The following is a 72089-nucleotide window of genomic DNA, read 5'->3' on the forward strand; positions in this document are numbered from 1 at the left end:
TGGGATGCAGCATCCACCTGAATGTGAGAGAACTAGATCCTGGGAAAGAGTCTGTCAGCAATTCTAGACTCACCTCTGTAGGACTGCAACACACACTGATTTACACAGAAAGTGGGAGCAGTAAAGGGCCCTGCCAGGTTGGGCCACAGAACACCTGACAGGAACCCACGTGACTCTCACAGGAGCTGGGGCTGGAGAAGGATGAGTGGGGTCAGGCTTCCCCACAAGCACATGCAAAGGCTAGGACTGAGGGCAAACCTTGCCAAGCAAGACCACTGCCCCCACTGGCATGGATGAGATCTGGATTTGGGAGTAGTAACTTCATTACTAGTCCACAGATCCCTCTGGGTAGTACAGGAGCCAGAGCTGGGGGCAGGCCAGACCGGACAAGGCTGCAGAACTAGTAAGAATTTGTGTGGGCCTAGTCTGGTAACAGTTCAGGCTGGGCCAAGTCCTGGAAACCTCTGGCAAGCATGAGAGTCAGGACAGATCTGGGCCACACATACTGGGCTGGGCTGCAATATCCACCAGCAAGAGCTGAGTCTCTGTGTGGGCCATGTTAGGCTGGACTAAAGCACCTGCTAGCATGTGCAAGATCCAGGGCTGGAAATGGGCCTGGTAGGAAACCTTGGGAACTCCCCTGCTGTGGGTGGACCAAGCTCAGCAAGCCTGAAGCACTTGTCAGCATGCATGTGGACTGGGCTCCAGCACCCACCTCTGCTCCCAAGAGCCAGAATGAGTGTGGGACAGGCCAAGCTAGGCTACAGCACTCTCTGGATCTCTCTGGGTCATATGAGAGCTGCATCTGGGATGGGCCAGACTGATCTAGGCTATAGCACCCATTGGTGAGATTCAGAATGAGTGTGAACCAGTTAGGCTAGGCCATAGCATCCACTGGTCAGTGCCAGGACTGCAGGCTGGCTATGTCAGCACCTGACAGCACACATGGCGGCAGCAGCTGACAGCACACATGGGATCTCAGTCTGGGAACAAGCCTGATAGAGGAACTTGGGGAACTCCACTGCTAAACACAGTTCCTGCTGATGAACCCAAGAGCGAGGATGGAAGCAGTCTAGACAGCACCGGGCTGTAGCACATGCTGGCATATATGTGAGCAGGGTCTGGGGGCAGGTCAACACACACTATTATGAGTGAGACTCAGGACCAGGTGAAACCCAGGTTGGGTTGGACCACATAAGGACTGGCACGCATGAAAGCCAGAATGGGTACAGGCCAGCCAAGCTAGGCTGTAGCACACTCTGGTAAGTGTCAGGACTGGGTACATATCATGCTAGGCTGGACTGCAGTATCCTTTGGCAGGTGCCAAGATCTGGGGCTGGAAATATGCCTGACAGGGAAACTGTGGGCCCTCCCTCTGCTAAGCTGTACCTCTTGCTAGTGAGCACAAGAGCCAGAGCTGGGGGCAGTACAAGCTGGACAAGGCAGCAGCACCTGGCCACAGGCATGAGGGTCAAGTCTGAGGGCAGGTAAACCACAGCACCTGTGAGCATGCACAAGTGATGGATGGGATGTTGGCTAGACCACAGCAGAGGCTGGCATGTGCCAAAACTGGGGTTGGGGGTGGGCCTGGTAGGAGCTATTGAGGTCATCAAAGGTGAGGTTTCTTGGGAAGGGGGCTCCCTACTGGACCACTGAACTCAGACCCTGGCCACAGAATAATCATAGGCTGCACAGTCCAACCTTGGAGTGCATGTGTCAGGTCTGGGCCTCATCAGTTGCTGATGTCTGTGCAGTGGACACCATGTCCAGATGCACATGGGGACGCGACAACCAGCTCATCTAGGCCAGCATGGGATATCAACTGCTTCATCAGAGAATGGAAAACAGAATAGGTTGGACAAGTCTCCTCAGCAAACTTTGCAGCATGTTCCCGGGTCTGTGGAAACACTAAGGTAGAGTTTGTTAACCCATAGACCTTGGAGAAATGTTCTCAAACCCTGGAGCAATTAACCAACAATGTCTCAGGGCTATTGACTCCACTCAAGCAACATTCTCAGAATATTCTTCCCCACGTCAGATTCTCAATCATGTCATCAAAGAACTGTCCCCTATCCCCGGATGTTGATGTAGTTTGATAACAAGCAATGCCCCCCACCTCCACACCCCCCAGACCCAGGAGAAAAACAAAGGACTGAAATGTGTGTCTCACCTTTTCCATTCCTGACCCTTCTCACCCTAATTGGAGGCCCACATGGGTATGCATGCCTTCATCTATGAAAGTCACATTCAAAATAAAATTTAAAAATGGCAATACTCCACTTAATAAGTAAATAAAATTTTCACCAGACTTAAATGAAAACAAGAAGATGGGACTAGATAGATACGTGAGTACCTTTGCTATGTACAGGTGCAATAAAGATTTGTGCATGTGTGTGTGGCTTGTATGTGTGTCTGATAATGTAAAAGACAAAGAATCATCAACATATGGTAGGAATAAAGACCATTGTAGATGACTTTCAGGTTTCCAGTGGGATTAGAGGCATTTATACAAATAACTGATAAATTTCTGTATGTAAATGAATTAACAGCTCAGCATTGACACACTGTACACGTGACAAAAGCAGAAACCGGAATGTGATCACCAGACGTTGACTGTCTCATTCTCTGCTCCTTTAAATGGTTAGCCTCATGGAACCACCTCTCTCTGACCAACATGAATGTGATTCCAGGCTGACTTGCAACTCTCTGCGTTCAGACACAACTGGGGTCTTTTATCCAGACCAGGTGCTAGGCACCTGTCTCCACCTAGCCAAATAATGTCAAAGTCTGTTTCTCCTGCAGGTACTTTTGAAAAAGAAAATCTCTTGTTGTAGATTTCAAGTTCACACTTGAAGCACTGACTGGACAAATGACATTCCTGAGAACAAAGTCAGCAGGAAATCAAGCTGATCATTCAAAGAGACAAGGACTAAATCCAGGAAAAAAAAATGATATTTTCCCAAGGTCTAGCCATGTCTGAATACATACATAGTGTCAGACTTCTCTGCATTATGAGACAATAAACTATCTTTTACCTTCAATTTACATAGCAATAAATTCCATTCCACTGAACTGGATTTTTGTGTTTTGACATCTCTCAAGGGTAGAGTGCAGGTTGTTGAGCCAAGAGAAAAAGAAGTCATTTCCAGCCCACATGACTAGGAAAAGCCTCTCAGAAAAGCAAGGTCATGGCTCACCTTAGAGAAACAAAGGACAGGGTGACTTACAGCCAGAGGTAAGCTGGGTTTTACACATGTGTGAATGTAAAGTGTTTGGTGAGATACTTTTACTGAAGTAGAGAGTTACAGATGGGAAGCAGGAAGGAATAAGGATGAGACTGCAATCCTGAATGCCAGGTTACCAAGCTCGGGAATTAGCCTATATGCAAATAAAAAAATCAATGAAAGGTTTTAGTAAGGGTGTGATCTGCTGAAAATTACCCTTTCAGGAAACTCATTTCATGAGAGAGTCATCTCTAACAGATGCGTGACATGACTGTTCCCCTTCACAGCCTCCTAATCCTGGTGTTCTTCCCCAGTCTCCTCACTTTCTGATATCCTGCCACTCTGCCTTTTGTACTGATTTATCCTCTCCCTTTTTTCATAGATGTATCTTTTGAAATATGTCTATTTACGACATTTTTAAAAGTCGATATACTTCCTAATGGACACGCTGCAGGATGGATGAATCTCAAAATAATTACTGAATAAAAAAGATAAAGCAGAGCCATAAGGTATAGTTTCACTTATAGAAAATTATAGAAAGCTCAAAGGAATGCTCATCAGTGACTGATGATGGGAGGAAGCATGAGCAGGTGATTGCAGACAGGCAGTATGCTGAAGATGAGGGACTAGCAGGTGATTGCAGGCACAGGGCTGGCGGAGGAGGAGAACAGAGAAGGTGATTGCAAGGGGAAAGGAAGGCTAAAGAGCTGGGAGAAGCGGGCAGGTGCTAAAAAAGAGGAAACAGACAACTTTGGAGGCACAATAGAATTTCCACTAACTTGAATAATGTCTTCGCAGGTGGAAGCATTCGCAAAGCTCAATGTACTTAAAATTCATTCATTTTATTGTATGTTGCACTTCATACCGTTATACCTCAATGTAAATGATACCTCAGTAAAGCGGTTAAACACACACACACACACACACACACACACACACACACACACACACACATACACACCGGAAGCAGATGTCCAGCCAGCCAGGGTTTGTGCACCAGCACTGAAGTGTATGGGTTTGTGTCCTGGCTTTGGCTTCTTGCTCCAGCTCTCTGCCACTGCGTGCCCCTGGAGGGAGCAGTAATGGCTCCACAGTGGGTTTCCTGCCACCCACCTGGGAGGTGGGTTCTGGCGCTGACTCAGCCCTGGCTGTAGAGAGCAATTCTGGAGTGAACCAGTAAATAAATTCTCTCTTTTCTCTCTCCTCTCTCTTTTCCTCTCTCTCTTTGTCCCTCTCTTGCTCCCTCCCTCCCTTGCTGCTTCTATCCCTTTGTCTCCCCGCCCCCCAATTACAATTTAAAAACTGCAAAACTCAGAAGTAACCATATGGTCCAGTTTGAAAGCAATAAACATAAGTACTATACAACTACAAACTAATTTTCAAAATAGTTCAAGCTACATTCTATGATTTTGTTTTCAGCTGCTCCCATTCATCTTTATTCTTTCAAAAAATATTTATTCATTTTTATCGGAACATCAGATATACAGAGAGGCAGAGAGACAAAGATCTTCCATCCACTGATTCATTGCCCAAATGGCCACAATGGCCGGGGCTGAGCTGATCCAAAGCCAGGAGCTAGAGCTTCTTCTGGGTCTCTCACCTGAGTACAGGGTCCCAAGGCCTTGGGCCACCCTCGACCGCTTTCCCAGGCCACAAGCAGGGAGCTGGATGGCAGTCTAGCATCATGGACAGGACATAAACTGGCACCATATGAGATCTCAACATGTTCAAAACGAAGATTTATCCAACAGGCTATCGCACCAGGCCCACTCACCTTTATTCTAAATTCCTGAGGTTTTCATATTTTGTCACCATCCTAAGTAAATTTTTTCATTTTCTTAAGTCATATCAAATATAGTTCCAGACTGCTAACACTAGAGGGAAAAAGATGAGAAAGAAAAAATAATGAAAATCCTAAGTCAGGCCGTTACGGTGCTAGCACAGCTAAAGAACTTAAATCTTGTACAGTTGAAGAGCATCAGGATTCAGGATGCCAGGGAAACTGAAATGTTGGAAGATGACTCAGCTTCATTCTGTGACAGTCACCCTTATTAAAGTTCATTTTTCTGCTATACAAAGCTATCATTGACCAGTTAACAGTCGTTGGTTTTCCTGTGTGTCAGTCCAGAAGCAGAATGCATTTTCTTATTCTTCATGATAACCCCATAAGAAAAGTTCTCAATCTTCCCATTTCCCTCTCATTTGCTGTCACCTACCTTCTCTGATCATGAATCTTCTCCTATAGAGCAAAAATAGTAAAACTAGATGGTACTTCTTTCATTGATATGAATTTCTGTTTCTTTACTATATTGCAATACTAAACAGAGCATATAAAAGAACCACAGAAGATTCCGTTCTATAAAATAAACCCAGTCTGGGGTACTGGCTCCGTATGGCCATTTGTGAGTATGACTTGACTTTATCATTTGTTCAGCACACTCAGAACAGACGGAGACGACAAGGAGATCCCTGCGTTCATAGACACAGCAGTGTCTGTGCATCAGGTCTATGGGACATAGCAAGGGCAGGGTAATAGGAGTCACCTACTCTGGCAGAAACGCTATAGGTTGCTTTTGTTGTTTTTATTTTTTGCTTTTTATCACAGGTATTAATGAAACTACTTTTAAGTAACAATCTACCACCATGATCTGGGCCATATTCAGCCTTGGCTACTGGCTCAGGAATAAGCAATTTTCCCCAAAGCATGCAAAGCCAACAATGTCATATAGCAGGCCTCCCCACGCCCCCAGGCTGCCTGTTACATAGTCAGTTTATACTCAATATCAGTGTGAAGAGATTACACTTCAAACCAAGCCTAGAACCTCCAACATAGGAACCTGAAAATCTTGCAGTGCCTCCAAGGGCATAAGCCTCCTACAGAAGGCTACTTATAAAACTTCACGTGTTCAGCTCTTAACCCAGCAATTTTGCATTTAGAAATTTACTCTGAAAAAAAAAAAGAAATTTATTCTGAAGTTAGATCTCTAAATCAGTCAGGCAATGAAGATTATAAATAATAAATATCTATTTTTAAGAATATTTCCTAATTTAGGAGTAAGGCATCACAACTGAGAGCAATGAATCAGAGGAGAAAAGTGGTTAGATGAATATAGACAGAGGATGAATAATAGATGAACGGAGAAAGAATAATATCTGGACAGAAGTAGATAATGGTAGATAAAATCATAGAGAATGAAGAAGCAGGAGCACCTCAAAAAGTTTGTAGAGAATGAAATTAAAGGAAAATGTGCATTTTCACATTAACCTTCTGAATACTTCTAGGAGCATGGTAGAGGGACAGAGAGATGGTACAAAAAGAAACCAGTAAAAAAAATTAATAAGATGTTGAAGCTTTTTGACCCTGAGTGGTAGATATATGAGCATAAGGCATAAGGAAATGATTCTTGTGACTTTTATATAGATGTGAAATTTTTAAAAACAAAAAAATGGAGGAAAATTGAACCAAAGTCCTTGGCTATGCAATGATTTTAAGTTTGTGGGTTCAAAAACTTTCTGGCTCCATGTGTAAGACGTCCCTTGGGATGCCCCATCCCATATCAGGATCCTGATTCCAGTTCCAGTCATTCCAATCCAGCTTTCTATTGACGCACATTCTGGGTAGCAGACAGAGGTGGGACAATTATGTGGACCCCATCCACCCATATGGGAGACCCAAGTTGACATCTGGGCTCTGGCTTCAGACTTTTCCATCCTTTGCTCTTGTGGGCACTTGTGGGATAAACCAGGACATGAGCGAGCTCACTCCTCTTCACCCTCCAGTAAAGTGATAATAATTTTTTTCTAATTCTCTTTTTTAAAATCCATCTTAAGAACTAAGAGAGAAAACAATTATCTTTGATTTGCGAAGATCTTATCTTTAAAATCTGCCAGGCTTTTAAAAGTTTAATTAGCTCTGTTACAGAGACAGATCTTGCATTCCATTTAATCAGAGTGCTAATTTTGCCATCTATAATTCCTATAACATATAAGTTGTTTCAGCAGATTGCAAGACACAGTATGTCTTAACCCTGCTGATGGTAAGGTTTAAAAGGGCTAACATTCAACATATTAATAATCATTTCAAAAAGCGTCTACCACTTCCCCTACTGTCTTGTGTATGAATCACCATAGTGCAAGCATGTCACAAAGAGCGTGCAATTCTTTGCCTTGAACATTAGGAAATCTTTTGAAAGAGTATTTTAAGGAATTGCCTCCATCGGAACCACTCCCCAGCTCTGTAATCCGTGGTATGGTATTTCCTTTCTCTGAGTCTTTTTTTATTCTCCAGAAGAAGTGGTGCCAATCAGATTCGTGACCTACCGCTGTTGTGAGGACTAAGTCAAGGGATGTCAGGAAATGGGAGGGGTGCGTGATGAGCCCTTGACAAGTATCCCTCCTCTTTGCTTGCTCACACTTGTGGCACGCCCGGCAGACCAGCTGTTGGTCACTGCTCCACCTGAAACTAGACCCCATAACCTCTGTCCTTCACATATTATTCACTTACATAACAGAACTTTTTCTATGACAGACTCTAGAAAGACAGGAAGGAATAAAACAGCTTCAAATCCCTGCGGTCTTGGATGTTGGAACTTCATGTGCTCTTCCTCCTGTCTTCTTTCTTCCTCTGGGTACCCAAGAGTCAATGACGCGTGGAGGCTGTGAGAAAAACCAAGCTGTGCTGCCCCACTTGAATCCTGCTCATGGCAGGACCAGGGCCAGCCAATCGCAAGCCGCCGGGCAACCAGCTGAAGCAGTTCTTCCTGAATTTCTGCCTCAAGACAAAGAGGCTCTTCTACGCCAAGGCACCAACCGCAGGTTAATTGGGGGTGTTTTTCAAACAAACCTTGTTGAAATGATAAAGTGCTTCAGAACAATTGCCCTGGGAAAAACTGGATGTGCAGTCTACAGAGTCACACACATACACGGAGCCCAGGGAGTGCCTCCAGTGAAGGAAGGCCACTGCAGAGCAGATGGACCAGTTATAATGATAACTATATATTCACACACTTTTATCAAAAGGCTCAAAGCATTTCATAAACAGATAAGTAAGGAGATCATGAATCCATGGATGAGTCGAATCCGCTCCGACACAGTCCAGTGTTCTCCAGGGCTCTGTGGCTAAAAAGAAGCAGCTCCTTTTTCTCTGTAACACACGAGAGCAAGGTGAAACCGCTCCTATGGGGAACTTGGGAAAACTTACACAATGTCTAATAAAAACATGATTCTTTTACAAAATCATACTTCCATCTTCAATATTTCTTTTGAGTCTTACAATGACCTTTTAAAGATAAGGAACAACTGGTGTCACACTCAGTGCAGAAGGAAAGGGGTTCAGAGAAAATAAATGGCATACAAAGTTGCATAGCTTTTAAGTAGGAAATAGCATAAAAAGAGGCATGACCCATTCTGCAGGTGCTTAATTCAGAGCTTCTGTGTGCTTTGGGCTCAGGCTTCAAAGCTCTTTTTTCTCCATTATGTATAAAGCATAAATTCTCAAGACCCTGCTACAGAGTATCTTTTCCAGTGATTTCTGTTTTTACCTAAAAAATAATGCTCTGGTTTTGAGAGCATTACTGTCGGATTGTGTGTAAGCTTTTATCATGTTGGTCACCTTATGGCCTTGAGAAGCCAGAGAGTGCTCACTTACTGACTTCAACAGAAGGTCACCAGGAGCCCAGAGAAGAGAAATCCAAAGTGATACAGCCAAGGCTCATCACGGGAAGCAAAGATGAACCTACTTCTTTAGTCTCTGACTTGCACTTGACACACATTTCTCATTTATTTACTGATCTAGCACATGTCTCCCATTTTTCTTGTCCATTTGAAAAGTTGTCTTCACACTTCCTCTGGGAAGATGATAGATAAAGACTCGGTAGCTGGCAATAAAATGTGCACATAAAATAATTGGTGGCACTCAATATTATGCTGATTCAGAGATCACAAATGCTGGCAAGGACTGGGAGAAAGGGGAACCCCCCCCCCCACGTGTTACTGAAGGGAAAAATACAAACCAGTATTAAAAAAACTAGAAATAGATCTGCTATGTGATGTAGCAGTCCCATTACTGGGTATATATCCACAAAAAAAAAATGAGAATCAGTCTGTCGACAAGACAACTTCACTTCCACATTGATTGTATGGCTATACACAATAGCCAAAACAAGCAATCAACTAAAGTGTCCATTGGCGGATGGGCAAACAAAGAAAATGAGGTGAGTCGCAATCTGCCATAAAAAGAATGAAATCCTGTCCTTTACAGCAACACATATAGAACTAGAGGACATTGTGTTAAATGAAATAAGTCAGGCAAAGAGAGACGAATTGCATGTTCTCACATACAGAGGTTAAAGGTGATCTCTGGGAAATGAGAACAGAATCGTGATCATCAGAGCCCAGGCAGGATGTAGGAGAGGAAGGGGTGGACATGAGGGTAGTTTACAAGTAGGAGGCACCTTGTCATAGCAGAAATGACGTATAATGTTCTGCAGCATTGTAGGTGACAACAATTATATATTTCATAACAGCTAGGAGAAAATGTTCCAACACAAGGAAATGATAAATGGTTGAGATGATAAATATGTCAGTCACTTTGATGTGATCAGTGCACACTGTACGCCTATACTGGAACTCCACCTCTGTGCCTAATGCGATGTACAATTATTACATCAATCTAACATTTTAAATAGGAAATTTAAAAAGAAGAATGCCAATGAACAACACTTACTGGGTCACTTCAAGGTTATCTTTAATGTTTTACACGAACTTTTATGCATTCGATTTTCACAACAGGAGTGCTATCAGACATTAATGCTAATAACTTCACCCCTCCTTTGGAGACCAGAAACATGGAGTACAGAGAGGCTAAGGTGCTTCCACCAGACATGGCAGTCCTCAGTGTTGAGCCCTGGCACTAGATCCCTCCACGCAATGCTAAATACTTAGGTATTCGGGGCAGGGAAAGGGTTGAAAATTTTCAGCAAGTCCTTCAAATGGCAAAAAGAAAGCTTGATTCATCTCTCAATTCCAGGATATCAAGCATGTAATGAAATTCAAAGTAATGAATTCCCAAGAAATTAATAATGCAAAAGAAGAAAAGTCCTTGATGACTGGGGAAAACAAACAAACAAAAACCATAATGCCACTTGCTAATTCAGGCTGAGAAACCTGGGACACTGGCCACTTTGATGTGGTCTGGCCCAGGAAAATATCATCCAGTTACACTAACTTCTACTCTGATATCCTGTGGGATGATGTTGCCGAAAGACCATTGTATTAAAATATAAAAAGTCCTAAAGTCACAATGCCAGCCCATGGACATCGCTCCATATAGGCTCAATGGATAGATTCGTCAACAAGTGGCAGAATGTCTCACCCTCCATGGGTTTAGAAGAAAGGCTTTTCATAAAATTCTTTGTGAGACTCTTCAGAATCTTATCCTTAAAGGAAATTTGGTGTTCAACATATCTTTGAATTCATAATGCTTTTGAACAGTACATTTGAGGTGAAGCACTTACTTAATTGTTCCCTGAGAAGAGTTGAAACACTCCATTCTCTAACACACTGGGACAGCCCCTTCAAGTCTTGAGAAGGTTTGAGCATAACCCCCTGAAAAACCACACTGTTACCACTTACATCCATTCTGAAAAGGAATATTGGCTGGGGGCCAAGTCTACCAAGGACTTTTGCTTAAAAAAAACAGACAGCTTGCACATGAAGGGGTACACAAAGCTATCCTAGCCATGCTCGGTTTTCATGGTTGCATAGATCTGTAATTACCTTTAACCTTTACACAAATACACACACACACACACACACACACACACACACACACACACACCTCATCAGCACATCTGTGTGGTATGAAAGGGTGAAAGGGCAACATCCCAAGATTGCATGCAATGCCAAGTGACATCCCTGGAGAAATCCCCTGACTTGCCTCCACCAAACTTCCAAGCCAGTCTTTGCTCCGCTGCCTACTTATTCTGAAGCTCTGGAACTACCCTCCCTGTATGCATATGATCTTACAAAGATTGAAATGTATTATGCTACATTCTCAGAAACTACAGCACTTATGTAATCCTACTTACAGACAGGAATCTGAAGCCCAAAGAAGCAAAATCACGAGGCTGATGTTCAATAGCTGATAAACGATAGAGCTGAAATATAATCCCAGATACATCTCGCTTCAAAAATCATGTGTTATCTTTCTTTGGCTCCCTATTTTAGAAACAAATAAACAAAAAACTTCATTTCTTGGTAAGAATTTTGGAACTGCTACCAAAAAAAGAAAAAAAAAACTAAAAAGGGAACTGATCTAGAATAACAGTATAATATGTAGATCCAACATTTAAGAAATATTTGCTTCCAATTGCATACCATTTGGTTAATACAATTTGTTGACTAATTCTTGCTACACTATACTATGTATTCATACCATAAGAAAATCTATAAAAACTTGTTAATCTTCACATATTATTCAACATATGCAAAATTATTACCACCTTTTCCCTTAGTAATAAATATTTAGATGACTTCTGAGTTTTAATAGTTATAAAAATGCTAGAATAAAGCCTTTTGTACAAAAATCTTGGCCTGAACTATTGATGTTTAATTAGCATGATTCCTAAATTATGAGGATCTGCTTTTTCCTATTGCCTCATGTAGCCTCTTCTCTAAGTTAGGAATATTCTCCGCCAGCACTACCACCCCACAATCTTCCTCTGCTTTGTTTCTGCATCAGGACATTACATAGTTACACGGAGGTTAAGAGACCACTTGGGATGTCTGCATGCATACTCTGGTGTCTGGAATAGAGCTCCAGCTCCTCTGCTTTGAATTCCAGCTTTCTGCTCACCGCACCCAGTGAGGCAGCAGGTGGTGGCTCAAGTCCCTGGTTCCCTGCCACTCATGTAAGAAACCCAGATGGAGTTCCAAACTCCTGTCTTCCACCTGGCTCAGCCTTGACTGTTACCGAAAACTGGGAAATGAATCAAGAGAGAAAATTCTCTCCTTCCCCATTTCTATCTGTCTATTGCTCCCTCTTCTCTCGCCTTCTTTTTCAAAGAAAATCAAAAGGAATACTCTTTTTATCAAACGACAAAGGAGGAGGTGGAGGAAAAGGATGCAAAGAGGAAACACCAAGGACCATCAGCAAGGGAAATAGGATGAGGAGTGCTTGACAGCCGGGCTCATGCACGGCTTCCTTCTGTTCCTTGTTCTCACCTGGAATACGGAGCACCACCAACGCCTCCCTCAAAGGACTGAGACAAGGATGAAACCAGATGAAACATGTGACAAGGACTAGGTAAGTCCTCGTGAGTTCTAGCCCCTGTCAGCTGCTGCTACCTTCAGACATGCTGACAGATTTAGATGGCATTCAAAGGGAAAGACAAAAAAACTGGTTTCCAATTTGGCTTAGTTCTGTTTTCGTAAAATGAAACAAGTATTTTTTTTTCAAATGTTTGAGGTAATTAAAAACCTTCAGTTGAAATGACAGTTGTCAAAAGAACACTTCTCTGGTCCAGCAAGATTTCATGTCCTCTTGAAGACTTTGAGAGTTTGCTCACAAGCTGAATTAACACATTCTGAAGTCCCCATTCACAGGCAATCCAACCTGCCTGGGTGCTGAGCAGGAGAGGTGCCAGAGCTTGGCCCCTCCCCGCTGGAGGCAAGTCGCAACTTTAGGCCACTCTGTCATTGGCCCTGGCTGTTTCCCAAGGAGCATTTAATGATGAAGGAGGAGGATGCTGAGAGCACCCAGCAGGGAGAGCAGTGAAGAAAGTGGTGCAGCCTCTATCAGGGCAGAATTGAGGACACTGAAGAGCTGGGAAGGTGCTCACAGTGAGGTTTATTAAGAGGCAAGGAGGCTGCAAGGTGTTCTCTGGCCATCATACAGTAATGAAATGAAAAGGAAGAAAACTGGTCATTTAGGGATACACTCGGAGAATTAGAGACTTCAGGAAAGAACCAGAGATTCTAGGAGGGAACCAGAGATCCCAGGGGTTCAACAACAATGAAGTTTGAAGAAAGAATTGAAAGCAATGGGAGCCTTACAAGAAGGAGCCAGCCATATCTAGGTGAGACTCATCAGGCAAACGGGAAACCAAAAGCCAATGGGAAAGCTGAGGCCTATGTAAAGCAGGAGGCCAACAAGTACTGCAAAGAGCCCAGGAATGGTCTTAGCATATACACCTGGCAGGAAATAAAGAAACACAACCAGAACTCAGACCAGTGGCTGGTAATCAACCGTAAAGTTTACAACGTTACAGACTGGGCCAACAGACATCCAGGTGGGCGCCGGGTCCTCAACCACTATGCCGGGGAAGATGCCACGGTAAGGAAATCCAATCTCTCTCTCTTTCTCTCAGTCTCTCTCTTCCTCCCTCCTACTCTCAGTCTCCATCTTTCTCCCTCCCCACCCCTCTGCTTCTGAGTGCCTGAAATCGTGACTCTTCCCAAAAGGATTCAACTCCACCATGTGCAGGCTCTACGGTCACTCACTTCCTCCTTAACTGATTTGTCAGGATTTCTATCTAACAAGAACTGGGAAGCAAATTTGGCTTCAAAGTCCAACTATTATTACCCTGAGTTTGGGAGGATCTCCAGCGGTGACTGTGAGCATTCTGTTTGTCAGCTTTGGGTTGTTAGTTTTGACCAGTTTTCTGTGCTTCGTATTCTGTTTTGCTTTGTTTTGATGTGGGGGTGACTGTCTACCAAGCAAAGCAACACCTGGATGGGTATAGTCTAGAGCAAAGAGTTTCTGCACCCAGATAGAAATCTCTTAACAATTAAAGAGTCTAAACAAACTCAGCAATTCATGCAGTGATTATCAAAGTGCTGTTGCTAGTAACATAAAACAACCATTACCTGCTTTTCTAAGAGTGTGAAAGAGCTCCTCCGTATGCTACAGTCCATTCAGTGAAATACAACTGACACAGCCACTTTATGAGCACATTCAAATTCTCTGCTTCACTTAAACCTGTTCCTGAAGAAGGTGAATATTATCCATGCGTCACAGATGAAACAGCTGATATTCAAATGGCAAATTATGTGTCATACCACCAGTAAGTGACAGTGCCAAATTCTAAAATCAGATTGGTTTGATACATAGGCATAAAGACACATGCACATATATATGTATATGTACATATATATTCTTAAAATACAACATTTACATAATATTTGATCAGGACATCTCCCAGACTCCGAAGTACATTTAAAAATCCCTGTGGATCTGAATATTCCATAGTAACATCTGTTTCTCTTAACTAGAAGTTTTACTTCCATGTTGTACACATGAGAAACAGAAGTGTTGTACTAAATCAACATTAGAAAAATTAGTGCATAACATCACAGAAATTCTGCATGCCCTCTCTGCCCAACTTCTGTTCTCCCATCTTCTCATTTTGAATCTGTATTCAGATGAATGTCTTTGTGAGCTTAGCCCACTACATCCCCACCTATCTGTGAGAAAATGAGCAATGGTATGTGGCAGGAGGTGATCTCATGTATTCTAAAGAATAATTTAATGAGAATCAGAAAAAGATTAGCAAATATCAATGCAAAAAATCTATAGATTCTTTTCTATACCTCCACCGAATTTTCACAACTCAGGGAATATATATGGAGCAGGCTTTTCACAAATCAGAAAAGATATCAATTGCAGAATTAAATCAAATGGCATATTGGCAAGGATATAGATTTTTTAAGATTTATTTATTTATATTGGAAAGGTAGCTCAGATGTTGCAGAGAGAGGAAAAGCAGATAAAGATCTTCCACCCACTGATTCACTCCCCAAATGACCACAACGATCAGAGCTGAGCCAATCCGAAGCCAGCAGCCAGCAACTTCTTCCAAGTTTCCCATGTGAATACAGAGAACCAAGACTTTGGGCAATTCTACATTGTTTTTCAATGCAATGCCACAAGCAGGGAGCTGGGTGGGAAATGGACCCATAATGGATCTTGGAGCTTGCAAGATAAGTATTTAGCCTTTGAGCCATCGTGCTGGGCCCTAGGACATATACTTTTAACTACCACGTAATGAACTGATAATATAGAAACCTTAAGGATTTTAAGGACCAGCATCCATACCATCACAGGATTTATTTTTGTCTTAGACTGCAGGAAATTAATCTGAATAATTCCAGAGAGAAGATTTTCCAAGGGGAGATGATTCAATAAGTATAAGGAGTTGAGAGCGCCAGGAAATCTGACAATCAAAGAACTCCAAGCCAATCAGAGCACGGAGCTTCAAGACTGGCTAGTGAATGTGGGAAAGTTTTCAGAATTCTCTGAGCTTCAGCTTTGTCATCAACAACACAAGGAAGATATTACATATCTGACTGGTTTCTGCTTCATGCATGTAAAGTGTTTAGCATTAAGACAGACACAAGAAAATTTCATTAAATTATAGTTGTCATTATTCATTTCGCAGGCATACCTTAGCTGTTAACTCATCATTGGCTTGCAAAACCTGATGATATTTGATGTCATTTAGTTGCTACACGAGGGCTATAGATAAGGAAGTACCATACTTTCCAGTGAAGGGAGGCAGAACATAATGGTACAGAATGTGAATTAAAATGCTCATTCTGCAACTTGAGAGGTATCTATAGATGCTGCCCTAAGTCGCAGACGTGGAGCAAAGTGCCGTCTCTGTGTGCCAGCCCTGGACCCACAGCTTCACCTGCCCAGAAGAAACCTCTTTTTCCTATTTACAAAGGAACTGCTTTTCCAGGCCTCATTAAAGGTGGATCATGATACCTGAGTATTCTGTCCCATAGCATCATTAATTTGCTTATTCACTCAGTTATTCTGCAACTCTTCTTAGGAAACCAGATTAAAGTTTTTGAAGGAAGGTCTAATTTACCTCTGGGTGAAAAGGAAGTCTCATCATAGTTTTCCAGAAGATGGTGATAATCATACCTTCATCTTAGCATTGTCACCAAAGTCAATAGAAAGAAAATTAAGTGTTCCGTATGGTTCTTCACACGGAATTAACACTAACACGACTTCTGCAATGGATTTTAATGTTATTCAAGGGGTTTTACTATCACAGCAGGTCTATAAAAAACAATCGGCATACATGTTCCTTTTACTTCATGTGTAAGTAGGAGTTATCTGATTGATTTCATGTACATGAATGAAAACTGTTGTCACAGAGCTAAAATCTAGATTTTAGGCCTAGGTCTTTTCACTTTTATGAGTTCACTTTGGAAAGACCAGAAGCAACCTGAAACTCCAATAAAGAAGAATTGCTTATATAAATCGTAACACAATTGCAAGCATGATGAACTATTTTACAATAATAAAAATGAAAATTGAAAAATATTTGATGACAGTAAATACTTAATGTTGAAATAATTGATCACAAGTGTGTACCACAACAGCATGAGTTCCATGAAAAACATGAATGCAATCTTAGGACACAAGCAAAGAAGCAGCATATTTCAGAGAAATAAAGCAGGATGATTATGCTCTGAACTGGCCAGCTCACTCCTAATCTCCAGACACCATACTCTAGGAGTGAGAATGAGAGATTCAAGATGTTTCGCCAGAAAGCAAAGGCCAACATGACCAGAGGGAGTGGCAAGAGGTCAAAAGGAGTTATGGCAGAGTTTGTTTCGACTATTAAAGAATCACTAAGTGGAAGAAGGTAAAGCTGTGTGTAACAAAAGAAGAGACTCCTGAGTGGTTTGGGTTGAGCAGAGCAAACACAGGCAAGGCTGGGGTAAGGGTGGGAGGGCGTGTTCAAAGGTGGAGTACACACATGATTCATATCTTGACTAAGCATCCAGCCACCTAGCCAATTTCCTTACTCAGCACAATACTAGGCAAAGCACATGTTCAATTAATGCAAATATCACGGCATGAAATGAGAAGAGAAGAATCTGGAGAGAAGATAAAAAAGAGAGATAGGAAGGAAAAGAAGGGAAGAGATAGAAAGATTTTCAAGTGCTGAGCCGGGAGGTTTGCACTCCATGTTCGCTGCATGGTTGCATCTTCTTCTAGTCCACGTGATGATATTCACCTAGTGTAGTACTCATTCCCACCCACCATAACAACAACAAAATGTACTAGTCTTTCTCAGATGCTATTGAACAGGGGTAAAAACAGACAATCATTTCATCTTTCCTGGCTTGTCATTATTTTGTAAATAAACTGGTCTTTCCTTGATTAGAGGGCCACGTTGTAAAATAGATGGCAGACAAAGAGAAGGAAGTATAAATGCTAACAGGTGAAAATGGGCCCTGAGGACATGATGACTTTCTGAAACAGAAGCATACCAGTTAACTAAATATAAAAATTAGAAGGGCTTATTAATAGGCGGAAAGACCAGGATGGAGCTGAGGGTCATGGTGAACATCTGCAGGATTGGAGAAGGAATGGGTGAAAAGGATAGCTTGGATAGATCATTTATAACACTTGATGATATCAAGTACCTATATATGTGACCAGAGTGAATTGCTAAATTTTGAAAAGAAAATAGGTTATAAATTCTTATCACTACAGGTATACAGAGCAGAAAAATAGCTAATTTGTATCGCTAAAGTAGTGTATCCCGATCAACAATGAATTCATTTGATCCTCATAGCAAGTTTAGGAATTGTGTGGCTTTTATTGTCACTCCCATTTGGAGAAGAGAATACAGAATCATTGTGGACATGTCTTGCCCAGTATTTCACTGACTGCAAGAGGCAAAGAAAGAATTTAGATGCAGAAAAGTGGTTCTAGTCCACTTTCTTAATCAATTATATGCATAAAGATCACTCCACAGTAATTTGTGAGGCTTTCACACACTTAGGTCACAATTTAGCTATATTTCTTTATTTTTAATCACTCCCTCCCCTAAAACCATAAATACAAGAAGTCCAGAACTCCCTTCTTGGAGAATCCGTATTCCCCTAGAACTGTTAAAAATTCCTGGGAAGAAACAGCCTCATTCAAGCAGAAGTGGGATATGGATATAGGAACCATAACTGTCCTCATTACTATGTGGGATTGCTACTGGACCTGAATCTTGGATGAAAACACAACTGACGGATGTTAAGCCACGGCCTGTGATGCCAGCATGTGCAAGAATACCAGTTCAAGTGCCAGCTGCTCTGCTTCTAATCCAACTTCCTGCTAATGCATTGGAAAAGTAGCAGAATATAGCCCACATATCTGGGTTTCTGCAACCCGTTATGAGAGACTCCTGTGGATTCCAGGCTCCTTGCTTCAGCCTAGCCATGCCCTGGCTCCTGCAGTTGTCTAGAGAGTGAGCCAACAGATGGACTCTCTCTCTCTCTCTCTCTCTGCCTTTCCCCTTCTGTGTCATTGTACCTTTCAAATTAATAAAAATGTACCCCCTAGTATGTCCCCTCTAAAGAGTCCATGACTTGAGCTCAACACAATGGCTGCACTGGCTAATTCTCCACCTCCAAGTGCCAGCATCCCTTTGGGTGACAATTAATGTTCTGGCTGCTCCATTTCCCATCCAGCTCCCTGTTTGTGGCCTGGGAGAGCAGTAGAGGATGGCCCAAAGCCTTGGGACCCTATATCCATGTTGGGAAACCCAAAAGAGACTCCTAGCTCCTGGCTTTGGATCAGCTCAGCCCTTCTCTCTATAAATCTGCTTTTCCAATGATAGATTTATGGAAAGATGGATATATAAAATCTAAAGAGCCCAAGACTTGAAGGCTATTATCCCATAATCTCTCAAGCCTGTATCTTAAGCCACATTTGTCCATTTTAATCTATTTTTTCTCTACAAATGACTAATTCAATGGTCCTCATTCTAGCCTTGACCAAGAACTAAGAAGCAGCCTTCATGAGTCAGGGAGTATAATCAATTTCCATTACAAGACTTATGTTAGACTTCAAAACTTCATAATGGCCAATAATTCAAGCAACAATTTCTTGTGGTGCTCAAAGATGAGTAAATAGTCATGTCATCCCTACTCCAGAACAAGCTGGTTACTGGGATCATGCCTAGAGAAATAGTGCATTCAGTGGCTACACCTCTGGAATAAGGCTTTCTTGGAGGGTTTGCCAACACAGTTTTGATCCATCATCTTGTAACATCAACCTGAGTCAGTAGTGAATTCTCTGTACTGGAGTTTGTGTTGGCTCCCCAGCTGGGCACAGGATGAATCAAGAAAGGAAACCTGTATGTGGATGAGTAAGTCTATTTTAAGCCTCTAACCATCCCTGTGATTTACAGGATGTCTTCAGAGCCATGCACCTGGACCATGATGTTGTACAATTGTACCTTAAGCCATTACTCATTGGAGAGCTTGCCCCAGAAGAACCCAGCCAGGAGAGAAACAAAAATGTGAGTGTTTTTGTGAAGAATTCAAATGTGTGGAAGGATGGGAACAAGGCATATTTCGAGGATAATTTATCATTTTCTATACTAAAACAAGCACCCTTCCTGAATGAACTCACAGTAGAGTAAAAGAGCTTTTATTTATCCATAGAGGATATTTTCCAAGACTCCTGGCAGATCCCTGAAATTTTGGATAGCACTGATTCCCATACACAAGCATTGAAATATCACACAATCAATCTGATAACTGAAATGGCTACTGCTTGATGATGGATAATGTAGGCAACATGGATATTGTGTACAAAGGGATCACACCTCCGGCAGAAGAATGGAACAGTGTGAGATTTCATCATGCTATTCAAGAGGATGAAGGAAATTTAAAACCTACAAATTATTTACTTGTGGAATTGTTCATTTAACATTTTCAGGCTGCAAATGACCTCAGAATGCCAAAACCATGAAGCAAAGCCACAAATAAGGGTTACTACCAGAAATGAGAGTATTTCATAAATTTAAAGTCAATGTCAGCTTCTTTCAAGCCTCAGAAGGCTTAACCTTCTGTAATACAAAGTAATGAAATATTTGGCCCTCTACCAAATTGTAATTCCATGTTCTTGAGCACCTATTTCATGCTAGGCAACTTATACATATAATTTTTTTCAGTGACTGCTTATCATTATGTACTTATTGTCTCTGTCGATGCTCCCTGCCAAACTAGGTTCCATGCGAGTTGAGAATATGATTATCTTGCATAGCCATGTGTCCTCAGAATCTACCTTCACAGGATCAGATATGTAGTAGATATTCCATAATCATCTATTGAATGAAAGATGTAAATATATCCTGGCTACTATTATTACTACTTTGGGGGAAAACATCACTCAAGAAAAACATGATACTTTCCTATAATCCCTGCAGTTGGTGCTGGTACAACACACAGCGGGACTTCCAATCCATTTTCTCTGTCTCTAGCTCAGTATTCCCAGGAATGTGTGCCATTCTTTCTGTAATGTTGTGCCACTGTGCAATTCTATCTTCTAAAGAGAAGGGACTCTTTAAGATGAATGATTTACTGTAGTGATTCTACATGCAGTTTAAAAATATTTTAATTATTGTCAGACAGTTATATTTCTGGCAATTTATTTTTATGACAACTTACATGATGTTTAATGCCTTTGAAGTCGTTTGTACAAAATACTGATCTACACAGCCTCGTAAAACGAACGGAGTAAGATTTGATTCCCTCCTCAAGAAATGAGGAGATAGACTCACAGAGGGTATGGGGACTGACTGTAGGGTGACGACCCGGGCAGGTACAGATCCAAGATTAACACTCAGGTTTTCTGCTCAGGCCTGTGGGCATTCCACACAGGGTGCATTACCTGAACACTCATCCTCATCCTGCTTTTCTCAAGTTCTATGACTTTAGGCCAATTCTAAACCCTGTCTGCGGATCGGTTTTCTCCCTATAAAAAGTGGCAACAATAATAACACCAACTTCATAAGAAATTAGGTATATGGTTGCGATAAGCAACAGCACTTGAAGTGTTTAAAACAGTGTTGGAACATGTGCATGTTCAATACTTTTTAGATACTATCCCGATCATGGACCTAACAGTGATAGTAGTAACTTAGAAACCTCCAGTATGTCCATATTTGGGGGACAGGTGATGTTAGCCTTAAAAAAGAGTGCGATGAAAAAAAAATAATTCTGAAAATAAAATTCTGTAGGGAGAAAAAAAACTACCAATGATTGAAAACTAAAAATAGTCAATTATTACCTTAAAGGCTATTTGTCTCTCAGAAAGGCTTACCACACATTTTGTTTAGGACTTTTATGTGAACATTCAAGTAGCCCCATATAGAAAGCTGATGTTTGAGCACAAAATGAGATATCAGGAGGCATGAAATTTAAGTCCAACATTTGTCACTTGCTGGTGATTTATTTTAGGCATGGATGACACCCTACTCTGTACAATAAGTGGAATGGAAAATATGACAAAGCCCGGAGACACCCTAGACATGGTCAATAATAATAGACAATTATTAAAATTATCTATGGCCATCAGCATTCCAATGTTGATGAACGCTTGATCTTACAGACACTTTTGTCAGGCAATGGATCCTTTAAAAGTTGTATCAATAAATTTTGAAGTGGTATTTTTGGCTTCTAAAATTATTTCCACGACGCTTTCTTCTTATTTCCAATTTCCCTCCTTTCTGACATTTGACGGACTTAATAATTCCCATAGCCTTGTTACATTGTCAAGTGTCCTACTTTAGAGTCATTAATGTCATTAAGCAAAGACATACTTCTTCTCGATCCATGCATACTCCTTGATGCAATGTGGCAAGCTCAGAAGCCAATGCCAATACTCTGCAAGCATACACACAACACAACTGTGAACACCATGGTGCCTGGAAACCACACCCCAAGGCCACTGGTGTGTGGTCACACAATGAAAGGCTCTCAAAAATATTCAACCTCAAAGCTAATCAGAATGAACCATATTGTTCCATATTGACTGTCTTCTATGACAGAGTCCTCTGTATACGTTATGAATTGGAAAGCCCTTTGTAAGTTATACCAGTAACCATGGTAACACAGAGGATTACAATCAAGTCTTCTAAGCATCACCGGACTTCAATCAATGCCTGAAATAGCAAGGTTTCAAAGGCAACTAATGGGCTGACACTTTGCTCCTCTCCCCTGCTATCTCTTTCCAAAGATATCACTGAGCCCCAACACAGTTTGAACACAATTGTCGAATCACTACTCATCTTTGTCTCCTCTAGAAAACATTTGAAATGAAGCTGATCATAATTTTTCAAAAGTCTTTGTTTACTTGCTCTACTTGGCTTTTCATTATTTCATTTTTGCTAATGTAAAATTAACGAATTTTGTGGGTTTTTTTTTTTTTTGCATAAACACGACTCTAAGAAAGCAGTCACTCCCTTGCTTCCCCTATTCCCCCTCATACTCCTTTCTTCAGCGGTCTTTGTAGAGTAGTAATTTTAATCCACTTTATGTTCACAGGTTTAATTTGTCATTAGTCAAAAAAATCAGCAAGTAAGAGGCAAAAAAGCCACAAGACTGCATTGCCACTGGAGTACAAACATGGGACAAAAATGAGAGTCTTATCCTAAAGTGATCATTTCATTTTTGCATATTATGGTTATTCTATGTTAACAGTCATGTAACAGAGAAAACATGATTTTTTTTCCTTTTTTAAAAATATATTTATTTTATTGTTGTTATTTTTATTGGAAAGGCAAATATACAGAGAGAAGGAGACACAGAGAGAAAGATCCTCTGCCCACTGGTTCACACCCCAAATGGCCACCATGGCTGCAGCTGAGCCGATCTGAAGCCAGGAGCCAGGAGTTTCTTCCAGGTTCCCACATGGGTACAGACTCCAAAGGCTTTGGGCCACCCTCGACTGTTTTCCCAGGCCACAAGCAGGGAGCTGGATAGGAAGTGAAGCAGCAAAATATGAGCTGGTATCAATATGGGATCCCAGTGCATGCAAGGTGAGGATTTAGCCCCTTGGCTATCGTGCCAGGGCCAATATTTGTCTTTTGGAGAGTGGCTTGTTTCACTAAACATAATAGTTTCCAGTTGTATTATTTTCTTGGAATTTCGTTTTTTATGGCTGAATAATATTCCATATGTCTATTTACCACATTTTCATTTTTAAAATTATGTTTATTTTTTATTTTATGATAGAATTTCATAGGCTTTGGGATTTCGCTTACCTCCTCCCAAAATTTCCTCCCCTTCGCATTGATTTCCCTTATATTATTACAATACTATAGTCCTTCATAAGCAGTCAGAAGTCCATCATTCTGCTATTTAAGTGTATCTTGACAGCGCGGATAGGGACAATGGCAGAAAGTCCAACATCCTATTGTCAAAATCTATTTAAGAGTTTCATTGGGAGTCCAACTTTGATTTAGAAGTAGAGATGCATACTGCAGTGTAACTATACATTTCCTTAAATGAAAAACCACAAAACAAAATCAACAACAGGAAGAAAGTTTAAAAATGTATAATGCTGGTCAGCTGGCAGATGCTGGCACAGGGAGCTAAAACTACAGAACCTCCTAGAGAGTGCATGATCCAGGAGCGGGAGTAGGCCCAGCAGGGAAACAGTGGGCATCTCCCTCCTGGGTAATCACTCCCACTAGAGAGCATGAAAATCAGGACTGGGGCAGACAGGCTGCACAGAACAGCACCCACCAGCATGTGTTTGGGATGGTTAGTGGGGCTGGTTGGATTGACCTGGTTGAGTCAATGCCCATTGACATGTGTGAGAGCTGAGTGGGATATGGGACAGTCTGGAAGATTCTGCTGTACATACTGCAAAGCATGGGAACAGGGCAGGGGATGGGCCTGGTGGGGGTTATGGGGAGTCACCCCTAGTAGGCTGCAGCTCCCACTGGTTTATGTGGCCAAGCGTATGGTGGGCAAGACTGTGCTGGGCTCCAACATCCATTAGTTTGTGTAGAAGACAGGACTGAAAACAGAACTGACCCAGCAATTGCAACCACCAGCATATGCATAAGTGGATTGAAGTGACAGACTCTTCTGGACCCTGTACAACATGCACACACAACAATCCGATCTGGGATCACCTCAGACGAAATTTCTTTGGGCATCCCTCCAACTGAACTGCTGATCTCAGAACCCCAACCATGAAGAGCAGTGCAGGTTCCATAGTCTGACCATGGAGTGCATATGTCAAAGCTGAGCCTCCTCAGAGGCTCAGACAGACTGTAACAACATATCCAGATGCATATGGAGGATAGGGCAGACCCTAGGACTCTGCAGAGGATACCCAGTACCACAACAGAAGAGGGAGAACAGAACAAATCAATCATCTACTCCAGCCACGTGCTGGCAGTGAAAATCTGGGCAAAGACTCTAAGGTGGACAATGTCAGCCAGTGGATTCTGGAGAGATTTCATCATGCTTGGAACGGTGAGACTAGCAGCAATCCAGAACTATTGAACTCTCAAAACCACTTGAGCAGTGCCCTCAGAGCATGCTCCACATAAGGGACCCTGGAATAGGTGGGAGGCTGGGGTGAGGCTTCTCCCTTTATCTCCATCCCTTACCCCAGATACAGAAAAAAAAAAGAGAGAGAGAGAATGTGGAAACAATGGTCTTACCCACTTTCCTGTAACTCTTGACCCTTTGTGCCTTAATCAACTATTTAAAGATTATCCAAATAAAATAATTTTTAAAAAGATACAAGAACATGGGAGTGAGAAGAAGATTTATAATTCTGGGCCTGGCACAGTAGCCTAGTGATTAAAGTCCTTGCCTTGCACTCACTGGGATCCCATTTGGGCGGTTTCTAGTACGAACAGCCCTATTTCCCATCCAGCTCAGCTCTCTAATTGTGGCCTTGGAAGGGACCCTGAACTCACGAGGGAGACCCAAAACAGGCTCCTGTCTTTGGATCAGCTCAGCTCTGGGATGGCCAGATGGGGAGTAAATCATTGGACAGAAGATCTTCCTCTCTGTATATCTGACTTTCAAATAAAAAATAAAAAACAAAAAATATTTGAAAAAATTTATAATGCCATGAAGCTAAATAACATGTTACTGAATGACCAATATGTCGCTGAAAAATGAAAAAAGCAAATAAAAATCTTCCTGGAGAAAATTATGCTACTGTATGACATCTGAATCAGTAAAGAATTCAATAAGAGAAAAGAAACTGTTTTGACGAAATGAAAATAAAAACAAAAATATCAAAACCCATGAATTACAAGAAAAACAGTATTGAAAGGGCTGTTGATCTTCTATTTTCCATTAAGGTTACCTTATATAAGTCAGACCATATGATATTTGTCCTTTTGATGTTGACTTATTTCACTGAGCATAATAGTCTCTACTTAGGAAATTTGGTTGCAAATGGTAGAATTAAATTCTTTTTAATGGCTAAGTACTATTCCGTCAAGTAGATGTACCACAATTCTTTATCCTCTCCACTTTCAACAGGCATCTGGGATGTTTTGATATATTTGCTATTGTAGAATGTGCTGCTATAAATCGGGAGTACAGGTCCCTTTCTCATATGTAGATTTCATTTCCTTTGGATATATTCCCAGAAGTGGGATAGCTGGGTCATACAGCAATCAATTTTCAATTTTCTTAGCATTCTACATACTGACTTCCACAGGGGTTGTACCAGCCTACACTCCCACCAGCAGTGAAGGAGGGTACCTTTCCCCCCACATCCACACCAGCAGGTGTTGCTAGTAGAATTCTGAATTTAAACCAATCTCACTGGAGTTAAGTGGAACCTCAGTATGGTTTTCATTTATATCTCCTTGAGAGCTCGGGAGCCTGGGCATCTTTTCATATATCTATTACCCATTTGAATTTGTTCTTTTGAAAAATGTGTATTCATTTCTTTCACCCATTTCTTCACAGGGATGTTTGTTTTGCTGTCATTGTGTTTCTGAAACTCTGTAAATTCTGGATATTATTTCCCTACTTGTTGTGTAGTGTACAGAAGCTTTTTAGGTTGATGTAGTCCCATTTGTTTATTTTGGCTTTCACTACCTTTGGTTTTTATATCTTTTCTAAGTCTTTCCCCATTCCTTTATCTTGAAGAGTGCTCCCTATGTTTTGCTCTAATAGTTGGTGGATTCTGGATGCAGATTCATGTCGATCCATTTAGAGCTGATTTTTGTATATGACAGGTGGGGATCTTACTTTTTACTTTTACAGGCTGCTATCCTATAGTCCCAACAACATTTACTGAAGAGACTAGGTTTTTCTCCTGTTTAGTTTGCCATTCTCTTGTCAAAGATTACTTGCTGCACATGTGTAGGCTCCCTTCTGGTGTTTCCATTCTGTTCCACTGATCTTCTTCTCTGTTTCTGTACCAGTACCAGACTGTTTTGATGACCATGGCACTGTAGTATGTCTTGAGGTCTGGAATTGAGATTCTTCGTGCTTGACTTTTATTCTTCAGAATAGCTTTGGCTATTCGTGGTCTTTGTGTTATCAGATGAACTTTCATATTATCGTTTCTGTTTCTGAGAAGAATTTTGTTGGGATTTTGGTTGTGATTGCATTGAATCTGTATATTGCTTTTGGTAAAATGGTCGTTTTGATTACGTTGATCCTCCCAATCCAGGAACGTGATAAGGTTCTCCATCTCTCAAGGTCTTCTTCTATTTCCTTTTTAAATGACTTATAGTTTTCATCATAGATGTCTTGCACATATTCAGTTAGCTTAATTCCTAGCTATTTAAGATTCTTCTCGTCTATTTTGAAGGGGATTGTACTTACAATTTATCTCTCATCCATGGAATTATTTGTATACACTAGTGCCATCGATTTGTGTTCGTTAATTTTGTATCCTGCTACCCTGCCAAAGTCTCTTGTGAGTTCCAGTATATTTTTGATTCGAGTTTTGGGTTCTCCTATCTAGAGAATCATGCCATCTGCAAACAGGGATAACACCCTCATTTCCGATTTGAATTACTCTAATTTTTTTCTTGCCTAATAACTCTGGGAAGGACTTCCAATACTATATTGAATAGCAGTAGTGAAAGTGGACATCCTTGTCTCGTTCCAATTCTTAGTATAAAAGCTTCTAGTCTTTCCCTATTTAGTATGATGATGGCATTGGGCTTTTTGTATATTGCTTTGATTATGTTATAGAATTTTCTCTCTATGCCTATCTTGGTTAAGATAGTATTCTATACTCTGTATTTACCACATTTTCTGTATCCCATCATCAGTAGAGGGGCATTTGAGTTGATTTCATATATTAGCTATTGTGAGTTGAGATATAATAAACATGGGTGTACAGATAATTCTCTTGTGTTCAGTTTGGACAAATTTCCAGGAGTGGGATTGCTGGATCACATGGAGCATCTATTTTCAGCTCTCTGAAGAATTTCCATATTGTCTTCTGTAATGATTATGCTAGTTTGTGTTCCTACCAATGTGTATCAGATTACATTTTCCCTATATCCTCACCAGCATTTATTGTTTCTTCATTTTCAGATGTTAGATCTCCTAACTGGGATGAAGTGAAATCTCATTGTGGTTTTCTTTTGCACTTCCCTCATAGTCATGGAATCTGATAATTTTTTCCTTTTCTCAGTTTGTCATTTCAATTTTATCTTTTGATATATTTGCTTTTAGTTCTGGACAATTGAATGTATTTGATGCTAATAAAATTATATTAATGAAATAAGCAAATTACTAATGCAATACAATCAACTATGGATTTCAGAGTGTCTCTTTTTTCCCCGTTAGAGCTCATTCCTTCTTTGCTTCTTTATTTCACAGCCCCAGTTGGTAGAAGATTTTCGAGAACTACGGAGGACATTAGAGGCTATGAACATGTTTGATGCTAACCTCACATTCTTTTTCCTTCACTTCACCCAAATACTGATTTTGGAATTCCTGGCGTGGCTAATACTATATCACTTTGGCAATGGCTGGACAGTTACAATATTTGTTTCTTTCATTCTTACAGTTTCCCAGGTAAGCAGCTATCGTAAACCTAGACAATGACCTTGAAGAAAGGCTCGGTGTTTTGTTTTGTTTCTTAAGATTTATTATCATTTGAAAGACAGAATTACAGATAAAAGAGACAGATAGAGAGGTCTTCCATCCACTAGTCCACTCCTCAAATGGTCCCATGGCCAGAGCCAAGCCAATCTGAAGCCAGGAGCTAGAAGTCAAGAGCCAGGAGCTTCTTCCAGGTCTCCCAAATGCTTGTATGGGTCCAACGACTTGAGCCATCTTCTGCTCCTTTCCCAGGACATAAACAGGAAACTGGATCAGAAGTGGAGCAGCCAGGACATGAACAGGTGCACCTGTTCGATACTGCTGCAGCTGCTCCTGCAAGTGTAGGCTTAATCTGTTATGCTATGGCACTGGTCCCTCTTTTGATATTAACATCAGCTACTGCCTGACACTTCTTGCCAATCTGCTGGCCAGTGTCAGACATTTTTACCAACAGGTTGACGCAAGTTTCTGGCCTCCAGTTCTCTCATTTGTTAAGTAATGATCATAATGAATACTTTACTAATGCAGATTCTGCATGTGGTAAAGACACTATCAAGTTTAGTTTAGCTAAACATGACAATTTAGCATCACTGCCAATGAGAACAAGTATGTGCTTGTGTGTGTGTGCATGCATGTGTGTTTGTGTTGTACTTTTAAAGGAAAAAAGGACATTCAATTTCTGTTAGAACAATTGGGGAAGGATTTGTAGAGAATTAACAACAATTGATTCTAGACTTCATTATGCTTATTATTTTCTTGAAAGCCCAAGTTGTTTTATTCCTTGAAAAAAAAAACTTTCAGGAACAAGCAAGGAAATTAAGACTTTTTTGGAGCTTAGCATACACTAGGTATTTTGAATGTGCAGTTTTCAAAAAGTTCATAACACATGTATTATGAAAACTATTCATGAATTCCAGAAGTTTTTATACCAAAATAAATTTAATTCTACATTCCTGTGAATGTTTCAAAGTACACACATATGTAAGTTGCACAACAGTTTAATGGGCCAGACATTACTAGCACCATTTATGAAATAAAGAAGTGAGAGTCAGAGCTGCCAAGTTACCTGCCACGGTCCTGCAGCTCATAAGTGGTGGAGATTGTTTAGAACACAGGTCTGCCTGATTCCTGATTCTCTACCCTTTCCACTCTACACTGGAATCTCAGTATTAGTAAAGAGAGCCTTCTACTCTGAAAACTACTGCACAGCAAATAGGAGCTGTGTGGTCTATACGGGAAGTAGACTTGAACTTGGCTTGGTATCAGACAAGATCTCCCACTATTCTCAAGCGGGTTCATGAATCTACTAATGGATTCGTTGACTGGTTAATCTTGAGTTCTCAGCTTCACTAACAACAGTTTTGTCTCTTTCAGGCTCAAAGTGCATTTTTGCAGCATGACATAGGACACCTTTCCGTATTTAAGAAGTCCAAGTGGAACCAGCTGATGCACAAATTTGTCATGTGTCATCTCAAGGTACAGGATATCAAGGAATGTGTTGGGGATTCTTCAGCACCATTCCCTCAGGCAGAGGTTTCCATATTTGCTTGAATGACAGTTCACAGGTATTGAATGCATAGCTTACAGGCAAGTAATTGGCTTAGCTGCTGAGATGCCTGAATCCCTGATTGGAGTGTCCAGGGTCATGTTCTCCCTCTACTCCTGGTTCCAGTTTCCCACCAGCACACCCTCTGGGAGGCCACAGGGGATAGCTCAAACGATTGGTTTTCTACTACTGTGTGGGAGACCTGGACTGTGTCGACTCCTGGCTTTGGGATGGCCGATCCCCAGCTGATGGGTGCAAATAGTTAGTGAGCCAGTGGAGAGAAGAGCTCTCTTTCTCACTCTTTCTCCCTCACTCCACCTGTCTCTTTCAAATAAATATTTATAAGACAAATTCATTTTTCTGCCAAAAAAACTTAAATCCATAGTTTTTTCATAACATACATTTCCATAAAATTTTAAAAATGTGTTTTTGAAAGGCAAAGAAACAGAGTGAGTCAGAAAGAAAGCTTTCACTCACTTTCATTAGGGTCACTCCCTAAATTCCCTCAATAGCCAGTGCTAGATCAAACCAAAGTCAGGAATCTAAAACTCTACTCAGGTCTCCAGCAGCAATAGCAGGGACCTAAGTACTTGAGCCATCACCTGAAGCCCTACCTCCCATGGGTGTGCTGGCAGAATACTAAAATCAGAAGTAGATCCAACACTCAACCTCTGACACTCCAATGTGGGCTGCAAGCACCCAAGCAATGTCTTAGCTGTTACATCAAGTGTCTGCCCCTCCATGAACTTTTTGAAGACTATTTATGTAAGTAAAAGCTCCTTATTATAATGTGTGAATAAACATGTGCACTAACCATGTGGATAATGTATATATACTAATGTACAATATAGTATAATAAAATACATGCAAAGATGATTATTTTAATTTTTATGAGAAAGACATTTATTTAAGAATGAATTCCTCTTATTTATTTTTCTTTACATATCTTTCTTAAATTGATAAACTATTTGTTCCAATCCAGGAACATCATTACCCTAAGGAATCACATCACTGAAGAAAGTTTTTGCTTTAGGAATGAAAATGGGCTCTGTGATATCTTAAATGTATATATTCTCAGAAGACATTTGAACATGCATTGCTGTGATGTTAAGGAAACCCAGAAGTTCAGATTAATTCTGGAAGGACAGGGTTATGAGAAAATTAAGGAAAGGATTAAGGTTCCTGAAAAAAAATAGTCAGTAAGGCTAGATGAGTCTGCTCAACAGTTGAAGCTTGCAAAACCCAGACTGCTTAAAACAATGGGGAGTGATGGTGTCAGCTAGTCCACCCCACCACCATCACCACCAACCTCTGTCAACATAGGTTTAGGTTTCAGGAAGCTGGATCTCTGTCCACCACAATACCGCACTTAGGAAATATTCTGGCAAATATTAGACATTCAATAATCAAATGTTGAAGGAAGGAATGAATAAATGAACAAATGAGCCCATGTAATAAGATAGGATTTCTGTAAGAAGCAGCTAGCTCACCTTTGACTGTGCTCACTGTGTAATCTCGAGCAAATTGCATTGTATCTGTGGCCTCAATAGTCCCATTTGTCATATTAGGAGCTCAATTAAATAAGTACCTTTCTAGAACTGTGTAGGATTTGATGACTATGTACTTTTACCCAGAAGAGGGATCAATGCTATTGACCATTCAATAAACCAAATCCTTGACTTTAAGCCAGACCTCTTGGGAAAATCCATGGGCACTGACCCAGTCTTAGTTCTTCCTTAATACAAAGGTTTTATTTCTTTGGAAGAAAAAAAATGTCTAAAATCTATGCGTAGTTCCTTCATAATATATATTTTCTATGTACTTATTGAAGACCGTGTATTCATGAACTTCTAAATTATTATTAAGTATTTTGTCCATATAAGATGAACAAATTTCACATTGCAGTTTTAGGAGCATGGTGATAATTTCCTCATTTTCCACCAAAGTGAGTACTCTTATCACATTTCAAATGAGGTTTTTGCAGTACATTCACACATTTTCAAAAACACCTGGCTATCTGCTTCCCTATCCCCTAGTGGGTTGAGGGTGAAAGGATGTTGGGTACTGGCTGACAAAAAGCAGTCAGCAATAACTCCTGACATTAAATGATAGAGAATCAATAGGAACTCATGTTTGATGAGAGTTTTACCAAGCCCCACATTCAGAACCGGCTTCTCTGGATTCCTGTCTCATGGAATTCCTGTGAGATAGGGACCATAGCACTTTTATTTTCCTGTTGAGATACTTGTTCAAAGGTTCTATCTTGAAGCCATTGGCCTTAAGCTGGTAAGCAGAAGAAGGCATAACATGAGAGTTCTCGACCAGTGCCTCTCAAATCTGGCTATCATTTTAAATCACCTGAAGACCCTCTCAACACACATTGAATCCTCTCATCTGCGGTGAGTGAAGTCTGTGTATTGGCATATTTGATTTTTTTTTTTATTTTTTTACTTACTTGCTGATCTCTTTGAAGGGAAGAGAGCAAGAGAAACAAAGAGAGACAGAATGATTGTCCATATGCTTCTTCATTCCCCAAGTGTCAACGCAGCGTGGTTGGGGAAGATCAAATCCAAAAGCTCAGAACTTGATCACATTTTCTCATGTGGGTAGGAGAGATCCATGTCTTTGAGCTATCATTCCCTCTTCTCAGAGTACACATCAACAAGAAGTTGGATATTTAGTTGAGTTGGCTAGGAAGCTGGGACTCACTCAAACCAGGTGCTCCAAGGAGATGTAGGCAGCGCAAACCTTAATAATAGTACCAAATACCTGGCCCAGCAACATGGTTTTGAAAGCTCCTGAAGTGGTTCTAACCTTCATCCAGGACTGGGAATTGCTGCTCTTAACAACAGATCTGCCTTCTGTGAGAACTTAGTCATCAATTAGCCGGCCACTTTAAGCAAGCACTTTAACGTTTTTGACCTTCAGTTTCTTCAAATGTAAAGTTAGGAAGGACGACAGCTTCAACTTGATAAGGATATTGTTTGGATTATATGTAATACTTACATGTCATGCTTACCACAATGCCTGTAATATGCAAGGTACCTGATAATTGTTAGTTATTAAAAGAGTAGCCATCCTTTCTCCACTAGGGATATTTTCCAAAACCCCCAGTGGATGCATGGGCCCACAGATAATGTGTAATACAGAATATGGTAGGTAACTAATGGGAAATTAGTTTAAATGACATCCATACACAGAGAGATGACTTGTGTCCTGACAAGATGGTGTAGAAGGACAGGAGACTTCTGCATGCTGCACAGAGCAGTTTACAATTTAAAGCTTACATGCATTTTATTTTGGAGTGTTTCACTTCACATTTTTAAAATTATAATTGGCCTTTAGTATCTGATACCTCAGGCAGTGCAACTGCAGATACGTGCTATTCCCATGCTAGGAAGGTAGCAGTTCCCTCCATTTTCCCTTCCTTGTTCAAGGTGTCAGGGGATGGCCAAGACTAATCTGCCCTGGAGAATACAGGTGATTGATCTGCTGTCAGATTCAGAATATTTCAGGCCATCCTCACTATGACTGGCACTCTTAAAATTCAGTGCTTTCCCCATGATCCACATTTGCACATAATTCTTTCTATGTAAATTATGTCTCCAGAAACAATTCTGCATTAGCAGAAATGACAATAACCTTGATGACTTGAGGACAGAATGAGAAAATGGAAAATGATGAATCAAATATACCCTGCCTTTTTGTAAGCAAAACAAGTAATTTGTAAACAATCTGAATACAGAATTCACCTATGTGCAGAAGAGAAAACACAGACAGGAACAAGGTGATGAAGAAAACGGTAAAGATATCCTACCTTTCACATGCATTACAAGTTCAATTTAGAATATGAACTTTGACAGTTCCTCTTATCGCCATACACCAGATGCACAAATACTGAGATTCTTTGGAAATGTCACTGGTAGCCGTGCAAAAATATTTATATTCTGATCTTTACAGTGTTTGCACAATGAAAGAGTCTTCTGAAAATATGTCATGAGATAGCAGCCTACATTTTGGTCCTTCCTACAGGGCAGGCAGAACATCTTTAATCCAAAAGTCTGAAATCTGAAATGCCCCCAAATCCAAAATATTCTGAGTGCCAATTTGACAGATGCCACAAGTGGAAAATTCTATGCTATGAAACATTGCTTCACGCAGAAAATTATTCTAAAGATTACAAAGTTACCTCCAATCTATATTTATGAAATGTAATTGAGTTTCATGTTTAGATTTGAATTTTTTCCCCAAACATCTCATTCTGTATATGTTCTGAAAATGTTCCACATTTTCAAAGGTTTCTGAAATCTGAAACAATTCTGGCCCAAAGCATTTCAGATAGATAATATTCAATATGTCTTCTCTGTAGCTCTAGCTGTACTTACCCAAGTTCTTGTCTCCCCATGTGTAAGAACACAATGGGGAGATATGGTTAGAGATAAACAGAAGAGTAGAATTTATGGAAAGTCACAAAGACAGTACACACTCAGATGTGTGAGCAACATTAAGAGAGGAAATTGTGCCCACGCTGGGCTAGAGTCATATTTTTATGGAGGCGGGTAGCATTCAGGGTAGGACCTGGCTGAAAATCCAAAGGAGACAGAATTTGGGGTAGAGCTATAGCACACATGGTGATCTCCAGGGAGTGTCATGACACCTGATGCCTGATGTAAAGCTTAGCTCCATGACAAGGAGCAGGTATGCCAAGTCCTCGGCCATATCAGATGAGCAAATGTTGGCAATCTTTAGCTCCTTCACATCATTATTATTGGGAGTAGACTTGGAAGGGTTCTTCAGAACATTTGCTGGAAAATGAAAGTAAAAGATGAATTTCTTTGGGTTAAAAAATAATTAAATCCACACATCAGGTTTTTTTATAATGCAAATTTTTCATGAACTTTTTGGTGAACCCTCATATTTGAAGTTTAGACCTCCCTAGAATATGTGACCTATATTTTCTATGACGGAATCCCAAAACACTGATGGGGAGACAAGTGTTAAGTTATTTCCCAGTGACTTCATTCATTTCACAGATGAAGAAACTATCCAATGTCAAACCAAGTAGATGGCCAAAGAGAGAGTCAAATTCAACTGTTTTGGCCTATAGCCTGTTGCTTCCCATAGTGAGAAAGAAGGGCCTAACATGGCTTTGAGAAATGACTTAGGGTGGTTCCTGGTGCAGGAAGCCAAGATACAGCTGTCATCATCCCACCCCAGCTGTTTTGTTTATAGTAATACAGGCTTCAAGATAGAGGGGTCTGGGTGGAGTCAGTGACTCAGTTCACACCCATAATTACTCTGGCTACTGTTCTAATCTCAAAGGCTTGGAACTGTTAAGATCTGATCCTTGGTCTCTACTGTGAATAAAAATCTGTCTTCCAATTACCAATTATTACAGTTGTAGGTTAAAAAAAATACAGTCACCTGGTGGAGATCAAATGTTAGCTCTCAGAGAGCGTAACTGAAAAAAAAAATCATTCCTTATCACATTGTCCTTGTTTAATTATCTGTATTTCCCATTAGATTATATGTTTGTAAGTGTGTAAACCTCCTTTTATTATGCTTGTCTTGACTCTCCAAATGCCTAACTCAGCATCTGACACATAGAATTTGTTTCAAAATAATAAGCAGATGAATACAGGGAGAATGCAAAATTAGAAGACTAAGTAGGTCAGATGCAATTGGATGGGAGAAGTTCAGAGTGTGAGGGGCTCTGAGAGGGAGAGTAAGGCTGCGGATGCTCTGAGGTTGAGTAAAATGAGATAAACTAAGGCAAATATTTAGAAATCAAATGATCTTTAGAAGAGAAATCTAGGCTGGAGGGGAGAGTCCAACACAGGGATGTTAGGGTGTGTTGAAGATGAGAAGAGACTACTTCTCATAGCAGCAGGAACTAAGGATGAGGGTTGCTAAGAGAGGACTCTGCAAAATAGACCATGTAAGGCCAATCTAGCCTTACATACTCACCTCTCCCTATCAAAGATGTTTAGCATCTAGACCAGTAGAAATATAATGTAAATCAATGTAAAAATGATGTATGACATTTTGTTTTCTCTCACATTTGGATAGTAACGCTATTACATTATTATCCCATAGCTATTAAAAGAGTATCATGTCTATATGAGGTCAATACAAAAATTACGAATAACATATTTTACACTTATATTCTCATACAACCTATAAAATGCAGTACTTCAATCTTAAAATTTGTCTGAATCTGACTGGTTATTTATTAAGTACTCAAGAGCCACAGGTCGCTAGTGGCTATTGTGTTGGGTAAAGATAATTTCTATCTTTTTTTTAAGATATTTCAGATATGCAAGAAAAGTTAGTACGCATGCTAACTAATTAACATAAAGGGTGAGAAAATAATATTGTAACTTACCACCATTTTATATTCAGCATCTTGTATCTTCCTGAAACAACCCAGAGAGACAAATGTCATATGCTATATTTACTGAAGATGGAATTGATCCTCAGAGTATGAGTAATTTGCCCCAAAAACCAGTATATGAAACCAAATTGATTTGCCTCTGAATCCAATGTTCTGTTAAAACTTCCACACTTTCAGTGGTAGAAAATCCTAAACAATCTACAGACTTCCACTGAGAGAATCATAAACAACCTATTCAAAGGTGATTCAAGCTTGGCACCAGCTAAAACATTTTTATTCTCATTTATTTGTATTTTTACATAAAAGCACCAAATCTGAGAAATACAGTGATCTGAGTCAAACCCTCAAAGGAGATTACTCAGTGTTGTGATTCTTTGAAATATTCACTGAAGAAAGATACCCAAGGCTACTTTTTTCCTCCAGAATTAATTAGTCTTGAACCAAAGGCTGCGTTATATGTACAATAGGAATCAAACTGCTCCATCCGCCTTCAGATTTCTTTTCTAAGGAGGACCAAACAGGACCCAGCTCAATGGCTCAGTAGCTAATTCCTTGCCTTATAACTGCTGGGATCCCACATGGGTGGAGGTTCATGTCCTGGATGCTCCACGTTCCTTCCAGCTCTCTGCTTGTGACCTGGAAAAGCAGTAAAGCATGGTCCAAAGACTTGGGACTTTGCACCCATATGGGAGACCCAGAAGAAACTCCTGGCTCCTGGCTTCAGATGGGTTCAGTTCTGGCTGTTGCAACCATTTGGGGAGTGAACCAGACAATGGAAGATCTGTCTCTCCTCTCTGTAAATGTGACTTTCCAATAAAAATTGTAAAAATAAAAGATAAAAGGAAGAGGATCAAATATAAAAAGGATGGGAAAATATTTTGTTTCAATGGGTTTTAATGGGTATCAATTATCAAGAATTGTTTTAGTCTCAAGTTATAGTTAAGTCCTAGGTCAGAGAATTGAGGAATCTTGCGGCTCAGAAAACAAAGTCAACCTTAAGAACTCCAACCTTTTATTTTAAGTATATGAATACATACGTAAAATGTGATAGTGATGGGTATTTCAGGAAAGAAGTCTTTAACTTAACAAGCTCTTTCTGCTTCTCAGGGCTTGTCAGTAAACTGGTGGAATAACCGACACTTTCAACATCATGTAAAACCAAACATCTACCCCAAAGACCCAGATATTGACATGGGCCCACTTTTTCTTCTTGGAGATTATCAACCTGTCAAGGTATGTTTAGATGTCCAGGGAAATCAGAGTAATCTTCCCAGAAGGGGTTCTTAGAAAACCTTATATAGTTGATGTAAAAAAAAAAAAAATCAAAATATCAAACTAGACTTCTACCCTTAGGAATGATCTAAGTGTATCGCTTGTTTTAGGACCAGGATACAAATGAGAAATAACTGATTCTGGGGGTTATAAAAACAGAAAGACATTTGAAGCCATGAGTCAATAATCTTAAGGGTCATTAAGTCAAACCACCCACAACAGGAGTCTGATAGTCCACATGACACTGCTTGTCACTGCAGGTCACACAGGTCCCTGCAAAGTGCCTGTCACTATCCTGAGGAAACACAAGTTAGCAACTAGTGAAACTGGATGATATGATCCTTGGAAGTTCAGCAAGGAATGTGGACAAATGTATACCAGGAGAAAAATCACTACATACACCAAGAACCAACCAAAAACATCTAAATATCTGGTTATTCCAACTAATTCTAGACCAATTGGAAGAAACCATGCTGCTCAAGCTTACTGCAGGCTTATTTGGGTTCAACTGTATATGAGCTATGGCCTAAATGACCTGTAAGATATCCAGGAATCCCAGCTCCACTTTGAACTTCTTAAACGATGCAAAATAGAGCTGAAGTTTTATCTCTAAAATTTCTCCGTGATTTTCTTGAAAAAAAAAATCACCCTAAGACCATCACGTAAAGGACTTTATAGATTACCACAAGATATAAGAGGGAATCAATACTCAACCAACCCATCTACGTTTGTCAAGCACCAAGCATTTTCTGCTTAGTTCCTTTCTCATATTTCCCACTGTTTAAATATTTAGAGACATCTAAGTGACTGCTAATAATGGGTATTATTTGACAATAAAGCTTCTTCTTTTGTTTGTGACAGTAAGAGAAGGATGAACCAACTATACTACCTAAATAAAATATATATGGGGAAAGATAGCAAAAGAATAGGAAAATTAAGAATCCGATCATCCCATAATATGGAAGATATGTGGTGGATACAAATTATTGTTCACTCATCAGATCCCTCAGTAAATATTTGTTGAGCATCTGCTCAATTCTCCTCACCTTGCAGATATCATATTATTATACAATGTTTATTTCTATGTCTGCTGTCAAAATGTATGCTACCTTTGTGCCCTGAAAAAGGGCTACATTAGTGAAGGAATCACAAGTTCTCAGTAGTTAATGGAATGCAGTAATTAAAATATTTAAATGTATGATATATAATATGCAATGAATATGTATAGTACCATCATGCCTTGGAAGCAGTAAATCACCATGTGAGATCTATGAGGACACTAAGGGGAACGAGGAGACAGGAGGGACCGTGCCTGTATCTTCAGTCACATGACCAATGAATGGAGATAGAGCTGAGCTTCAAGGAGAATCCGAAACATAGTATCAACATTGAAGAAGAGATGGAAAAACTCATTTCAAAGATCCCTTTTCAACCACTATTTTGTTTCAGATGAGGAGCAAAAAAATTCAAAATGGCTTTCATGGGAATAAAAATAAGTGCACAAAAACACCATAGTCAAATAGAATGATATATCCAGGAAAGAATTGCCCACATTTAGTCATAACAAAAAATGCCACGTATTTCCTCCAATCTCAGTTCTGGTTCTTCAAGTGCCTCAAGTTTGACAGTCAATGATCTTTCCATAGAGATTTCACAGACAGACAGACATGCATACACACACAATCACACACACACACACACACACACACACACACACAAAATCACACACAGTCTCACGTGTGAAGCCAGAAATATTGCCCCTTTTTATATTATTCTCTCTCCATTCAGTATGGCAAGAAGAAAATCAAATACATTGACTATGAAAAGCAGCACCTATACTTCTATATGGGTAAGTCTTCTTTACACTCTCATTCTCTTTTTTTTTCCCATCCCTTGGTTTATTTTGATCACATACATGCATCAGTTAGACCTAATCCAGGCTCAGTCCCGATCTCCAATGGCAGATACTCTCATTTTCTTAAAGTCAGCCCTTACTGAGCCCAAATAAGTGCCCAGAATTCTCTCACAAAGGTCAGATCACGTATTATTATTTCTGGGGAAAGCAGCATGTCTTATTTCAGACTTCAGGGGTAAGAAGAAAAGTAGAGAAGCAAATAAGCATTTCTATCAGGCATTGCATTACTCATGGTATTGGCAGGAAAGAAAAGGGATACTCCAAAAGCGACAGAGGACAGAATGCCAATCAAGGGATATTCCATCTTCCTCATCCTGGAAAGAGAATGCACCTGCCAAGAGACAGCGGTGCTTGCACAAGGAGGAAAAGGAGATGGGAAATCATGCTGAAGTGTTTGTAGTATGATATCAGAAAAAGGTGAAGTCTATAAGTAAATAAAAGGCAATTATCGAGCGTCTATGTAAATAAAAAACTGGCTGATGCCATGGCTTACCTACAGCCATAGAATACATGAGATAGCTACAGTTTAAACAAGAATTTGGCTTCCAAATGTGTATAAGCATTTAAATCCTGAAACTGTGGATTGGTGGTATTAGGAAAGTGAAGTTCAATTTAGGTTGTGGATTAATGGTATTAGAGTTCAAGTATGGTAGTTAAAGAGGCGAGCCTAGCGGGTGTTCCTTAGGTCACTGGGGCCATGTCCTGAAGAGACTGTTCTTATGAGTAGGGTGCTTGTAAAGGCCACGTTGGGCCTAGCCACCTTTTCTGCTTCCTCGTGCTCTATGTTATTACTCCTCCACATATGTGCTGACATTGTCATCTGCTGACCCACCCAATGGCCTCCCTGATGGAGCCCACCTCATCTTGTATTGGGAACCTCCAAAACTGTGAGCAAAAAAAAAAAAATCCTTCCTTAATAAGTAGCATTATGCATTTGGTAGCAGTAATTGAAATACGGCTAACGAAGAGGCATATGCATAATTTGTGTGTGTGTATATGTGTGATAGGCTTAAAATATATATAATATTGTTAAAAATAAGGGTATTATGTTTTAAAAAATGAGGGTAGCTGAATAATTCTGATACACAGAACATTAGAAGCCAAGGGCTTTTGTCTTTAACCCAAATCAATCTCATGACAGCACAAAGAAAAATTTTAAAGAACTCCCAATTCTGCAAATCTGCCTATCTGAAGCCTCTTTTTGCGTAGCGGTTAAAATCCTCTCCTTGAATGTGCCAGGATCCCATATGGGAGCTGGTTCTAATCCCAGTGGCCCCGCTTCCCATCCAGCTCCCTGCTTGTGGCCTGGGAAAGCAGTTGAGGACAACCCAAAGTCTTAGAACCCCGCACCTGCATGGGAGACCCAGAAGAAGCTCCTGGTTCCTGGCTTCTGACTGGCTCAGCTTCAGCTGCTGCAGCCACTTGGGGAGTGAATCATCGGACGGGAAGATCTTCCTCTCTGTCTCTCCTCCTCTCTGTATATCTGCCTTTCCAATAAAAATTCTAAAATCTTTAAAAAAAATTGAGGAATTCACAAGAATCAATCTAGTAGCCAAATATTTCTTTGCTAGAGACAAAGGTTTTCAGCCAGGGGAACTCTTCCCCTACAGCAAACATTTTACAATGTCTAAAGACATTTTAGTTATCACAAAGGAGGGATAGAAACATGCAGTATAAAGCCAGGGGTGTTGCTAAATATTTTCTGATGCATGGTAACAGCCTGTCAAATAACTGTGTGGCCCCAAATGTCAACACTGCTGCAACTGAAAACCCCTGTGGATCATGTGTAGACCACTGGTGGCCACCAAAACATGCCTGAGATGGACAGTGGCTGAGTGCAATATTGAAAATCTGGGGTAAACCATCATTACTGCCCCTTCTTCTGCTTGCACTCAGCCCTTCTCTAAAAAAAAAAAATAAATAAATACCTCCCGAGATAAAAGGCAGGCATCCTCTATGTGGATAAAAACTGGCTAATTCCATGCTTATCTACGGCCATACATCAGAAGGCCTTACATACCTGCGGCCTTACATCATATTTGCCATTTGCCCCACCCCCTACGTGACTGACCCAATAAACAAGCACATGGGGTACCCCACTTCGAAAGGAACTTATCCCAGTCTAACTAGATGGGAATTTACACAACAACGTCCCTATTCTGAACTTGTTTTTCTCTTCTGTGAGATCTCACAACTTTTGTTTTAGGTCGAATACACATATACTTATGACTGTTGTTATCTTCTTGATGAATCAATACTTATATACAAATATAATGTACTTCTCTAACTCTTACTGCATCTTCTGACACAAAGTCTCCTTTATTTGATAGGCACACAGCTAATTCCTTTTGTTCTTGGTTTCCATTTTCCTGGAATACCTTTTATCCAACCCTTCGCTTGCAGCCTGTTCATATTTTGCCTTATGAAATGAGCTTCTTGTAGACAGCATGAAGTTAGGTCATCCTTTTTTTCTATCCAACCAGCCCGCATGTTTTGACTGGGAAATTTAATCCTTTACTTTCAAGGTTACCAATTATAGATCAAAGCTAATGCTTGCCCTTTGGTTAACTGGCTAGGAAGTGTATCTGCTCTGTCAGTGAATGTGGTAGTACCATGTGTGTCCACGATGCTTACTTTTAACGTAGGACTCCCTTCATAATTTCTGTAAAGACTGGTCTTTTGGTGACGAGTTCTCTCCAGTTTTGAAAATATGGCATGCTGCATGAGTCTGTCTTCTGTATGTAATAGTGTAGTTTTCCCATAGTCTATGAGGAATGAATGAACCATACTGACACACTGTAGAATGCTCCCCTTACAAAATCCTGCTATTCTCCCTACCACCACTACCAAAAACGATTTGTGTCCTTTCCATTTAATGCTACCTTAGCATCTTAAATACTAACAAAATTCACACTCAACCTATCATAGTGGAAAGAACAGGACGTTTGTCAAGTGCCAATGAGATAAATTTGATTCGAGCTCCTGTAATAGGGGAAACATCAACATAAACTGAACTTAACTCTACTGAAACAAAAGAGGAAAAAGGCATCTTAAAGGACAAAGGATCCTAAAGGAAAACATTGGGAGATGGAGTGAGGGTAGGGGAGCAGGTCCATGGGATTAGCTCAGGGCATCCAAGTCCACTAATTAACACACCACAGCTAGCACCCCTTCCCCACTGGGACAGGGGACAGTGACCTGTTCTTGATTGTTACATTTCCAAAGGGCAGATTTTAGGTTCTTTGAGGAAGATATTTCTGGATAGTGAAAAATGCATCTCAAAGGGAGAGAGAAGGACCTTACTACTGTTGGTTTTCTAAAGTAAATATCCTAAGAAAAGGAAGATCAGGCAATGCGTTTTCTCAGACAGGAAATTCTAGGAGATTGGAATCCTCCCAAAGACAGGGTCTGGAGCTATTAGAAACTGCTCCAGTGTTTGCTGAAGCTTTTTGGTGGGTGTCAGTTAGAGGGTGAAAGAAGTGGGTTTGTGCCCAGAGTTTGCTGTCCCCATAGGCCAAGTTGGAGGCCTAGTTGAGAAGAGGGCTCAGAGGACCTGACTACACTTTGATCAAGTCGACAATCTTTACCAAAAGCCAAAGCACTGTAATATTTCTTTATGTGCTCTCAGAAGCCTTGACGATGCTGTGGAAGGAGCAGGTGAATGACTGACCAGGAACTGAGCATACCATCACTGTTTCCACAACCTCAGCACACTGTGCTAGAGCCCAAGCCCCAGAACCTGGGGAGACTGAAGGCTTTTAAAGACTTCACAAGTTTTAAAAGCTCTTCAAGGACGCCAAAATCAAAAATGAATCAAGTCTTCGAAGCTTCCCTAGCCCTTTTGAGGCAGCTAGAACCTAGAGTTAGTTCAGTCTCTTAGGTGTGAAAAGTCCAAGGAAGTTGAGCATGCAGTTCTGGATCACCACTCTGCATTTTGTTCTGGATGAACACTCCAGGAGTGGAATGTTAAGGACACAGACTCCTGATGACTTTCACTGGGGGGATCCCGTTCTGCTCACTTGCTCACATTGTTTGTTGGTGGTGGTGATGATGTTTCTCTTTTTCAGTTGGGCTTCCCCTCCTCATGCCTGTATATTTCAACCTGCAATCCATGCAAGTGATGTACCTTCATAAGTACTGGGTGGTGAGTAACATGGCTCAGACTCTGAGACTAAATTAGGTGGGAGTGAGAAACTGAACATGCTTGGTAACCTCCAGACATCATCGTTTCCTGGAGTAACACTATACAATGCAAATAGAACATGAAGGGACCCCAGCTTAGTGAAAACAATGAAATTATATTCAGGACGTCTAACTTCTAAGTGTTTTTGTTGCAGGACATTGCCTGGGTCAGCAGCTTTTACATCCGACATTTCATCACATTTTACCCTTTCTATGGAATTTTTGGAAGCTTTCTGCTTATATATCTGGTCAAGTAAGAATATTTTTATACCCATAACCCAAATGATCCTTTTACCTTCTTTGTCAGGATATTTGTGATTAGCAGGAGTCACGCCCCATTTCCTAAAACTGAGATATTTTCGAGCAAATATGCAAATCATGATGTCATTGAACAAGTCAAGCTCCTTGCAAGAAAATGTGTCTTTTGCACAATTTTTGCATTTACTGGATTCTTAACTGCAACACTTCGGTTTCCACCCCCCAACCCCCACCAACTCCATTAAAACTATTATCTACCTGGACATCATAACTCCCTGACAGATCAGGAATTTTAATGTTCTTTTTCTGAGTAAAGATTTTCCCAAAGCCAAATCATTTTTTAATTTTTTTATTATTATCGTTTTATGATACAGTTCCATAGGCCCTGGGATTTCCTTTGCCCCTCCCCAAGTCCCCTCCCCACCCCACTGAGTTCCACTATATTATTACTATAGTATAGTTCTTGAGTTTATGAAGAACTTTACCAAATAATTATTTTCACTTTGATTTTAATAAATTACACTCATCAACCTTCTGCTTTGTTCCTCTCTCATTCTGTTGCATCCTTAACTGTAAATCCTAAGTAATTAAAAGGATGATGGTAGCTACTATGCATCAGACACATTGATGAAAGCTTTCAATGCATTATCTTGCTTGCTTAATCCTGTACAATCCTACAATGTAGATAGTATCATTTTTATTGTCCTGTTAAGGGAATTGAAGCTCAAAGAGATTAAACCACTTGCCTAATGTCATCGAACAATTAAGGGCAAGGCCACTGCCAAGAAAGAACCTGGATTTAGTTCTCTTTGATGACAAAACCCAGACTGTCAACTGCTTTGCTTATGTCCTTGGAGAACCTGGTATTTTTCATTCTTTCACTGGAATTACACAAACTGTTGGATGTGCTGCTTCCATATATTTACCTCCATGGTAGTCTGAATGGCCCAAATGCCTTAGTATATCATTGCTAACTAGAATGCCTTAGTACAGAAAGATTAGCTAGCTAGAAAGATTTTCAAAAAGGAAAATGAATGACAACTAGTTATTGGAACATTTGAACTTCCTTTGTTTCCTCTAATGTTAAGCTGTCTCTATCAGTGGTTATGCAAGCCCAATGATTGGAATACCTCAAACAGTCATCTTTCCTTCTTTCCACTTCCTGAAAGGTTTCTGGAAAGTCCCTGGATTGCTTATGTTACCCAGATGAGCCACATACCCATGAAAATGAGCAAAGAGGAGAACCGGGACTGGCTCAGCACTCAGGTAGCGATGGAACAATTCTTCAAACCCTACTGCGTTAACTTTTACTTACCTTGACTATTAACAACTCATTCTATTAGAATACTTGTCTGAGACCAATGCTTTGTATGCCATTACGTGAGGTAGGTACTCTAGTACCCCTGACTTTACATATGGTAAAATTGAGACATGAGGCATGCAAAGATTCAATCACATCAGACCAAAATTAGGAAATGTGAATCTACACAGTTTAATTATACAGCCTTCTTTTGCTCTAAATCAAGGACTAAACAAGTTAAGTCCAGAGGTCAGAGCTGGCCTACTTTATTAAGATTCTTGCCAAAGTCACTTTATTAGATTTAGTTAAAATAATATATAATAGTATTGTGACTTCAACTGTTGTGTAAAGTTATGGAAGACCCCAGCACCCTGCCAGATTATTGGTGTTTCCAATGTCTCAGTCAACAATAACTAAAACAAAACAATGACTTTATACTCCCAAAAGCTTTTGATAAACTCAAAAAAATTTTTGTAGCATTTTAATCCATTTATCATTGGTGTTTACTGTACTTGAAGTGAAAATGAATATTTAAACACCTAAATATGAACTCATTTATTCATTAATCTTAAAATAACAAGAATAAATCTCAGACATGATTGACATGAGAGTGTTGATGTCATCCTAAGTTTAATAATATCTGGAAAACTCCATGATCCAAGCAAGAAGGAGTGACAAAGAAAAAGGCAAGTAATGTCTTAGAAGTTCTATAGGGGGTGATAGTTTTGATCTTGCAGATCTCATCAAAGTGTCCTGGCCACCTCCAGATTCTCTAAATTATGACAACTAACAGTCACATACAACATTCAAAATAGCAACAAGCCCAGCTAGAATTAAACCTCAAAAAAGGTTTAATTGAATAAAACATGATTCATATGAACTCCTCAAGATAATTTTTTAAATGCAGAAAATACATAATAATATGAAAGAAAACTTTTTATGTTGGAACCCACCTCTGTGCACAGACATCTTAGCTAGAACTTGAATGTGGTACTCATTTAGAACTCCTTTAAGTCCACTCCATGGACATGGCATTCAAACCTGACAAGATGCACCACAACCCTGCAATCCCACCTTCAGCTGCCAAAGTCCTCAGCCACAACACCAAGGTCAATGGTGATGTTCTCCTTCAAACCCTGTGTTGTTTTTTATATCTGTAGCCTTATATGTACTTCACAGAAATTTGCATAGCCTTTTTAAAATCTAAGTTCCTGACACATAAAACTGAATATCATTTATACTCCTTATAGTTTCTTACAGGAAACAGGTATACAATAAATATTTGTAAAAATGTTTGACTAAATGAAAAAACAAGTGAACATTTCCTTTGTTTTGTTTGACACTTGGGCTCATTTATATCTGGGGTTAACTTTTTCTTTGCAGGTCTTGGCAACTTGTAACATTGAACAGTCCTTTTTCAATGACTGGTTTACTGGACACCTGAACTTTCAAATTGAGCACCAGTGAGTGATAAAAACATTTCGTGTTAGGGCAGAAACAGTCACTCAGCCCCAAATAGAGTTCAGAGCAGAGATCTGAGTGCAGAATTACAACAACAAAAATGAATATTTTCTCTAAAGGCTGCTATCTATATCAGCATCAATAGAGGAAGGGATGGGAAGGAAGGAAGGAAGAAGGGAAAGAGGGAGGGAGGGAAGAGGGAGGGAGGGAGGGAGGGAGGGAGGGAGAGAGAGATGGAAAGAGGGAGAAAGGGAGGGAGGGAGGGAAGAAGGGAGGGAGGGAGGGAGAGAGAGAAGGAAAGAGGGAAAGAGGGAGGGAGGGAAGAAGGCAGGGAGGGAAGGAGGGAGAAAGGAAAAATAGCAAATGTGAGACAGTGAAGTAGAATCGCTCCACAATATTCAAAGAAAAAAACCCTTTATCTGGAGTAATTAGAAAAATTTTGCACTTGTTTATGAAATTTGCTCATTCTTTTATATTAGTCCCTTAAAACCTCAGCACAGCAGGAAATGATTATCATTCATATTTTATTGGATGGGATTTTAAAACCCAAGCCACTTACTTGGTTGATTACTGGATAACTTCGACTGAAAGTAAACTTGTTCAAGGGAGTTAACTCCCAAATGGCTCACCCACATGACTTACGTGTTGAGAGACAAGGGAATGGGCCTGTCACAGTGGCCTAGTGGCTAAAGTCCTTGCCTTGCATGTGCCAGGATCTCATATGGGCACCAGTTCTAATCCCAGTGGCCCCACTTCCTATCCAGCTCCCTGCTTGTGGCCTGGGAAAGTAGTCGAGGAAGGCCCAAAGCCTTGGGACCATGTAATCATGTAAGAGGACCCAGAAGAAGCTCCTGGCTTTGGATCAGCTCAGCTCTGGCCGTTCAGCTCTTTGTGGAGTGAACCACCAGACAGAGGATCTGCTCTGCCTCTCCTCCTCTGTATATCTGACTTCCCAATAAAACTAAATCTTAAAGTGGGGTGGGGTTAGAGTATTTTACCAAGGGTTTTTGAAATCCCCAGAACAGAGGAGCAAGGTCAAGATTGGGTAAGCGAAGAAAGAGAACTCCTTTGGGTTTCTCATTGATGTAAGCTTCACTTCTTCTCTCGGTTGTTTCCCCAGTCTCTTCCCTACAATGCCTCGCCATAATTACTACAAAGTGGCACCTCTGGTGAAGTCACTGTGTGCCAAGCATGGGTTGCAGTATGTGAATAAGCCCATGTTGCAGGCGTTTGGAGATATTGTCAGGTAATAACACAATTGCTTCTGGCTCATAGCTCTCAGTTCTTTTCACTACCACCCCCAGACTACGCACTGGCCAGTGAATCATTCACCCAGGAACCTTTTATTAAGGAATACCTGGGAAGCCAGCATGGATGCAGACGTCTTCAGTGAGCAACAGTAACAGAAATAAGGATAATGGAAACACTTCATCATTTTCCTATTGCCTTTGGGAACTTCTTAGTGAAAACGTCGTCTTATCTGACTATATATCAGCATCTTAAAACTAAGGCTGAGTGTTATTTGGCTCTTCACCCTCTACAGGGTTTCCCACATACTTTAAAAGTAGTGAGAACTCTGAAATCACCTGGTCCAGTGTTGTATCCTTAGTTGTCTGCTGGTCCAAGGAGACACAAATGTGCAAAAGGCACCGAGGTTAGGGTAGTGAGGTTTGCTGGAACTGAAAACTTCATACGCATCTGGAGGCACTTGTATTATTTCCAATGAAACACTGTGCTGATCAAATAATAATCCGTAGTGTAGGGTTGACAACTCTTGCTTTCTCTTAGGACTGGGGAAAAATATATCTTCAATAAAATCAACAAAGAAATACCTGAACTGATAAAAATAGAAATCTCTGCCTAGTGCCCCAGCTTCAGCCATTCTATCTCTCCTTTCCTCTGTACCCCAGACATGTGACCAATTTTCAGATGCTACAAAATTCCCTCTCCTGCCATCTTGTGCCTTTGACACTTCTTCTGCCTGGAACATTCTTCCAAACCAGTACTTCTCATATTATCCTGTCTATTCCCATTCATTCTTCAAGATTTATCTCAAATGCCTTTTCCTCCTTTTTTCAGTCTTTACTGGCCCCCAAAACTAAATTTGTCACATGCTCTTGAAGTACCTGGATCTCTCTTTTTACCACATACATGATAAAATATTGTAATAAATTATTTAACATATGTCTTCCAAGTTAGGCAAGAAATTCCATGAAGGCACATTAGAAAGGAGAAGGTGCGAGGATAAAGAATGGATTGTAATATAAGTCCATAGATATGGGAGAAAATAAAGCAAGGGAAATTTTTAGTATCTTCTACTAAAGGCAAGGCAACCTTGCCTTGTTAAGAACAATTCAATGTGTTTGATTGCTTCCATTGGTCAACAGAGAACAGCCATTATTAGAAAAAGCCGGAAATTGCCATATTGATCTGAACCAGGCCTGGGGAACAAATGTTTCCTAAGAGAGCTCTAGCTCCATTAGAATTTCACCCTCTTGATGATTTTGTTTGCTCCGCCCACAGGGCCTTGAAGAAATCTGCAGCCCTCTGGATGGATGCCTACTATGAAACATGAAGCAGAACATCGACCTTGACCTTCGTTTAATTGCATCTCTGAATGGGGATGGTGGATGTTAACAAGCTCCTCCCTTCCTAACAGGGGATTAATTAGCACCATTGGCATGCCTGAATGTGCCAGGAATTATCATCCCACAGATACATGATAACCTTCTCCAACAAGGTGTCTGCAAGTAAAAAAACACAAGATGATTTTGGCCATAGTTCCAAAAGGGAAAAAGGGAGCTCATTGTTTTTGCTTTTTCATTAGGATCCTGAACTTAATAGACCTTAACTGAGTCATCTCAATCAAAAGACAGAAGTTCACGAACTGAGTAAAAGCTTTAGTTCATGAAGAGGGCTGTTGGAAAGACAGCTGATGTGCACTTTGTAAAACAACATACTTGCTCTTAGAAAGGAATCCTCTATTTAACAAGTTTCTGTTGAAACACAAATTATTTTTGCTCATTTCTTTTTAAATGTATAAACTTTTTTCTTTGAAATAACAGACTTAACATTAAAATCTTCAAATATTTCAATATTCCTTTTGGCCTTTCATTATTGTGCCAATATATGTGTAACTACTATATAGATAGATATTAGTATATATGTATGCATTTGGTTTCCAAGTGGAGAAATTGGTATGTCTATAAAATTTCTTAAACTTCTTGCAGTGAGTCCCAGTAGTAACTGATTAAATAGGCTAATGTTCTGTATTTAAAGTTATCTTACATTGGACTAGCAAAGAGACTGTTCTGGAGTGTACAATTGCATTGCCTAATCCCTACTGACCAGAACAGAACTAAAGTACATCTTTGTTGCTGGATTCTGGTGAGAGAAAGTGCGTCTTTTTCGAAAATGGAAACTTTAGGCTCTGTCAATGCATTTTTCAAGTTTGGCACTAAATTTAATATATCTAAATGATAGAGATTTCTCTTACATAAGAGAATTTCAATACTCAAAGGATGTTGTAATATTCTGATCTCTACTGCGTTTATTTTTGCTTAGCTATGCCTGGTGGGTGGGTTAAAGCTGATCTTAACTGCAGGTAGTGTAAGTATAATAGTATGAATTTCCTTCCTGGTTACAAGCAAATATGTACCATTGGTTTATCTGTCATTTGAAATTCTACAACTAAGTCCCTAACACCAAACTATGCAATATACTTTTGGGGTTGATTTGTTTCTTTCTTAATAAATCCATAATGAAAGGCAACAAATTAAATCACCCAGAGTTCCTGGGGAGCTAGCCAGGCATGTGAAAGCTAAGAAAACCAGAACTAGTCATCTAGAAGAGGAAAGATCTGAAATAAAAATGACACCAAATAGAAAAGTTGGGCAGAGGATGCCAAGAGGGAAAAGCTCCATTGATTTCGTGATTCTTGTCGGTGGATGTGCAAAAGCCCAGGTATTCCTTTAATAAGTCTATAAAGTCCCCTGCCTGAATTCAGGGGCACCACGGAAGCGGAGAAAGTGGGAGGAGTACAGTGGTTGGTTTTCTCTCTTCTGGTACATCCCCAGAGATTCTCAAGCAGCCTTTCGGTCACCTACAAATAACAACCTGATCTCCCCCTGGGCAAACTTAACTCCCTCAAAGGCTTTTCCCACCTAGTGTCAAAGCTAACCTGCTCTGTCATTCCCCAAATAAGGTGGATTCCGGTATAAATTTGAAGACATTAGGGAGATTTTCTTTATTGAGAGTTTTGATTACTACTTCAGTTTTCTCATGCATTATTGTTCTTGTCAGATTTTCTATTTCTTTGTGATTCAGCCTGTCATTGTATGTCTCTAGCTTACAGTTTGTTATGTGTATGCACTCATGGTGATCTCTTTTGATTCTATGTGTGTCTGTGGTTTACAAAAATATGAAAAAGCATTCTATTCAAGGATTCATCAATATATACTAACAACTTAAACAGATCCAGGAGAATAGTAAATAGAAATAGAAAGCCATAGTGGGGAAAGAAGTTATATATGAATGAAGATTTATCCTTGGAGTAAATTTAATTTGCTTAGTGAGTTAGTAATCAATAAAATCATCAGATTCCTGAATTGACTCTTTCATCTCAAGGTGGCTGGTGTTTATACTTGGTTGAGTATTGATTCTGTGTTTGTCGCTTATCCAGTGTGATTACCAAGAAGAGCCAATAATTATTGATTGTTCAACTCCCCAGATCATTGAGCACTGATTTGAAATCTAGATGACCAACACTGCAAATCATTTTATGTCTATTCTTTATGCTATAAGGTTCTGCTCCATGAACAAATGGGTGAAACACATGGCTTGCTAAGCCAGGCTCCTGCCTCTTCAAACTGAATGATCCTAAGAGTTACATTACAACTCTACTTGAAACCCTTCAATGGACTCCCATGGCACCAGGAATGAAGATGAAGCAGTGCGGCAGTCCCATGAGTGCTTCCTTATTTAGTCCAATTCTGCTTCAGCCCCAATCACATTCAAGTCTTCACACTCATACTACAGGTCTGTCTTCCTCATGTGTGAACCACTTTCCCTCTACTTGTGGCATTTTTGGAAATAATTACTGTCTACTATTTTAGAGACACGGTAAATATGCTAAAAGAATATCTAAGCGAATGAATATGTAGGTGCTAATTCTAAAGCACTGTAACGTAAAGGTCCTTTTTGGTCTCTGGCATGGCAAGTCTTGTGTAACAACTCACCAGAAATTTCTGCTTTTGTTTTTTATTTATGACTATGGTTGAAACATATACTCCATGAATGGAAAAAATGTATAGTTTTCCTACTGTAAGATGTTTTTGATAATACACAAAAATGTGTTCATATAATTAGTCCCAAAAGATAGATAAATTTTATCACATGCATGCTAATTTTGTCTATATTCTAAACCTAGAATATTAAATTAAAATTGTTTTGTGACAAAAACATGTAAAACCTGCTCTTTAACATATTTTACACACACACAATAAAGTATTGTCATCTTCAGGTACAATGCCGTAAACCTGATATCTGGAACTTAATATTCATTTTACTTTACTGAAACTACGTCTGCTACTTATCAATGAACAAGTACCTATCCCCAGAGATTACCTGCTTCTAATAGTTTGACTATTTTAAAATCCTCATATAATTAGCATCATGCAATATTTGTTATCTACAACATTGTTGCTTTAAAGAAGATATGTGGAACTTATTATTCATATTGCATAACTAAAGTTATACCTGTCAATTAGTGTCACCCCCATATGAATTAGACTCTTTTAGATACCTCATGTAATTAAAATTGTAGAGTAGTTATTCTGTGATGAGTTTATTTCACTCTGCAAAATTTTAGGGTTAACTCATGTTGCCACATATTGCAGTATTTATTTCTTTAATCAATTTATTTATTTAACTATCTGAAAGTCAAAGTGACAGAGAGAAAGATATAGGCATTCCACACAGGAGCCTAACCCATTGTTACTCCTTAACAGCCACCCTGGATTTCCATTTTCCCAGCTTATATTATTTTATGCCACATGTTTTAACACTTGAATCAGTTGATATAAAAAAATACTGCAATGAACATGAGAATACTATGCATCTTTCAGATCTTGATTTTTAATTTTTTATTAAATATCAGAAAAAGGATTGCTGGGCAAAATGCTTACCAATACACATGAGGATTATGAATGCCAAGTAATAAATACTGAGCCTTCATGGGTTTTATTTCATTCGATTTTCATAGTAATATCAAGGGGAGACAAGAATTAACTCATTTTATCTTAGAGGAATAAACCTAAGCCTTAGGGACACTAATCAATTTGCCTAATTTCATAGATAGAAGTTGTTGGGGGTCGTTTCAGAGGCAAGAATATCTGATTGAATAGTCCGTGCCCAAGAATTCCCAAGTCAAAGCTCTAAAGTAAAGGGAGATTAATGAGCTCTGAAACACAGTCATTGGCATTTTTATAAATATTCAGTTGCTTACCAGGAGCTGATAAAATGATCATCACAGCAGCTCGCTCTCCACCCTAGCGCATTCCATCAGAATAGGTACCTGGGCAGGGCAGTAAGAGTCACAGAAGCAGTTTAGAAAGAATCCCACCGAGCAGCTCCTACCAGGTGACGTCTAAAGAGTATCCAGCTCAGGGAAATTTCTCTTTCAGAAAACAAATGTGCAGTTTAACCTTTCACAAGAGACAGATACTACAGTAAACATGAAAGAATGGGTTAAAGGACTGATCTGGCATTTTGAAGTGACATTGCGCAGATTCAGTCCATGGAAAGTTCATTTTCCCATGGAGAGCTTCATATGGTTTTCCCCAACATGCTATTTCCTCCAAGATTTCACACTTCTTGTCAAAATTAAGCAATAAAACCTTTCCCACATTTCCAGTTGGGATTGCATTATGGATGACTGGATTAAAAGTCAAGAATCTAGTTTCTAATTTCAGCTCATTAACTCAGTAGTACCCTTACAAGAACTTAGCCAGGTCGCTTACATACTTCCTACATCCATCTCTACTTCCGAAGAACAGGTATGGTACTTAATATTACCTAGCAATCATGTAGGAAGATTAATGGAATGATTTCATAACCAGTAACACCCATTCAGATTCTGATTATTGTTATTATTATAGTGAGGGTTTCTCCCGTCCTTGGTCTACCAGAAGAAAGGCCATAGAGTCATTCAGATCCACCTCGTGAAAATACACTGAATCATCTCAGCAATGACAGAGCCAACTTTCCCCAGATGAAAGACTTATGAGTCAAAAATAAGACAGTGATCTCACTTGTTGCAACAAATAACACCCACAGGTTACCTTCCATTTCTGGCGGTATTAAATCTCCTGCGACTAGCATTCACATCTCAGGCTGGCATGGCAATAAAGAGCCAGAGTTTAATTACCCAGCCTTACAGTGAGCCATAAGTGTATTATTAGAAAACTCCTAAATATAAGTACAGTATTTGTTGCTTAGTTTGGATATATAAAGGACGTTCTTAATTGTGCCCTTGCTAGTCATGCACCTTTTTACATTAGAGATAGCGAACATGTGAAACATTATGTTAATCTCTATTGTGGGCAGAAATATACTCAAGTCCCTTTCCCTTCTCAATATGGTTTACAAAATTTTGTAGCCAGCATCACAGAAAGCATTTTTCAGTGAACATCCATGTAGCCATCACTTGATTCCAACATTAATATTTTTGTAAAATTTGTTTCCTTTGGTACCTATTCATCCAGTCACCACTTTGATCTATCCTGTTCTTTTGTGTACTTTAAGTTTCCAAGAGGCTTTTTAAGAATAAACTTCAGATTCTGTAGGAAGCAAGCTATTTCTCCTCGTCAATAAAGAACTGCTGAAAGCTGTATAGCCGCTTCATCTCTAAGAGAACATTATAGTCACCTTCTCAACAAATTCAATTAACTCCAAACAAAGTATGTTTTCTATTCTTTTCATTGGCTTGTATATACTCCATTTATATTCATCATTCTCTTTTATTTGGCAACCTTTATTGAGCCTTTAGAAGGCTTCAGGCTCGGGGCCTGGTAATAAAAACAAGAGAGGAAGAAATCCTGCCTCTAGGAGCTTATGGTCTAGTGGAGAAGGAAGTCAGAGAACAACTAATGGAAGAAAACCCAAGATAATCTTCTATGAACAAAACAAACTAGTAGGAGACTGGATTGATTTAGGGAGACTGTGAAAGGTGAATCTGAGATGAGTGTTGAAAGAGGCAAGCATGAGACCTGCTAAGCAGGACTGTCAGAGATAATTACAGAGGCCATGGGCAGGAACCAGCTTCTGTTCAAAGCACAGGATAGGAGAACCACGCCTCAGTACTTCAGTGGAACAGCCAGCAAGCTGTTTCCTCACTCTCATTTAAACTTTATTGTTCACAAGTATAATTTTCCCTGAGTTTTAAAAAAATGGTTTCCCATTATTTGTAAAAGTATAGTCTTCTCTGGGAAGTCCCAGGTTTGACTAACTTGGTTAATTCTTTCTATTTAAATTGTTATGCTCTATTTATCTTCCTAACAAGCTGATGTCTAATTGAACTACTCACCAGGCCAACACCTTCATGTCGTTGTTCTGACTCTGCGTGCTATTCATTTCTTTTTACTACCAGAGCCAGTCCATTGTTTGGCAGAAAGTGGGCGTTTAATAAACACTCTACTGTACAATTAATTATTTTGTTACCACCATGGTAGATAAGCCTGGAAAATTAAACTGGTTTCATAATAAAAAAAAAAAAGCACACTTCAAATATGCTAGTCTGGAAAGTAAACATTTCAGGTGTAGAAGACCACACGAGTCTTAGGACTGAAATCAGGTTCTAGAAAGATCAATCTTGACTTTACACAAAGGAAACATTAGAAGATTGAGTAAGTTGGAGATGGAAAGGCTAGACAAGTGGCTATGGCAAGCACCTGGGAAAGAAATTGTAACAACTTGACTGGCTTATTTCACCGTTCTAGTTGTAGGTTAGGTTTTTCAGGGTCTTTCTGGACTATCTCCTTGTTTCACGTTATATCTTAGAGTAATTAAAGAGTTCAGCAAACATTTTTCTTTGAGATTCGAACACCTAAGAGTTGTGCCTGGCCTGCTAATGACTCACCAAATAAATAAATAAGCCATCTTGGGAGCCTGCACAGTAGTATAGCCCACTAATCCTCTGCCCATGGCACTGGCATCACATTGGGACACTGGTTCATGGTCCAGCTGCTCCATTTCCAGTCCGGGTCCCTGCTTATGAACTGAGAAGGAAACAAAAGACAGCTTGGGTCTTTGGGCCGCTGTATCTGCTTAGGGACTCAAAGTAAGTTCCTGACCCCTGGCTTCTTGGCTGCAGCTCTTTCAGGAGTGAACTGGCAAATGGAAGAGTTCTCTGTCTTCTCTCTGTAAAATCTGTCATTCAAAGAAAAATAAATCTAAAAAAAAAAAAAAATCACAGGCCTTGGAGTGTTTTTTGGATTTCCACTGAAGGAAATTCCCAATACTCAGATTCTCATTCCATCTGCCTAGACGTGGTCAACAAAGAACCTTTGTAACTTGATTCTCGGTCCTACTACTAAAATCCCTTCCCCTGAATCAGAAGATGCACCTCAACAGCCTGACAGGTAGAATGTTCCAGACCAGAGGTAGCTTGCCCAAAAGGAGACGGGTTGAAACACTGTTATCTGAGTAGAGAGAACGGCTGGTAAAGCTGAGGTGCTTCTTAATGAACATAAATTCTCAGACTAAAAGGGAATACAGAGGCATTGGTGTTTGTTACAAAGTTCAGAGTGAAACAAGAAATGAGCCACTCAAATGTGGCTGAAGGATGAGATACTTCTAAGAGTTACAGGAATTGATGATGACAAAGAGTCGGTTTATGCATAAGCCTCATCCTGTCATTGCTGCAATTTTATGTAGTAAATAAAGCTATTCCAAGACAAACTTGTGATTCTAATAATTTTGGTAACGTATAACATGAGATCTGTGAAATCTTTCTCTTCCTACCTTGACACCAGCGATGTAAGAAGCCCTGCTAAAGACTGAAGGCAATGAGAAGAAATCCAGCACCAAGAACAAAGTACAAAGTATCTTCTAGAAAAGACAGGTAAAGAAACATTGGCTGTTTTGACTGGAGCATAATTGTCAGCGGATAATCAGATTAGCTGGTTTCAAAATGTTTGCATCGCAATAAAGGGAATTTTTGATGTGCTGTTTCAATTTTCAGTGGCAAATGAATGTGTATCCAAGGGAATTTATTAAAATTGATCTGTATGAGCTTTTTATGAGATTTTAAAAGTAAAAAAGAAATTATAAGGACTTGAGTGTGACTGGACATACAATTATGAAATGAAAGACAATATAGAGGTGCTTGATAGAAACAGGATCCATGTAATATAATAATTAAGTGCTAGAAGAGACCTAGAGATTATCCAAAGTTTGAATTATAGGTGTTAACTTTTACCAAGAAGAAAAGTAGATGGAGCAAAGGTGTAGGTATGCATTCAAACATATTTATTTTTATTGGCAGATTTACAGAGAGAGACAGAGAAAAAGATCTTTAATCCTCCTGTTCACTCCCCAAGTGGCCACAGTGGCTGGAGCTAAGCAGATCATAAGCCAGTTGCCAGGAGTTTCCCCGTAGGTCTCCCACGTGGGTGCAGAGTCCCAAGACTTAGAGCCAGCATCTACTGCTTTCCCAGGCCACAAGCGGGAAGCTGGAAGGAAAGTGGAGCAGCCGGGACATGAACTGGTACCCACCTGGGACCCTGGCAGTGTGCAAAGTGAAGATTTAGCCACTAGGCCCAAGTTTATCTTTTAATTTCATTTTTCACAATCTTTTTAAAGTGACCTTTTATTTTCTCAGGTTTTTTTAAGAAACAAATAAATGCATGTCTACACCATCAAAAATTATTTCTGAAATAGCGTAACCACGTAATAGCACACTTACCTTCCATGGTGATTAACCTAGAAACTGTGCCTGAAATTCCAGACTTCCCAGAAAACAGGAGAAGTTCCCATCTACATCAGAGAAAAGTGGACTTGCCTAGATTTTGCTGCCAGTTCAACTTAAATGGACAATATTTAAGGAATCACCTGTTGGGACCAAAGCAATGGCATAGTACACTAAGCCTCCACCTGCTAAGCCAGTTTCCCACATGGGCACCAATTCATGTCCTGGCTGCGACACTTCCAAACCAGCTCTCTGCCTATGGCCTGGGAAAGCAGCCAACAATGGCCCATGTCCTTGTGTCCCTGCACCAATGTTAGTGACCTGGAAGAAACTCCTGGCTCCTAGCCTTTTTTTTTTTTTTTTGGCTCAGCGCCAGCCATCTTGGCCATTTGGGATATGAACCAGTGGTTGAAACATCTCTCTCTCATACACACACATTTTTCCTCTCCTTCTCTCTGCAACTTTGCCTTCCAAATAATTTTTTTTTACAAAATCTCTTTTACAAAGAAAGCATCTGGAAGCAACGGTTGCCTAAAATTTAAAAAAGAAGAAGAAAGACTAGTTCACCTTTGTCAGTGTTCAGGAGACCAAGCACTACAGTTTTGTCTGGTAAATCACCACTACCCAAGTCTAACAATTCCCTTTTTCCAACATGCGCCTTCTTCCAGGATACCCTTTACTCACATCAGTCTGCCCTAGGATGGGAATAGTGGGTAACAATTTTCTATACCTTTCAGGCACTGTTCAATGACAAAGCGTTCCAGATGCTGCCGATACTGGCTGCCAACGCCCAGCTGTCATTCAGAAGCTGTCCAACACACAAATAAAGTTCTCGCAATACCAATTATCCGGTCTCTCCACCTCTTACTTACTCTTGTAATATTTCCTTAAGATGAATCTTTCTCCACTTCCATTTGGAGTGAATGAATTTTTAAAGCCTATAACTTGGAGTCTTGGCTCATGTAATTGAGAAATCTTCATAAAAGTCATCTACGTCCCCCTCTCTTTAGAACAAATCAAAAACACTGACTCACATCAAGAGAATTTCAGTTGTGACCCATGCTTTATTAGGGTACAACTGGGTAGAGCTGAGCGGATTAGCGAATAAAGTTGACCTTTACACCGAAGGTGAGTTTTTAGCTATGGACCTTCCATGACCAGAACCCTAAACATGAATATGGACATATCAATAACACTCTTAACTTGTTAGGTAATCATGAACTTGTCTTTTCCCATCTAAAGAGTATCTCCTTTATTCATAGACGATGTACAAAACAAAAATTCAGCAATACATGAGAACCTGCCAGTACCACTCCTAGTCGTATTAGCTTCCAGATTACTCTTTAATCCCCACCCCTTTGCTCATTAACACCTTTTAACTTGATATTGCACCTACTTGAATATCCAGACACTTTCATGATGGAACTCCATTTTATTATTCAGCTCACCCCCACAAAAGGTTTTGCTATAACATTCCGTGTATTTTAGACATATCATCCCCGTGACCTGTCTTGCTGCTATGATCTCAGTGTCTCTCCCACATGATTATGCATATGTCCAAAATTCTTATGTTGGAAATATAACCTCCAATGTGAACAATGTTACAAGAAGCCTAAGTCCTTTGGGAGCCACATTTATAAATTGGTTAATGCTACTTTTAAAAAGGTTGGGGATAGTCATTCCACCCCCCCCCCCCCCCCCGCAGTCCCCTTGGGAGGATGCACCATTCAAAGGCATTGCCTGGAAGTAGAGACCAGCCCCTCAATAGAACACAAATGCCCTGGATCTTGATCTTGAGTCTCCAGCTTCCAGAAGTGTGAGAAACAAATGTGACCTCAATGACAGGTGTCCTGCTATAGTAGCACGAAACGGAATAAGACATCCATAAAATTGTCTCATTCTTTGATTGCTGAACTTGGCTTTATCCTTCTTCAATTATACTTGACACAATTTGAAATGATCTTTTCTAGGTCATCTCATTTCATTGAAAAACACATTTTAGCACAGAAGTCTGAAAGAATGCTTGAAAATAAATTCTTCAATGCATTTAAGTATATCTTTTCATTGATAAACAGGAGTGAGTGTGGGAAAATAACTTCAGCTCCTTCAGAGCATTGGTTTTTAATATTTGAATTTTTATTTGTTTGAAAGAGGGTGATATGAAGATAGACTTTGGGAGAGAAATTTATTTATATATATATATATAGAGAGAGAGAGAGAGAGGGGGAGAGGAAGGAGAGAGAGAGAGAGAGAGAGAGGGAGAGGAAGGAGAGAGAGAGGGAGAGAGAGAGAACCCTATCACCCACTGTTTCATTTCCCAAACACCTACAATGCCCAGGGCTTGGCCAGAAGCTGCCACCCAGGTAAGTAATCCGGATTTCCCATGTAAGTGACAGAAGCTCAAAAGCTTAAGCAATCACCACTGCTTCTTGGAGTCTACATTATCAGGAAGTTGGAGTCAGGAGCCAGGAATTAAACCCAGTTGTTCCAGTGTATCACATGGGCGTCTTAACCACTAGGCTTGAATATGGCGCAACAATTTATGAATGAATTCCTTCACTGTCACATTTCTAACACCCAGCATGGCCCAGAGTGGGTGTTCAAAAATTGTTGTTCTTGAAAGATTATTGTTGTTTCTGTAGTAGACATCAAACACTTCTACAAAAGGTTCAGGATTGACTAAAGTTTCCAAGGACAAAATTACAAGGAGTATCTAAGAGAATAATATTTGAAGAATTAATATTTGAATGCTGATGCTCAGCTTCCAGGATTTTATCAGTGACTTGGGGGATTGTGCATTGTGGTTAAGATGCATTGCATAATCACAGAAGAGCGACAAGTCCTTGGCCTCAGAGTTTTTACATTTTCTGAAAAGGTAAGACTAACGCAGGGTAAAAAGTAAAGATAGAACTGAGATGGCCTGTGACTATCAAAAACACCACTAGTGACTATTAAAATCAATGTGCTTTTACCAAATATGCAATCTCTTAGTAGCAGCACTTTCTCACATGGATAGGAAACTGGTTAAATTCTTATCTATTTTTTTAAGAAGTCTAAAATATAGATGGACTGCATTGTGCCTATAGTAGCTTAATTATTTTAAGCACTTCAAATAGATCTTCCATGTCAGAATACAAGTCTCCTGAGAGAGGGGCAAAATTTTTATATTATTCACTGCCAGATTCTCAACGTAAAACAATGCCAGGCATGGACGAGGGGAGAAAGGTTCCTTATCTACTTCACTTGTGCTGGGAGCGTAGGCCAGTACAACCACTATGCAAGTCAGTATGGGGGGTATCAAGACAACCAGAGACTAATCTACTGCAGGACCCAGCTATCCTACTTCTGGGAACATATCCAAAGGAAATACAATCTGCGCATGAGAAAGTGACCTGTAATCCTGCATTGACAGCAGCACAGTTGGCAAAAGACACGGAAATAACCCAGATGCATGTTGAAAGAGGAATGGATAAAGAAACTCTGAAGCATCTATACTGTGGACTATTACTCAGTCATTAAAAAGAATGAAATTCTACCCAACTAGAGACCATTATGCTCAGTGAAATAAGCCAAATTCAAAAGAACAAATGTCATATGTTCTGTCTGATATAAGGCAAACTTTGGGTAAAATACAAAACAGATACAAAGGAAAATATACATATGTATGTGTATATATGTATACACACACACATATATATCCATCTACAGAAACTGTATAATGGAGAATAACACACTGAGAAGTGAATATACATTGCAGTATGCATCTCTACTCCAAAATAAAAAGAGGACTCCCAATGAAACCGTTCAATGTATCTCGACAACAGGATATTGGATTTTCTACCATTGTCTATACCTACAAAGTCACAATACATTTAAATAGAAGGATGAAGAACTTGTTACTATTGTTGAGGGATTATACTATACTATAATATAGGGGATATTAATCGGGGGAGGCAAAATTAGGGAGGGTTGGAGGGGAAATCCCTGGGCTTATGAAACTGTATCCTGAAAAAATATTTTTTTTTAGAAAAAAAGAAAATCTAGCCAACATTTACTAAGGCAGACAATAAAGAGATTCCAATATATATATACCAATATATATACATATGAAAAAAAACCAAAATGATGACAGAAAAAAAGCAGGACCCCCACAAACATTTGTTGAATAATTGATCATTGAGCAACTTCCGGTTTTGAAGCAAAATTATTTGTACATGTAAAAAGAGTAAGACATCAATCATTCTGAACAATAGAAAAATGCAGGAAAAGTGCATTGTTATAGTTCAGACCTTTCTGTATCCATGAAACTCTCCCATTGTGTATGGAACTATTATTAGCCTTTAAAATGTGCCCACATTAAAAATGGTTTAGAAGCTGAGGGCCAAAGCATAGCATCAGCTGACACGCAAAGGGTCCCTGCAATGACTAATTTCCAGACATCCAGGAAAGGCTCACATTCCTTGTATGATAAAATAGTGTTATGAATAAGCAGATGTTTCAGAAAAAGACAATGAACCATTTAAAAGGAAGGAATTTGGAGGTCGGCTACTTCTATTTTCCTAAAGATAGTAGGTTTGTTGCAAAACACCAGCTCATGTCTAATGAAGGCCAGCAAGAGATCAGCTAGTCTCAGCCTCGTGAACTCTGGCTGATCTATCCTTGTCTGGTTTAGGCAGCTAAGCACCAGAGAGCAAGATCTCTGGTTCTTTGTTTCCTGTTTGCTTTGGCATCAGAATGCCTGGATCATCACCTGTATGTACCATGAGCTATGGGCAGCTTCACGAAGACTTTTCTCCTTGATTCAGCTACTGAGCAGTTCTTTGAAAGGTCTGACAGAATATCGTCTTTATCTCACTGGAACTCTCTGGATACCTGTCGGCAGGTTTTTCACCATAATTAGTTTTAAGAAAATCCCTTAGCTTCCTAATGATTGCACTTATTGGTGGAAGCTTCATTTTCTGCTTGTGTTCCTTGGCTTGTTTTTCAAGCAATGTCTTATCCAATTGATCTGCACTTTATTTTTGCCTATTTGTATTCTCCATAACAGTTAAATGGCACCACCATAGACACAATGGTCAGACCAAGAAGCTTGGGAGCAAACTTTATCACTCTTTTTCTTGCACTCCTAAATTGAATTCAAAAGCAATTTCTATAAATTCACCTTCTCAAGGAAGTGCAATTAAATACCAATCTCTCCATTTCCCTGCACTATACTACACTGGTTCAAGACAGTTATCTCTCAGTTGGGAGAGTGCATGAACCTCCTCAACGCTCTCCTGACTTCCTTTCTTCATGTCATCATCTATGCTCCAATCAGCAGCCAAAACAACCTGTCTAATGCAGTGATCTGTTCCATGTCACTCCCCTCTCTTATCCTACAATGAATTCCTATTACACTTAGGGTAAAATCTAATCGACTCACCAAGACCCTGAAGGCCATTGCCTGGAACTCCAACCCAGTGTCTGACAGTGTCGTTCAGTCCCTTCAGCCTGCTTGCTTGTCCTTGCAAAACAAAGCAAACCAACCTCATCATGCTTTAAAAAGTGTGTGCCATATTTTCATCAGTCAGATTTCTTTTTCCCTACTGTTATCTTTTCTCAGAAATAGCCTCTACTGATTGAGCTTAGGACATCTCTCACTCACCATTCCTCCAAGGTATTTTACTTTTATAGCATTATCCTTCCCAGAAATTATCCAATTTATGTATGATCTTCTTTATATTGTTTATCTACACACCCTGCAGTGCAAATTTTATGGGAGTCAAACCCACACATTCCTGTTTCATGAGGTTTTTTTTTATTATATTTTTGATGATCTTTACATAGTTAATTAGGGTAAAAGGTTCAAGGGCTATAGGAAAGTGGCTAAGACTATTATTTCTACATTGTTTCCTTCATGTTTAAAGGGGTGTATTAAGGGAGAAGACCCACCCAATTTCCCACCCTCCCTAGGTCCTGGATGTAGGGTATGCTCCAAGGTTCTTGCTCAAGTAGTTTTGATAGTTCAACAGCTATGAATCGCTGCCAATCTTGCCACTCCAAGCACTATGAGGTCTTTGAAGAATCCACTGATTGACATAGTCCATCATAGAATCTCTGCCCCGTACTTCACTGCCAACATATAGCTGAGATGGTTGATTGACCTGTTCTGTCTTCTGTCTTTTCTTGGTTGGGGTTTCTGAGTCCAGCATTTCAATTGGGGAGATCTCCAAAGAGACTTTGTCTGAGGTGTTCTCAGACCAAATTCTTGAATGTACTAGCAAGTACAGGGCCCAGCACAGTTCATCGCCCTGATCAGCTGGTGGTTGCAATTGCTGGGTTGGTTCTATTTTCATTCCCGACTTCCACTGAAACCAATGGGTGTTGGAACCAGTCCAGCCTGGTTCTGCCCAGCACATACTCAGCCCTCACATAAACCAGTGGGAGCTGCAGCCTAGTTGGAGAGATCCACAATAACCCCCACCAAGCCCGACTCCTACCCTGGTTTGCCAGTATGTGTAGCAGTAGTCCAGTATGTTCCCCACGCCATTCCACCCCAGCCCCTGTCCTGGTTTTCGTGTCCTCTAATGGAAGTGGTAACCCAAGAGGGAGGAGCCCACTATTTCCCTCCCAGGCCTCTCCCACTCCCGGATTGTGCTCTCTCCAGGTAGTTCTGTGGTTTGACTTGACAGAACTAGGTCCCAGTGCCAGCTTCTGCCAGCTGATGCTGTGGCTAAGCCCAAACAACCCTCACCCACTCTAATTTTGTTTGCACTAGTAGGAATAATCAGCCCAGCCTGGCTTTTCCCTAATCTAGTCCACATGAGGCTCACAGGTGTTGTAGCCCTGCCTAGTCTGGTCTGCCCCCATCCCAGCTCAGGCTCTCCAGTGGGAGTAGTTGTCCAGCAAAGGAACCACCCTTTATTCCCCTGCTGGCTCCGCCCCCTCCCTTCCTGATTCTCATGCGTGCTGGTTGAGCACTGCGGTCACATCTGGTACAGGCAACCTCACCTTGGCATTGCGTATTGTGCACTAGTCTTTGTCGCGACCAAACCCGGCTCGACCCACACTGTTCTGGTGCTTGAATTTGCCAGTGGATGACGTGAACAGATTCAGCCTGGTCTGTCCCCAACCCATGCCAAATATATGCCAGTGAGTAACTTTCCATGGCCTGTTCTGGACTGTTTCCTATAATGTTTCTTGTGCTTACCTGCCGGGTCTGTGTCCTGCCAGAGGAGTTGCCCAGGCTCCTCCCAGTGCCAGATTTTGCACATACCAGTGGGTCCATGAGCCAGCCCTACTCAATCCACCTCCTGTCCTAGCAGGAGCAGTGGCTTTTCCTGACTGGCCTTCAACCCAAATTGGTCCTTGCTGTTGGATGTTTCAGCCCAGCCACAGCTCATCCATATCCACATACAGCTCACACATGGCTCAGTAGGGGTTGAGACCTTGCCTAGTCCATCCCACATGTATCCCGGTCCTCCAGGAAACCAGAGGGTGTTGGGGTCTGGCCCAGCTCGGTGCATCCAATCCCAGTCCACACTTGTGCCAAGGGAGGCTACAACCGTTTCAGAACGCAGTCCCTATTCCAAGCCACGCACCCCTTGATAGGAGCCTCAACCCAGCTAGGGTTGTCCCCTTAGTTCCCCAACAGGGCCTGTTCCCAGCCATAGATAGTGTACATGCCAGTGGTTGCTCTGACTCAGCTTGGCTCAGCCCCTCCCCTGTCCCAACCTCTGCCTTAGACACTGTGGCTTATCGTTCCTGGCTCATGCAGACCAGTAGGTCCAAGAGCCTAGCTCGGCGTGACCTGTGCTCCCTCCTTGTCTCTAGTTTCACTTGTGGGCTAAGGTTTACTCAGTCCTGCCTGGTCCACCCTGTTCCATTACCAATTGACACATTACCCAGCTGCTGGAGTAACTTTGCCCAGCTTGTCTGACCCCCCAGGTCTGGATCACATGTTCACCAATGGGAGCTATGACTCACCAAGGGAGTTTCTCAAGTTCCTCCACTTAATCCACTCCCAGATCCAGTTCTCATACATGCCATTGGGTTCAGGCCAGGTTCTGGCTAAGTCTGGCCTACCATTTGGCCTTGTCTGAGCTGAGGAATGTTGCAGCCGGCCCACCCCATACCCAATGCACATTTGGGTGCTGCTGCCCTGACCAGTCCAGACTGTTGGAGGTTCCTTTACCTGTGATTGATGGCAGGCTCCTTGGTCACACCTAGCTTAGTCCATCACCACCCCAACTCTTGAGCTAATCAGTGGGGCTAAAATTTCCACAGGGTTTACTCACACATCCCTCACAGAATCTATTCCCGGTTATGGTTCTCAAATGCTAGTTAATGTAATGGCCCTGCTTAATGTGACCCTTCTCCTGATCCATCATCACATCAGGTAACAGGATATGATTCTGATGGATAAGCCCTGAGCCATAGCTTTTGCATGGACTGGTATTTGGTGGTCAGCATTGTTCAGTGATTACAAGTTTTCCAGAGGAAGAGTTACTGTCATTGGGAACCTTTACAATTGCTTCACATCCTAGAAGCACAGTGGGTTCAACCTGGAGCTACCTAATCAGCGATTCAAAGAACCAAACCCCTGAGCTCCCTGGCTGGGCAGCCAGCAGGCGGAGCCTGGCACCAATTGGTGCACAGGCTGCTGGGGACAGCTCACCACGTGCACATGGTGACTGGCGTCTGAGATCTAGGCATGAGATGCCCCGTCCTGAGACCCGCCAGCAGCTTGGAGGCTGCTGGAAGTTTAAACTTCCAGGCCCAAGGTCGCGCCCCTCCCCAATCTCATTCACCACCCAATGAGGGCAGCAGGTGGGCCCTGGACCTGCCCAGTCACGAATACCTCCCCCCTCGGTGTACTCACCCCAAAGGGAGCAGCCCCCAGAGCCCAGGCAGGCCTGGGGACAGCTCACCACGTGCACATGGTGGCTGGCATGTGGGATCCAGGCATGAGACACCCTGTCCTGAGACCCTGTTTCATAAGTTTTTTCAGTGTCTGGAATACTGCCTACAATGTAGCAGGTGACAATGACACCTGTAACATGGATATAAAACACTGTCGAATTAATGGAACATTTAATAAACACGATGCCAAAATCACGTATTTCCTCAAAAAGATGAAAGATTTGTCCATTTTAATTCTCATCAAATTTGACATCCTCTTAGATTGCTTATTCATTAAAGTCTTATATTCTGGGTTCAAATGCATATATTTGAATTCCAGCTCCAATTAGCATTGTCAGTGTGGCCATGGTCAAGTTACTTTGTAGGTCTGAACCTTAATCCCTTCTATTTCTAAAATGCAGACAATAATATTAGTTATGCCATTGGACCATTCTACAGATCAAAGAGGCCACTACATGTATGATAGCAAGCCCCCAATATTCATCATCACTAGTATTAGTAGTATTGATCTTGCATTTTTAGTGGTTATCACCAAAAAATAGAAGACATAGGTTTATCTGCCCAAAACTGTGTCACTTTTATTCGTATCTTTTAATTTGTTTGATCTATGAATATTTAAATGATTACTGGTTCTATACAACAAGGAAACACGTCTACATAAAAAGCAAATATGCTCATTTTCCTACAAGGAGGTCATGTGCCAGGATAGAGCTGTTCATTTTCTTTTTTTTTTTTTAAGATTTAATTATTTTTATTTGAAAGGCAGATATACAGAGAGGAGGGAGACAGAGAGGAAGATTTTCCATACAATGACTCACTCCCCAAGTAACCACAATGGCTGTGCTGCACCGATCTGAAGCCAGGAGCCAGCAACTTCCTTCCGGGTCTCCCATGTGGATGCAGAGTTCCAAGGCTTTGGGCCATCCTCAACTGCTTCCCCAGGCCACAAGCAGGGCTTTGGATGGGAAGTGGAGCTGCTGGGATTAGAACCAGCACCCATATGGGATCCCAGTGCGTTCAAGATGAGGACTTTAATCGCTACACTATCGCAAAGGACTCCTAGATCTGTTCATTTTCTAGAAGAAGAAATGAAGAGACATCTAGGATGTGGAAAGGAAGTAGGTGTACATTTCCTGAAACCAACACTCAAAGGATGAGAATAAATGAACCAGGAGAGTAAATGGTAGAAATGTGCAAAGAAGCAGGAGGAAGAATATTCCAGAGGCATTGTAACAAATGGAATGGCTTAGAAAGAGTGTATTTGGTGGACTTGGAGCAGACAGCACTGGGAAAATGATGAAAACTTTGCATGTTGGGTCAAGTAATTTGAACCCTACCCTGAAAGACATGGCGAGTCATGGAACAAATTTTGTCAGAAACGATTCATCACCAGCTCTGCATTTAAGAAAGACTTGATTTATGGAAGATGAGATCGGTGAAAATGAAGACAATTAGAAAGTCATAGCTATAATCCTCAGCAGAAGTAGCAAAGATCGAACTAAGGAAGTGTTGTGGAGATGGACGTAGGGTGCACATGAAAGAGAAGTAAAATTAATTGACTTTGAAGCACTGAAAGACAACTTCAAGAAGGGTGAGAAGTATGGTCAATGGAGAAGAACCATAGATCTTAGTCTGTTCTAATGCTGAGAGAACCTTGGCTTCCTCTTACACACACTCCAAGATGGTCTAAGATACAGCAAGAGTGATTAAGATAGAGATATAAATATATCATATTTTCTTTCTAAAATTAGTATATTTAGGAGCTAGAATTATGTCATAGTGGATAAAGCCATTGTCTGCAGTGATACCATCCCATATAGGTCCCAGTTCCCTGCTACTGTGTCTGGACAAACGGCAGAAGATGGCCAAAGTTTGTGGGTATCCACATCCATGTAGAGACCTGGAAGAAGATCCAGGATCCAGTCTGGTCCAGCCCTGACCACTGTATCCATTTAAGGAGTGAAAGAATGATGAAAGATCTGTCTCCATCTCTCTTTTTCTTTCTATAACTCTGACTTTCAAATAAAGAAACAAATATTGCCAAATATAATATAAGATTGAACGAATTTCATGCATTTATCTGTACAGATTCAGGAGCACAGGGATGCCTCCCACTCTCTCCAGCTACCTGCCTATGCTCCCAGTCTCCCTCCTCCTTCCTTTCATAATGACATGATTTCTGTTTATTGTATACTCACAGGCTTAACCCTCCATTATGAAAATAATTTGACAAATAGGAGCTAGTGCAGTGGCATATCAGGCTAATTCTCCTTCCACAGTGCTAACATCCCACATGGGCACCAGTTTGTGTCATGGTTGCTCCACTTCCAATATGGCTTCTTGATTCTAACCTGGAAGAGCAACAGAGGATGCCTCATGTCCTTGTTCTCTGTCTCTTCCAGCCTCCCTCCTTTCCTTTTTTCCTCACTCACTTCATTCTTTTAATCCATCCATTCTTTTTCTCTTCCCTCCAAGAAGGAGGGAGGATGGAAGGACAAAAGGTAGGTAGATTATTGTAAACAGCAGGGCAACTCCCAAAACCAAAGCAAGTAGCCCCCAAGGACAGTGGGATGAAGATAAATGTTTCTCAGCAGAGAGTAACACACACACAAGGTTTTTCTTATTCAATCTCAGCAGGGGGAGCCTCAGACTCTCAGGAGAACACTGCTGCCTCTGGCAACAGCTATAAAGTCCCTGATGGGGAAGAACTAGTCACAGAGACCTTGGTTGCCAACCAGGCTGCACCAGTTGCAGAAATCTGGAGCAACCCCGATGTAAGTAAAACCAAGAAAATCTCACTTGTGGCAGTTTTATGTCTGTGTATGCAGGAAATGCCAAGGCGAATGGGCAAGACTAGGAGGTGTTCCTTCAGGACTGGGGTGACAAAGGGAGCAAGTGGGGAGGGGGATTTGAATCTTACTTCTGAGAACTCTGAAGAAAATGAATGAACAAGTCATGTGCTGAATCAATCCATCGATTGGATCAGCAATGTTACATTCCTTTCATGTCATATTGGCATGTGTTGTCACAGCCATCTGTTGAACACCCACTCAGTTGATGTGCTTCAGAGTGAGGGAACTTACATAAATGTGTGACTTTGACCGTCACATTATTTCAATGTAGATTCCCAGACTATAAAATCATAAGCCAAATCCAGTTTACGTATGACCTAGTTTTTAGTATCCTGCTATCACAACACAAAGCAGACTGAGGCTTCAACCTGTTCCATCGAGTTGCTGAACTACCCACTCTGAAATACACAGCAGGAAGTAATACAGACAGGTGGGATGACTGGAGTTAACAAAGAAAATACAGGATGCCCAGTTATGTAAGAATTTCACTTAAGTAGTATGTAATTTTTATATATTTATTTCGTATTTGATATTTAGGTCACCTTTACACTCAAAATTATCTGCTGTTGTAATATTGTAAAATCAGGTCTTTTCTACCGTTTCCTAGGGAACAACTTCTATAATCCTCAGAATCTTGACAGTGGTGTCTTTTTGTATGCTGGTAATGGCTGGCTGCCCCTCCACCTTTCTCCTGCATATGAAGAAAATAAGATTATCTGGCTTGTGAAAGGAATCAGGTACATGGGCATTTTAATAACAGTGGTACAAAAGCATTAAGAAACTTACCAGCATGTGTGTGGAGGGTGGACATAAGTCAGAAAAATATTCTAATTGATTAATTTGAAGAAAGTGAAAAGAGATCAAATGATTAAAACATTGAATTGATGAGAAAAATATATAGGTTGCTGGAAACTACAGAATCATATTCATTTATTGCTCTATACACTAAGAAATATCTTTTTAATACACTGGAAATATGTGTTGGTCTTTTTTCTTAGAATCTATTTCACACAGTTGCAAAAATATATTACTCTATGTTTCTTAGGATCATACATTAATATTCTTCTGTAGAATTTTATTAATTTAACACAAAATCAGTAGTTCAAATATGCAGTGGTTGCTTTTCAAAAAAAATAGAAGAACTTATTTGGAAAGCCAAAAAAATCATCTTGCTTATGATGTACATCTAACTAAAAAGCAAGGACAAAGAAAGAATCTTCACTGTAAAAAATCATAAAGATTTGCTTTCTCTTTATGGTTCTTTTCTTGGTTCTTCCCAGACTTCTGGTAGCCATGATGCAAGAAAATGGCACCAAAGTCACTGAATTCTGTCTCCTGGGATTTGGTGTCCAACACAAGTTTCGCTGTGTCCTCTTCACCATATTCCTTATGATCTATGTGGCCTCTATGGTTGGTAATATTGGAATGATTCTACTCATCAAGAGAGACTCCAGGCTTCAAATTCCCATGTACTTTTTCCTACAGCATTTGGCTTTTGTTGATATCTGTTACACCTCTGCTATCACTCCCAAGATGTTGCAAAATTTTATAGTAGAGCACGCAACTATATCATTTCGCGGCTGTGTAATACAGTTCTTGGTTTATGCAATATTTGCAACCAGTGACTGCTACCTCCTGGCTGCCATGGCAGTGGACCGTTATGCTGCCATCTGTAAACCACTTCACTATCCCACAATCATGTCTAAAACCGTCTGCATCAAATTGGTAGCTGGTTCCTACGTGATGGGCTCAATAAATTCCTCTGTACACACAGGTTTCACATTTTCATTGCCTTTCTGCAAGTCCAATCGCATCAATCATTTTTTCTGTGATGTTCCCCTAATCCTTACCCTTTCGTGTTCCAGTGTTGCTATCAACATCATGTTACTTTTAGTCTTTGTGGGATTTAACTTAATGTTCACTGTATTGGTCGTTGTCTTCTCCTACGCGTACATCTTAACCACCATCCTAAAGACGCCTTCCAGCACAGGGAGGAAAAAGGCTTTCTCTACGTGTGCCTCCCACCTGACAGCAGTCACCATTTTTTATGGAACTCTCGCTTACATGTATCTTCAGCCTAATTCTCATAATTCCCAGGAGAACATGAAAGTGGCCTCTATATTTTATGGCATTGTGATTCCAATGTTGAACCCGCTGATTTATAGCCTAAGGAATAAGGAGGTAAAAGAAGCCTTAAAAATGATAGGAAAAAAGTTATTTTAGAATAAAATCAAATTTGTTAAAAGGAAGATCATCAGTGGATCAAGTGGAGACATTTTATCACAAATATTTCTGTAGTTGAACACATATTCAAATCTTAAATCTAGGCTACCCCTTTCAACAGATAAGGTCTTAGAATGTATGGAACATGCTAAGACTCTCATTTTCCCTGGAATACTGTTGGACAATTTTATTGTACATTTCCCATGGAGAAGGGCTATATTGAGACTATTTAAAATATTAAGAAACATGTCTAAACTGTGTAAAATGTGTTTATTGTTTTTAATTCATTTAAATGTTTGCTGAACTGTCTAACTGTAACCCTTCATAAAATCTGCTAGAGTCCAGACTACAGCTCAAGGGCTGTATTATTGAAAAACCCAGGGCACAATTAGGAGGGGACATCAGGAGGGGACATGAGGAGGGAGGAAAGAAAGTGAAAGGAAGAAAGCCTTATACCTGCTAAACTATTAAATAGAAAACAAGAATATCTTTTAAAGGACAAAGTCTTTAATGTTTTGTCCACTATTATATCCTCAATACCTGTTAATTGTCAAGAATTCATTAGTTGACACAGAAAACTATTATGTGTCCATTAAATTTGGAAATACACTAGCTACCTTCTAGTAGAGTGAATTCTTCTTATGATAAACCTTTTCTACGGATTTACTGAAGCAAGTATCAGTTTCTAAAATATAACTTTAGGGAATGAAATCTTCAAACAAAATTTGAAGTCA

General features: G+C 40.3%; 2 protein-coding genes across 2 annotated transcripts; both read left to right on the top strand.

The window, feature by feature from the left end:
* The first annotated feature begins 13236 nt into the window (after positions 1-13236).
* Positions 13237-48988, top strand: LOC121172273 (fatty acid desaturase 2-like protein FADS2B). Its single transcript, XM_041004126.1, has 12 exons — positions 13237-13557; positions 19433-19543; positions 27861-28058; positions 29460-29561; positions 37133-37258; positions 39086-39146; positions 43280-43356; positions 43550-43647; positions 44822-44918; positions 46336-46415; positions 47534-47659; positions 48937-48988. Exons 1-12 carry the CDS (start codon positions 13237-13239, stop codon positions 48986-48988), a joined length of 1449 nt encoding a protein of 482 aa, XP_040860060.1.
* Positions 48989-70425: 21437 nt separating this feature from the next.
* Positions 70426-71355, top strand: LOC121172363 (olfactory receptor 5AK2-like). Its single transcript, XM_041004226.1, has one exon. It carries the CDS (start codon positions 70426-70428, stop codon positions 71353-71355), a length of 930 nt encoding a protein of 309 aa, XP_040860160.1.
* Positions 71356-72089: the final 734 nt, after the last annotated feature.

This window comes from Ochotona curzoniae, unplaced genomic scaffold (genome assembly GCF_017591425.1).
Source record: "Ochotona curzoniae isolate NIBS_2020 unplaced genomic scaffold, NIBS_Ocur_1.0 scaffold_3171, whole genome shotgun sequence".
NCBI lineage: Eukaryota > Metazoa > Chordata > Mammalia > Lagomorpha > Ochotonidae > Ochotona > Ochotona curzoniae.

Bases quoted from the DNA above. Each gene is read 5' to 3' on its own strand.
- LOC121172273 (XM_041004126.1), top strand. From the start codon at position 13,237: ATGAAGTTTGAAGAAAGAATTGAAAGCAATGGGAGCCTTACAAGAAGG. The intron at 19,544-27,860 runs GTGAGTGTTTTT...TTTATTTCACAG, and splicing joins GCCAGGAGAGAAACAAAAAT to CCCCAGTTGGTAGAAGATTT. The intron at 29,562-37,132 runs GTACAGGATATC...TCTGCTTCTCAG, and splicing joins TTGTCATGTGTCATCTCAAG to GGCTTGTCAGTAAACTGGTG.
- LOC121172363 (XM_041004226.1), top strand. From the start codon at position 70,426: ATGATGCAAGAAAATGGCACCAAAGTCACTGAATTCTGTCTCCTGGGA.